We start from the raw sequence: 70,522 nt of genomic DNA on the forward strand, positions 1-70,522 counted from the left end.
CGCTGTAAACGAATTCTCGTGGATATTTTAGTGTCACCTTTACTGAACGAGGCCCGCTCATCCCGATGACTTCATGTTGTATCAGGAAGACTGAAACCTAGTTCTGGTTAGCCTGGTTCTGCCGGAGGTTTCTTCCTGTTAAAAGGGAGTTTTTCCTTCCCACTGTCGCCAAAGTGCTTGCTCATAGGGGGTCATATGATTGTTGGGTTTTTCTCTGTATGTATTATTGTAGGGTCTACCTTACAATATAAAGCGCCTTGAGGTCACTGTTGTTGTGATTTGGTGTTGTATAAATAAAATGTAATTAAATTGAAAACGTAGTGACCACAGGAGCATCAGCGAGGTGCGTACTGAGGTCATGGAGCTACTGCAGCGTTTTCCTGCACATTTCTGTATGAAGCTACCAGAGAAGTCATCACCTCTGTGGAGACGGTGCAGGTTTACTTTGGTCCACCATCCAACAGAGTGATGAAAACCATTAATGCCTTTACCATTTATTATCATCATCATCAACCAGGCTCCTCATAAATCATTTCTAAGCTCTTTCTCCTGAAGAGATTCAAAACGCTGTTAGAGCAAAGAGATCATATGTAGCTCTTTAAGATGCAGTCTTGTTTTAAAAAAAAAAAAAAAAAAAAAAAATCAGACGAGCACTGAAAACAGATTAAAGTTTTTATTCACTTTGACTTTATATTACAGCTGAGATGCAAATGAATAAATTTGGGTAATTAGGCAGATTGTTGTTACAATTTAGTAAGTCAGTGATTCAGACTTTCAGTTTGCACTTAAAGTACCATAAAAGAGATCGATGCACAAATGAGTGGAGCAAAAGCTGAAGGGAGAAAACGACAACAACAACAAAAACAATAATATGATGCGCTTCATCTGATTGGCTGTAAAGTGAAGCAGGAATAAGATGAGAAGTGTCACAAACCTGTGACCAGTGTTAGCAGACCAACACGCTGGTGTCATCAGGTTCATGTTGGGAACAAAGTGGACGTGCTGTTGGTAAAGCTGCCCGCCCGCACCGAGACGCCGGGCCCCAGGGACAGGCCCTGACTCGGTTAACGATTGTTCATAAGCAATGCCCTTCTGTTAGTTAGCCACGACACAGCGGCTCAGAGAGTCACAAGCTGCCACAATGATCATGATCCAGATGTATTACCAGAAAATAAGGCAGCGCTTAAAAAAAATTCCCGTAAACATCCTTTAAGAGATTAACCTAAAAACAATGGAAATTATAAAAAAGAAGCAAAGTTAGAGAAAAGTGTCGACCTTTGCTTTTGGTTCACATTACAGTTCAAATACATTTTATCAGTTTCATTTACAAAACATCGGGATTTTGAGATTTTCCTTATGTCATGTGATTCAGCTGGAGTTATGGTGCAGAGGCGAGACGGTCATGCTGCCCCCACCAGGCAGCTCAGCGTCACAGCCACAGCATTCACACAACGAAACAGCATCAATCACGAGCACCGCTGAACGCTTTTCCAGAACACTGCCTTACATCAGCAGGGGGATTATTGCCATTCCAGGTGAAAGACAGGAGGGGGTACGATTCCAAAATAAAAGACAGGAAGCAGATATTTCAGCACTGAATTTACAAGAGATAAAAAAAATACTCGTCGACAATTTAAATAAACTTTGAGATCATGACAAAAGGTCACATTTTTAAGAAAAGCAGTCTTTAACTGTTACTACTTGTTCTCGCCCACATCCAGCGGGGACTTCCTCTTCCTGGAGCTGCATCACCATTTCTAAAACACCATTTCCAGCTTTCTTTTTTTAATATTACCCTCGTTACCAAGACCAAGGACTGCAAGAAAACCCGGAGCAGCTTTGGGGCCTGAACTTGGTGTGATACAGTCATCTGCAGCAGGCTCCATCCTACCAAAGCACTAACAAACACAAAGCTGCGCTCAGCTGAGAGTCGTGTAAGAACGAGTTGGGACTCTGACGTTTGTGCCCACGGCTGCTGCTCTTCGTCCTACAATCTTAAAATAATCCTTAGGGAGTCATCTCAGCTTAGACCACAAGCACATCCTGTGTTAATCAGTACAGCACGTCCCCTCCACCAGCCTGAAACCCCCACCCCACACACACACACACACAACAATTATAATGGCTGATTTTCCAATTGTTGCCCAGTTAGAAATGAATTCCTCACACGATCAACTTAAAATCACTGAACACAGCTAACAACAGAACAATGGCACTAGAGTCATCACGATAAATCCAAATGTAGAGTCAAGCAGACAGGCGTCTGAAAGGATGATATGGCAGCTCGACGTTTACAACAAAAAAAAAACCAAACAGCCACGGTGAAAGACGACGGGTCAACGCCGGGACACCGAGGTCGGCTCGATGAGCCCGATCGTGTCGAGGACCAAACAGACCGTGGCTGAGACGGAGCACGACAGCGCTAATATTAAGTTGTTTCTTACAGTAAATACCTGAGTTAGACATGTTTAGACAGTGGTATGAACAACAACCGTGGAGCTCAACAGGCCCGCCTCATCCCTGACTCACTTCTGCTTTCCAGCCCTGGTTTAGGAATCTGACGCCACACTGTAAACATAAATGAAGTGAATCCAGTTAAGCCCTGTGAATGATAAGATGATCAGGAAGTGTCAGAATGAGCAGTGGAGCTTTAGGTAGTTTACAGACAGACTGCATAGAATACACCGCAATCCTGACCCTGTGAATCCAGGAAAAACAAAATCCCTCACTGTGGACAGCTGACAGGAAACATCAGGACTGAGGTGGTGAGTGGATTAGATGAGCTCCTGAAAGCGAGACACCGCAGAGTCACTGGCAGCCTTATCAGAGGTACGGTCGACACCTTCCAATCATTTTACACTACGTGCTGTCAGTTTCACTGGCCGTGGCATCAGATACTCAACCCACTGATCGCTGAGGTCAGGTGACCCTGTGTGAGCGTCAGTGAGCTGGACACGCGGTGTGTGAGGTCCTAATGCCTTCATGGATTGGTTAGTGCATGTAGTGCTGAAGAACACAGCTGCCCAGTTGCCTCCACTGCGCACACACACAGTCAGGTGAGATGATGCTTCGTCGTTTCAGCAGGAGGCGGGGTTTCTTTGAGCGAGCTCTACGCTGCATCACACAGGATCTTCTCCAGCACCGTCAGCAGGCGCTTCAGGCCGTAGATGTAGCCGTGATCCTGGCTCTCACTCGGGAAAACATGAGCAAAGTCGATCATCCTGACCTCCACCTCTGCGTCTCCTGCGCCGCTCTCCGTTTCGTCGCCTCCTTGGCCCTTCACCTCCTCCCCACTCCTCCTGCCGTCCTCTCCGTCCACATCCTTTCCTTGCAGTTGGGATTTGTTTCCGTTCCCATTAGGTGGTCGTTGCAGCTCATGCGACTGTTTCCATGCAGAGTTGTCCTCCTCACACGGTGCTGAGACGCCGTCTCCAGACACGGCGCTCACAGCACCGTCGTCTCCCCTGTGACCGTCCTCACCTTTCCTGCGATTGGAATAAACAGCGTCCAGGCTGTAGTCCCAGTGCTCTGCCACCTGGATGTTGTTGTTGTTGTACTCGGCCACTTCCTCTCCCTGCCCCAGCCTTCCCTGCCTGGCTTTCCGCTCCATGCCGCCTTCACCTGATGACAAAGACGTGGGCGTTTTTACCATCAGAGTGGGGCTGATGGATGGACTGCTGAGGAGGGACGACAGGGAGGATGAAGAGAAAGAGGAGGGCAGGCCTTCGTAGACAAACAGAAGGGAGCTGGCATAGAAAGTCAGCTGGTGCTGGGACTCGAACCAGCGAAGGATCCGCTGCACTCTGCGGATGCTCGCCGCCACGGCGTCCTTCCTCAGGCTAACTCCATTATGGAAGAATTTAGACAAGCCTGGTGGACAGGAGAAGACGTTCAATAATAATAATAATAATAATGATAATAATAACAACAACAATAGCTCAAGTGCAGCCTGTGTCTCCATGTGTGCTAATGTAACACGTTACTGTAATCTCGCTGCACTGGACACTGTTATGTACACCATGCTAATACAGGCCCGAGCAGAAGTTTAGGATCAGTTGAAAAATGGTAAAAAAAAAAAATCATACTTTGCATGTTTGGATCTTAACAAGGTTCCAAGTAGAGCTTCAACATGCAACAGGAAGAAATGGGAGAGAGACAAAACAACGCAGCTGGTCGAAGGTTTAGGACCACACACCTTTAAAAGGCCAAATCTATGCAAAAATGTGGATTTATCAAAATTCACTCATTGAAAATATGATTTTTTTTACCGTTTTCCAAGTGGTCTTAAACCTTGGATTGGGACAGTATCAGGCTGGAGCCCCTTTGTTCCTTCAGACCTGCCTTTGACTGGCACAGACTCACACAGCCTCCACATCCCAGCACTGGTGAATGTGGAGGAGCATTCAATGTCATGTTCAACAAACTACAGCATGATATGAGCTTTGGGACATGCTGTGTTACCCTGAGGTGGGGGAGTAAAAGCCCTGTTTAAATTTCATCAAACATATAATCGCACGCACACACACACACGCACACATACCATCTTTAAGAGTGTCTTTAACCAGTCCTCTTCCATAATGCTGATCATAGGAGTCGAAAGTGTCTGTGCACACCTTGTACACCTGAGAACACAAGAAAACCTCACATTAAAACAAACGTCTGCTTTAGTTTTGGTTTGAAACAGTTTCACTGTTCTCAGAGTCATTTATTCAGCAGCTGGCAGCAAACACAGAAGATTCCTGGACTTCCTGCTGGAATAAGACGGCACAACAACATCTGTGAGCTGTGACGAGGCCTGATCGGTCAGGACTTCGTGAAGGATTTCAAACTGATCGAAGACAGTGAGCCAATGAGAGAACGGGATCTGCCTCCACCTAGTGGCCCAGCGACTCAAACACTGTGCAGCTCTTTAAGACTGAGATTTCTGTCCACAAATCCATGCCACGATGCATGCTGGGAGCCTTTAAACATATTTACGTCTGCAATCACATGATCATGAATGATAAGGGCATTCACTACAATCTAAAAATCAAGACAGCCACGACAAATATGCCCACAATTTAAAAAACAAACCTCAAAAGAACCAAACTAACTGAACCAAAGGAAACATGTTTATTTTAGCATAATAATGACATGTTGTCTTCCGTTTCCATCATCAGGAAGAGAGCGATCAGCAAACAGCAGCATCCTCTCTATGTAAACAACAACTTAACTAGACAGGAACGCCCTCAGATCAGTGTGCTAAAGCTGCGCTCTGATGGTAGCAGATCATGATGATGCATACCCACACAGCTCCTGTCAGTAGTATAAAAGCTCCAGAACACTAATGCTGATGAACGTTTACAGCATTTAGAATCAGTCTATAGAGATCCTTCTAACCTCTCTGGAATCGAAAATGTTACACTTACACAGCAACAGGCTGCTGCTGGGGGATTCCCATAATGCACTGGTTGTTTCTCCTTCACTCACTGTGTGTTAATATCAATCAATCTTTATTTATAAAGCACTTTTCATACAGAAAAGTAGCACAAAGTGCTTTACATGGTTAAAAGCAGTCCACCCCCTCCTCCCCCCCTGTACCTCAGGTACAATCGAGCCCTCAGATGTGTTTAAAATCATATCACGAGAAGATAAAATATCACATCTGATTTTTCCCCTGAAGTGGTCTGCAAACTGCTCAGAGTGAGTCTGTGGGGGTTCTTTGGGAGCTGTTAAAATCAGGGTTAAATAAATGATCTATGGTGGAGAAGAGGACCTTGGGATTATTTTTGTTATTACTGATTATTTTGGCGAAGTATGAATTTCTTGAATTCCTGAGTGTATTATTGTACATTTTAAGTTGCTCGCAAAGTATTTGATGGTTGATTGCATTTTTATTTTTCCTCCATCTCCTTTCTGCTGCCCTGCAATTTCTTTTGAGTTTTTTGACTTCTTCTTTTCTCCAGGGTGATACACGTTTTATGTTAATCTTTTTGGTGGTGAGTGGAGCAACAGAGTCAAGGCTTTTCTTCAGTTTGCTGTTAAAATGATTAAAAATAAAATCACAGGGGGGCATTCGTCTAAAACCCTGGTAAAATTTGCAGCCACTTCAGAGGTTAGATAGCGCCTCCTCACAGTTCACACCGAGACCTCTGCATTGAATCATACTTGTTATTAGTCTCTGTCTCGCTTCCACAGCATGTCTTTATCCTGTCTTCCTTCTCTCACCCCAACCAATCACAGCAGATGGCCCCGCCCCTCCCTGAGCCTGGTTCTGCTGGAGGTTTCTTCCTGTTAAAAGGGAGTTTTTCCTTCCCACTGTCGCCAAAGTGCTTGCTCATAGGGGGTATCACTTTATAATGTCACACTCATAAGCATTACTAAGGTATTAGTATAAGCTTAATTTATCATTTATACAGCATTACTCCTCCTTAGTATGCCATTCATAAATACTCATATGACTATGACTGTGAAGATTACTAGCAGTGATGTAGGAGCAGTGATAACTGTACACGGTGTAACTAGTGTGATGTTATTATTACCATTTTTAAACTGTTTTTACTTTTACAGTAGAACTTTACTTTTATTGAATAATCAGTGTTTGATTTAAAGCTGCACTAAGGTGTTTTTCACCAGCAGAGGGCACTACAACAACCTATACACAGACATGACGTTGTGATGAAGCTGAGTCCAATGTTCAGTCCTGTGAACATGTCTGCAGGTACCTGCTGACCCGTCTGTCAGCGTTGTTATTGCTGTAACAGAAGTTTAAAGTTGGTGAGAATGAGCCGTGATGAATTCAGAGTGGCCTTTATTGCCTTTCCTCGTTAGCCGTGTTTCTCTATTTCAACCAGAATATTAGTGGCGGAGCTGATGTAGTTAGAGCAGCATGGGTTCAAGCAACATCTGTATCCCTACTCCAGACCTTCCCCATTCATATTACACCAGAGTCATTAGGAATAAGATTTCTGAAACTCCGATTCTTTATCTCCCCACGGGCATAAATAACGTTATCTGAATTTTACACATTTACAGTTTAAGCCTATAGAGTGATGCTGACAGATTTCTTTCATTTACCTACCAAAATAAACCGAGACATATTCTTTTTCTTATATTAAAAAACATCTCTGGGATTACATGTGTAGATATTCACTGGCAGCGGCCCACCTAAGATCAAACTGGGCTGTATGATGGAAACTGCTCTTGCAGTTTAAACTACTTTGAGTGTTGAGTAATATTAGAAAAGTACTATATAAATGGCAGTGCATGTGATACTCATACACTCACAGGCACACTGCAGATGTGCTGACATGTTTATTTAACTGACCTCAGTAAAACATGCATAGCCTCATACTTTAGACCATATAAGAACACAAACAGGTTTCTTTGGCTCCCTGGTATACGTTTGCTGTGCAGTGTCCTATTGCTCTGTACAGAAGCCTTCTCTGCAGAGACCACATGATAAACACTGAGCACTCAGCTAAAGTCCACACGCAGACATCACATTTTATGAGCCGTTTACAAAGGGTGTGGAGCTATAAAGCTGCTGCTCCGTCAGCCCATCGATCAATGCTAAACACTCTTCACACAGCGACCGTCATCTAGAAACTTATTACTCATTTCTGCAAAACACATTCATGACGACTCAGCACTGAATCACACGTGTCCTTCCCTTCTTTCACACCACACACTCTCTCACCCTGCAAACTGACCGGCTGTCTGTCCCCACTAAAGGTCCCCAGGTTGTACCCCGCCATGCTAACCAAGCCTACGTTGCATATGACCGAGCGAGGCATAACCTAAGCCATAGCGACTCAGACGTCGCCCAGGTTACCAAGATCTGCATCGGGTGATGAGGACCAGACCTTCAGCAGATCCCAGGAGCGACATCTGAGATCTCCCCCATGAAGGACACTCCTAGGAACAGCTAAGATTGCACAGGACCCTAAAGCTCCCAGGCCTCTGGTAGAGGAGCACGCACAGGGATTTGTTTTTTTTAATCTCTGTATATGTGTGCGTCTCATTTTTGCTACATTTTGCATGTTTTGTACATTTGATCTTAAACAGACAGAAGCAAGGGGGTTAAAATGTATCTAATGTGACAGAGCTGGTGTTACAGGGTTACAGGGTCGTACATCTCTGCATCGGCACGCTAAATAGAAAGTTTGGGGAAAGAGACCCCAAAATTCAACCTTTGTGTTACCATTAGTTCAATCTACATGAGCCCTCTGTACTTTATGCTCACTTCATCTCAGATTAGCCGCAGACACAGAACAAGTGGACTCTTCCACTAAAAACTGCTGCTTGTTTGTAGCCTTTGCACTTCACTGATTCTCTTGCCTTTGACCCAGAAACATCTAACCAATAAAAGGAGGAGAAGTGAAAACAAGTTTGCAAAAATCATCAACATATTCACACCACAGCAAACAAGCTGGAGGTGTGAAAACACTGAATGCAGTCCTCGAGTCAGAGCTCAGCATTGTGGCTCATTCACATTAATGATTTTAAACATCTGTTCAAAGACAAATAAATGACAGTGTGAGGAGTGAGCATGAAACCGAACGCTGGCCTGTGTCACTAACACTCTCTGGAAGTAGGTGTTTCCTGTTTGTCCTGTCAGAGGAAAGCCCAAACCAGGACTCTTACTGAGGATGATGACGATGACAAGTTGTAATGGAAACTGATCGACTTGATAAAAGGTTTCGCTATGTGACTCTCTTTCAAACAGATAAGCTCTCTCTGTCGTTCCTCTTATCTGTTTGTTTGGTGTGGACACAAGTGGGTGTGACTGTGTGTGTGTGTGCATGCACATGGAAGTGCCGTGTACTGTTCAGCTGATTTATTACAGGGTTAAAGATTAACCATTTCCAGGTCCACTCCACGGCATTTCTCAGGACAAACATTTTTCTTATCGTAGTGATTTGTGACCTTGTGCAGATATTTCCTCCTGCGGGTTACTGCAGACATCAGCTTTACTAATTCTGTGAAAATAAAGATGTGAGTCTATGTTGGAACCAACACCAGCCTTTCTACATGCACACGTTCTTTGTTTGCAAGCATGCAGCTGTCTTAGCAAATGTAACTAGCAAAGGTGTCTAAACGTGTTGGTAAAAAGATCCAACTTTTACAGCCGAGTCATGTCTTAGCTATAAAAGGCACAGTTCCATTTTACATACTAAGCACCTTCAGCATCACTGACACGAAAGACACTGAAACATCTGTGCAAGTCATAAGATCAGTCAACCTCTGAGTCTCACATTAGACCCACAGCCTGCAGAACAAGCCCATCGTCCTCCCTCTACCAGCGTGCTGACAGCTGCTGTGAGGTGTTGGTGCTGCCTCGTTCAGATGCAGCTTTGCAGCCGTGTTGTTAGACAGAACGAGCTTTCTCTGGCAACCCTTTCAAATGAGCCATGCTCGGTCAGTCGTTTTCCAACTGCACTGTCATGAGTGTTAACATTTACCATGCTGACTGAGGTCTGATGGGAGAGATGTTGCTCTTGAGTTTTTGGAGCAATGCACAGTCTGATGTTGGGTGAATTTGCCGGGGCCTCCGCTCCGACTGGCAGCTGTCCTGAATGTTTCCCACTCGTTAACAATCGTTCTCTCTCGTTGTTCCCAGAGTGATGGACAGCAACAGTTGCTTCTCTAAGATCACAGCTGATGTTTCTCCTTCACAAACTGCCAAAAGCTGCTTTTAAAGAGGTGCTCACACGGTATCAGTGATATTCAACTGCACCTTCTACTCACCTTCTTAATTCCTACAGAAACACTCAGGGGTGGATATTTGGCTCTTCACACAAAGACTCTGCATTTGGACTTTTCACACTGACTGATCTGAAGCCCTGCATTTAAACCAGTGCGTGCTTTTACCGTCACAGCACCATGACTCAAACTCACCCTCAAGCCAAGCACCAGGAACCCGATCTCCTCCATCAGCGGGTATTTTCTGATCTGCTGTTCCCGTTTCTCCTGTGAGGCGTACGGATCATAGCTCCGCTGGCCCAGCTTCACATCCATGATACAGGGTTTGATGAAGTGACGAGTCACATCCTCCAGCTTCAGGTACAGGTCTGTCAGTCACAACAGAAGGTGTTAGCTTGTCTTGTTTGAACGTTCATGGAGCTTGTTGGCATATCAGCGTGAGTTTTAGAAAAGAAAAGAAAAGAAAAAATCTACCTCATGTAAGAATAAAATAATATGAAAACAAACCCGGAGTGCGAGGCATTTATGAAGGCTGAACCTACACCAACAAGGAGGAAATGATCGAGGATCTAACAGTGTTTTTCTCTTTGGTCGAGTTCAGCAGACTCGGTGGACAGCTACAGATCCTCACTGAGAGGCTTCAAGTTGTTTCCTGTTACAGTCAAATGTCAGTGTCTGTACTTATATTTGGAGCTGGAGGTCCCAGAGTACACTGGGTCAGACAGATTACAGTGAATCATATGATCATGTTGTCATTATGATGATGGCAATAGACACTGTTTGCTTTCAGAAACTCTCAGGTTTCTGTTTGCTGATCTGAGACATCTTTGCTTACACACAGGTAAACAGTCTGTGCAGAGAGGACGAGGACACCATCTGACAGTTAAACTCAGCTTTTTGTCTTTTCTCCTTAGAGGCTAACACTATCCATTTTCTGTGTGATGCCACAGTACGACCTTACCGTTGGGCCTGTCAGGAGAGGACCAGGTGCCGTAGTATCTGGGCAGATAAGTCTGGAGCTCGAGAAGACAGGGATCGCAGCAGTCCTCTGCATAAACCTAGGACAAACACAGAATCCCATAATATGGTTCATCTCTATGTGAATAAGTACCTGCCAAAGAATTTACAGTAACTAAAATCATCTCTCGGGACGGCATGAAGAAGAGGAAGATGGTGCGGAAAAGAACTGAACAATCTTCTTTGGTATTAGAGCCTCCCACGATGAAAATATTAATATATGAATATTAATATTCAGGCTCTTTATGATAAATACAAAAAGGTCCCTTTACTGGAACCGAAGGGTGGCTAAATCTGTCAAATACTGGGATTTTTTTAAAGCGTCCTCAAGGTTAAAGGTATAAACTGTTTCAAAAACAAAGAGCAAGCATGTGTTTGATGACACTGCCTTCTGAGCTTGGTAAAGTTTTGGAAACTGGGAGTGATGCTGGTCAGTGTGGGCCTGCTGCTGGGATCATGTCTGAGTGCTTTGGTCAAACGACAGCCACACGTCACCCTCGGACTCAGTCCTGACACAGTGTTAAGCTCTAAAGGAAACCGTGAAGCAGCTCACTGTGGCTACCTGTACTCGTAATTAGGAATTTACATTTCTTCATCCATCCAACACCTGCTCAACTGACCGTGATTTACATTTGATCCGGTGACCCCAGGGGAACTTTAAGCATCTGGTTAAAAAGCTCCAACCAAGATCCAACAGCCTGGGTAGAACATATTTATTGTGAGACAGCATCGTGCAGCTTCTCAACAGTCACAAGGTGAAGTTAAATTGTGAAGCTGTTATATTACACTTATTTTAGGAGGAAAAAAAACTGTCCAGGCTACTTTGGTACTGGTATGTGACTCATGCTGTAAACCTGTGTCCTCTGTGACAGCAGAGGTGGAAAAGAAGGCTGTTAATGCCCTTCATGTACTTACTGAGCAGCATTTATAAGTGTATGTTTTTTCTTTATCACCAGAAACGTGTTTGTTGCTAATCTCCTTGAAATATCGCAGTTTTATTTTAAAAGCATAGCACACAAATTTTAAAAACAAAATTTTGAGATATAAATATTATTTTATTTTTTGAGCCATTTTCACAGAGACCATATGACCTGGTACGGTTCAGTACAGAACACGCTGTGTGTGTGTGTGTGTGTGTGTGTGTGTGTGTGTGTGTGTGTGTGTGTGTGTGTGTGTGTGTACCATGCTGTAAAACTGCATCTCTCGTGGACCTCTGGGTGGAGGCTGAAGCTGTTTGAGGACTGTTCCATCTGGGTGCTGCAAAATACCTGCAAGAAACACAGAGGACGACACTGAAAATGGAAACTTAGAGATAAAAACAAGCTCTGTGAAAGGCCGATGGCTCCAGGCTCTGGACAGTAAGACACCTTAAGAGTTTAACCATAAACAATTCATTCAGCACTGAGCTTTATAATAAAGTTCTTAAATCAAAGGTTTGACAGAAACACACAGAGACGGAGAGGAAATAAAGTACAACACTTAATGATTCCATGTGGAGCTCTGTTCACTCACACCACATGACAAATACGAGCTCTCTGACAGTTTGCTGGTATTTTATTGGTGGGAATATGTTGTGTTTGGACAATGACGGGAAAATAACCACCATCAAATGAAAACTAGAGTTGCCCACTGCAGTCGAATACAAGCAGCGGTTCATATTAGTTCACACAGGCTCCGGGCAGCACAGCTCAAGTCAGAAAACCTTAAAACACTTGAAACAGGTTTTGAAAAGGAAATTGTGATTGTGAGGGAGTGTCACTGTTACGTGGTTACAGCCATGTAAGGCTGCTGAAACAAAGCCAACTAAATCGTCATGCTTCTGAAATGCAACACAGATCATGAGTGGGCACCACAGACGCACCTGTGACACCTGCTGCTGCTCTAACACAAAGTGTTGTAATCAAATATTGTGCCATACACAATGACACAGCTGTGTAGCTTCTGTAGGGTCTGCAGCCGTGACACTGACCCCACCCAAAAGTGAGAAGACAGAGGGGGGAAAATGCCCCCACCTGTAACACCACTCTGTTGAAGGTCATCTCATTGTTGCCCCTCTAGTGCAGTATTTATACCAGTAAATACAAGTATATGCTACTGACTTTAGCCATCAGTCAGCCTGTAGTGGCATAAAGCAGAGCCATAACTAGCAGTAACCGCTGTGCTATTAACCTGCAGACCTTTAGTTTCTCACCACTTTGTAAACTGAGATCAGGTGCTACACTGCAGCCTCACATTTGAGATTGATGTTTTTCTTTTCATCGAGGTCTTCACTAACAAAATGTGCACAGACCTGCTATTTCACACAGGCCAAGAAAACTTATTCTGAATGCAAATATCCAGTCAAACATGTCCTTTTAACCCTCCAGCTCTCTACAATTAAGTCAGATTGTGAGAATAGGGCAGGGCATTCAGGGAATTCAGAGCCAGTGAGTGGGTGTCACGTGTCATGTGGTACAGTCTATGCAAACCTCACTTAAACCAAACATATTTCCGGTCATGACGAAGAATCTTATGGAGACTGTTTCGTGTTGTTCCTGTTCTCAGCTGCTCAGACCTGAAACCTGGACAATGGCAGAGGAATCGTTTGTGAGAACGCCTTTAAAAGCACAGAAGCAGCAGAGCCCTGGGGAAAGAGTGGGAGGAGATTATACAAGCTCAACTTGTTCTACAACTGTCATAAAAGCCACAACAGTTGTTGTATACGCCCGTTAGTTGGAGCTTAAGTGCTCTTTGTTAATATTCATTCTGTACTTGACGTTGGTAACTTGCCCAAAGATACTTGACATCAGACTGGGGGAGCCAGGGATCGAACCACCGACCCTCCGAGCAGCAGATGGCCTGCTCTACCTCTGAACACCCCGGTGTTACTCTGCTGTCGCTGCCTCACTGACTTCAATTCAGTTTTTATTTGCACAAGACCGTTCACAACAATATTCATATTAAAGAGCTTCATATTGCAGACATTCATTCCAACTCACACACACACACACACGCGCACACACGCGCACGCGCAAATCTTAAGGAAAGCTAACCTAGAGAAATGAGATTCAGCAGTTGTTTAAAACAAATAACTGAGTCAGCCGTCAACAGACACCTGAACGTGAGCCGGCCAAACAACAACATCTGGCTCTGAGCTAACATTATGTCAGGCTTGAGTCCTAATAATCACACTCTTCCTCTGATAAACAGCTTGAATACACTCTCGTATCATATCAGAGTGTACTGAGTGCCAGTGATGTTAGAGCCACTGTCAGCTAACAGCTGCAAAAACAGCAGTGCTCAGTATCGCTGTCGTTGGACAGTTTCACTGACTCCACAGAGTTTTACAGCCTCCTTCAGGGCAAACAGACGTGGACACATATTGACAGCTGAGGTAAACAGCAGACTGACAGCATACACTCACTGGCAATCTGCAATGTACTGACATCTAGTGATGAGATTTTGCCCCTTGTACCTAAATAATAACCGAATAATCAGATAAATGTCTGATTTACAGGAAATAAATAAAGTACTCTCAGTACTCATCAGGAGGTTCTCAAACACAATGTTTCAGGCTGCAAGAAGCCAATCTCAAATATTTGGTGATTGTGAAACCACACAGCAGCAGATATGGAGCGATGAATGAGGAACACAGTCTCCAGAGAGAAACTGAACTGATAAGAGACGTGCAGCTGCATTAAAAACGTCTTTCTTAAAGCGAAATCTCAACATGATGGAGCTGTAAAGATGTGACTACGTCAGGTGGACAGAGTGTGGCCATAGGATCTGACATCAAGGCTGTACGGTACCTGTGGCCCACGCGATCAAAGACAGCTGACTGCTGCACAACCATTACTGTGAAACAGGCTGTGTGACACCTTTACACTGATTCTGTTGCACTGGGATATATTTGTTATAATACTATCAACAGTCATATTGATTCTTATGAAGCTGGCTGATAGCTGCATGGTAGCCTCTGTGTGGAACTAATCAAAATCCATTCGTTTTGTTTGACTATAACTGTGCCATAAAATAGAGTCTCCAATATTATAGGTACACATCTTTCATACCATAATAACACTGGTAAAGTAATCCCATGTGTTTACGCTCCGTAAACACTAAGACAAGTCCAGGTATCTCTGAGAGTCGGAGCTCAAGCTGAAGTGTTCAGCAGTAGCTGCACACCTAAAAACTGCTCAGGCTACACTTGTGTCTACAGTCGACTCATGCTGTGTCACTACTGTTGCACTATAACACTGCTGGGAACTTGTTTCATACTTCAAATGAGGAAATATGTCATCGGTGACAGTAGCTCACTGGAAAAGAAGCATACTTACACTTATAGATGCTTCTGCCTGCAACCATCAGCAAAGTGTTCTCCAGTCATTGTTTCCCACGTTGTATCACAAATACAGAAAATATGTTTTCCTGAAATATTGTGCTATAATTCTGAGTCTATAATGCTCACCCCTACACTGCAGCAAGCGTATGATAGACAACTTTCTGAATTTTGGTATTTCACCGAACACTCCAAATTATACACTAGGACGCTACGTTTGCAAAGCGCAGAGAAAACTGCAAAGGGAAACTGTCACATGTATTCCAATCATGAAAAACACTGAAAAAAAAGGTCCAGTGTGTAAGTTTGCTGTTTGCACACATGGACATTAGACATTAGACTTCTTTGGTGACAGCGGATTCTGTGACGAGGACAAACAAAGGAGCGAGTGTCTGCATGTTACAGGTGCTGAAGATCAAGCAGGTGCGTTAACACCTGTCAGGATTAAGTCAGATCCCCGTTTGAATAACCAGCTAACACGATGGCGTGATGAGGACAGAGGTAGTTCTGTGACAAGAACTGTAAGTGCAGGGTGATAAGAGTCGTGTCCGCAGGTGACTTACCCACTTTATCCACTCCATACTTGTGACCCGCCACCTGATGTGACAGCGGGACGCAGCCGTTCAGGTGAGCCTGGCTCTGGTGCCCCGAGGGTGGCTGGCCGGGCTTTTCTTTAGGGGGTGCGCCTCCGGGGAGCCGAGAGGTCAGAGGGACCCCACCCGCGGAGGAGCTGGGGGCCAGCTCCAGCCTGCCGAGCGCGACAGAGGACTCCATCATCATCTGAGGCTGAGTTCTTGACATGTGTTTAAAATCGTGGATGTGCAGTGCTGGGCAAGAAAGTCACACGCCAAACATGTCATTCACATGCTGTCATTACGTAAAGCTCAGGCTACAGCCACGCGCACAAATTCAACAAACTGTTCCCGGGCACGGTGCCGTCCAGGCGGGGACAGCACAGCGGCTCCGGCCGCTGCTTCGACCCCTGACACGAACCACGCTGACGGGCAGCAGCAGTGAGCGTACCCCCGCTGTGAGCGCCGGAGAACACGGGCTCTAAAGGCAGAGCTGATTCACTGACTCTCACATCTCGGACAGCAGCATAAATACATCCTGGCCACATCCCACTTCCTACCAGTGTCAGCGCACGAAGAGCCAAGGGCGACTTCCGCTCGCACACTCCAAAATAAAGCCAACCAACGTGGATAGATCATTCGGGATACACGGCGCTGGCAAAGGACGAAACGTTATTTTACAAATGACAAGTTGGCTGTAGTTTTGTTCCAGTTGTACTCCTCTGTTTAATCCCAGAAGCCATTTATAAGCGTAAACAAAACCACTTAAGGCTTTTATTATGGCGGTCAAGTCACACAACTTCCGCTCTCACGTTCTCCGAGTTCCGCCAGCTCCACTTCCTTGCTTCAGAGAAGTAAATACTGATGTCTGAGTAAACGGAGGTGCACGATACAGAGACCCAGTTCCACGCAGCAGCGAGTCGGACACACGGCGTGATCAGAGACCATAAAACACAGACATGACACGATAAGTGTCCTCAGCCCGGCCTTGTTATCGATCCTGTCCATTAGGCTGCTAACAGTCCGTCCTCGCGGACACACCGCTGCTGTTCAAAGCCTTCAGCACGAGGGCCCTGCAGCGTAAAACAGGTCCGCGCGCTGTGCCGCAGTCCTAAAGCAGTGATATGAAACGAGGTCGGCAGAGCCGTCCTCGGCCACAGATATCCAGGTCAGTGTAGGCGGCAGCCTCTACGTAACGAGCAGCTCAAAGCCTCCCACACGTTTGCGACACTTGCCAGTACTGTCGCAAAACCATCAATTTTCATCCATGAACGGCAGCACACGTGCCTTCATTTGCATTTTCCATGAAATACATTTTACTCTTACGTGACTAAATACAAAAAGCGTGTCAGTGTTTCGGTTACAATCAGATATTACTTCGAGGCTAATAATAAACTGTATTTGTATAACCCAAAAATAGTTAGCACGTGGTTTGAAGAAGACAATACAAAAGATCACAATCAAAAATAAAAAATAGATTCACATAAAGCCTGAACAAACCTGAAGTGAAAATAATGTGACAGAGAAAACGAGCTGTATAAAATAATATGCCTTTAGCTTAAATAAGTCAATAATAACAGGAGATACACTTTATTTGGGCACAGCAAACATATAACAAGTAGTTTGAACATGTGATGATCAGTGAGCAGCTGTGTGGCTTCATGCTGAGAAAGAGCACTACAGATATGATGTTTATTATAGAGGAGGTCAGAAAGAGCTTCAGTGTGTCTTTATGGATCTGCATGAGAAGGTCAGGAGTGGCAGAGATGTATGTGAGGGTGGTGCAGAGAGGACAGAGAGACAGCGGTGAGGTGTTCAAGGTGGGCGTGGGATTACACCTTGGATCTGCTCTGAGCTCCTTTCTCTTTGTACAGACTGACAGATGAGGTCAGGCAGGAGTCTCTGTGGACTATGATGTTTGCAGATGACATTATGATCCGTAGGGAGAGGTGGAGGTATGCTTTGGAGAGAAGAAGAATAAAAGTCACAATGCACGTGGAGTGGACAGTCATCAGAGCTGTGACAGTGCAGTCATGAAACACCACACATATAAAGGCTTGTTTACATCATGTAGCCCTGCTCTGAAACACTGACATAGATGTAACTCTGTCTGTGAAGCTGGATTTAAGAAATAAGTGTTTAAAGTTTAAGTTTATCTCCTGTCAGTACAATATGTTGTCTCACCAGGTTGGTTGACTTACATTAGTTTATGTTCGCTAACTAGTGACAGAATTGATAACCCAGTGGAAAATAAGGACACTAAAACTACACATCTGCCTCTGGTTGCAACAATGAGTTTTATGTTCACTTTCACTCTCTGTCTCTTTAGCAGTAAGTGGATCTTTGCTATTTGGTTAGCTGTACTGAAATGGGAAGATTCACCTGCTAGCTGTAATGTCCAACTTTGTAAAGCAAACTTATAAATGACAACTGTGTGGAGGAGAGAACAGGTGAGTTGCTTAAGGTATAAAAGATTTAATGTATTTGTCCTTGTCACAGTGGAGCTCCATCAGTCTGTCAGAGAAGGTCCTCTGCTGTGGTGCAGAGGGTGGTCAAAAGCTTGCATAGTGACCTCCTCTCCACCACAGCTCCATATGTGTCCAGTGTGCAGCCAGTCACATGAACACATAACGATCACTTCATTCTGTCTGTAGGTATCACCAGCTATGATGCTGTTCAGCAGACCGCAACAGTTTACACTGGGCTTGCTACACCTGTCTGAAAATCTCCAACATTTACTGTCCATGCTGAAGGACCTCAGCTTCACTAGGAAACAGCCTGTTCATCATCTTCTTGCATACAGCCTCTGTGCTGGTCTTCCTTTTAGCCTGTTGTCATTGTGCCACATCAGCATCCTGCCTCAGGATAGACACGATTTGTCCTCTTCTTTCTGAAGTCAGTCACCATTCTTGTATGTGGAGACACATCACCGTGGAGCTCCTGCACTGCACACCACAGGTTGGACAGAGCTCTGCCCACTCTCACATTCTCACATTGTCTGTTAGGTAGTCAGTAATCCATGAGACGTTGGTTGCTGACATTTCCTGTAGCTTATTCTTCAACAGCAGCAGCTGGATCACATTAAATCCATTTGAGAAATGACAGAATGTGATCCTCCATCATGCAGTTACTCGTTTGTTTCTAACATGTATTCCTATCATGTACTTTATTTGTATAGCACATTTAAAACCAGAGGTCCAGTAAAAGCAGTAGCAAAATACAAATGCAAATATGGTAGCAGGTGGAAAGCATTGATTAACGAAGCATACAAGATAAGCAGATATCAAAATAAAACTTCAAAAGTAAAATCAATACAAAACAGAAGAAAATGGGTTGCATGAGAGTACACTTACAAGAAGCGTACTCTAGATAGCTGCGAAGGCTAAACCAAATAGATACGTTTTCAATTGAGATTTAAAAGTCTGGATCGAGTCAGACGTGCGAATAGCTTGTGGGAGATTGTTCCAGAGGTTAGGTGCAACTGAGCCGAAAGCACGGTCACCTCTGGTATTCAGCCGTGACCTAGATTGCACCAAGAGCAACTGGCCTGATGATCTCAGTGCTCTACTAGGAATATACAGGCTGAGAAGATCAGTAAGATAGCTAGGTGTGATATTATCTATGATTTTAAAAGTAAACAATAAGATTTTAAAATATTTAATGGGAGCCAGTGTAGGTCAGAGAGAATTGGGGTAATAGACTCAAACCTACCAGTACCAGTTAAGAGGCGTGCCGCAGCGTTTTGAGTGAGTTGCAGTCTATGAAGAAGGGCAGATTGGAGAGCAGTGTATCTAGATGCGACAAAGGCATGGATATGTTTTTAAGCATCCTCACGTGGTAAGTATGGCTTGGCCTTAGAGATTAGACGTAGTTGGTAAAAACTAGATTTAACTACAGTGGACACATGTTTGTCAAGCTGAAAGCACGACGGCTTCTCCGTGACGGAGACCCTGACCCCATGTTTGGGCATTTGTCCTGCTGTAAAATGAATTTGGGAGAAAGTCTTTTCTAATCACTCAGAGGAGTTCCCGGCATTGGTGTTACTTTGGGTGTGTTCATATTTGTTGTTGTTGGTCTCACTAAGCTCCCTTTTTCCGTCTTCTCTTTTTCCTTATCACCCAGCCAATCACAGCAGCTCGCTGCCCCTCCCTGAGCATGGTTGCAGTCCTGTTTTTTCTACTGCAAAGGGAGTTTTTCCTGCCCAGGTTTTCCATCTGCTGCTCACAATAGATCATCTGATTGATGGGATTTCTCTCTAATATTCCTGGGTGTTTACTGGCAACATAAAGCGCCTTGAGATGGCTGCTGTGAACTGGTGCTGTATCAGTATAGTTGAAATTTGTGTGGGGGTGGCTGAGGCAGTAGATACTCAACTTTTTAGGGGACCAATATTAGTGGTGGTATACAGGCGAAAGCAGGAAGCCAGTGGTCAGGTGGATATGCCATATAGGAAAGTTTCTTTTCCACTGACATTCCTGATCCACGTCCAATTCCACTGAAAATGGTTTTAGTGCCAAAAAGAAACAAGATAAAAGCCAATGTTACATGATGTTTTATGGAAGATCTTTCACCTCCAGACTGCACAAAGCTAGGATAAAGGTGGAATTTACTGATTTAATGTCTGCTACTCTTGATGTAACCTAGAACTGACCGTGAACACTACAGCTTCTCTGCACCAGTCAAACAGGGAGTATTACTGCAAACTTTATCAAAGTACTGCAAGCTGACCAGTGTAGTGTGCACTAACCTGCGGAGAGCCTCTAAGGAAGAGGCCATCCATCCACCCTTCAGACAAAGCTCATTTCTGCCGCTTGTATCCACGATCCTGTTCTTTCGGTCACTACCCAAAGCTTGTTACGATAGGTGAGGGTAGGGACGTAGATCGACCAGTAAATCGGGAGCTTCGCTTTTACACTCAGCTCTCTCTTCACCACGATGGACCGGTACAGAGTCCGCATCACTGCAGCTGCAGCACCAATCCACCTCTCAATCTCCTGCTTCTCTCAGTTGTCAACAAGACTCTGAGATACTCCACTCCACCCTTTTCCAGCTGAGGACCATCGCCTCAGACTTGGAGGTGCTGATTCCCAATACACCCCTTCACACTCGACTGCGAACCGCTCCAGTGTAAGCTGGAGGCCACCACCTGATGATGTCAACAGAGCCACATCTCAGAGACGAGAGTCTGAGACCACCCAATTGGAAGCCTTCTGCCACTTGGCTACTCCTAGAAATCCTGAAGAACACCCACCAGGAACAAGTCTGACTTATTACCAGCTATGTTGACCAAGCTCTTGCAATGGTTGTATAAGGATCCAATGGCTGGTAGGAACAGTCCAGACACCTCATTCTCCTGAAGCACTTCCCACAGAATACTCCAAACGGAACAGTCGATTGTCTTCTCCACCTCGACAAAACACATGTAGACTGGTTGGGCAAACTCCCACGCACCCTCAAGTATCTTCAAGATAAAGAGCTGCTCCAGTGTTCCATGAGCTGGATGAAAACCACATTGTTCCTCCTGTATCTGAGGTTCGACTAACAGACGGACTCTCATTTCCAGCACCCAGACATGGACTTTTCCAGGGAGGCTAAAGATTGTGATTCACATTGTGGCCGGGCAGGGGAGGTGGACGCATCTGAGCCTTGGCTCACAGCTGCAGCTGCTGCGCCACTGCCACTTGCCACACGAGTGGCCCCCGGACCAGCTCCGGGACCGCCGCTGGACACGCGAGCGGCCACCTGAACTGACACCTCCCTGTCGCTGGGCCAGGGGCCAGGGATGCTAACAGTGCTAACGGTGCCAACGGTGCGGTCCATCTGACAATATCCTCAGTTGAAGTCAGGAGCACTCCACCAACACTATACACAGTGCAGGTAGAGCACTGCCTTTCCCTCCTCAGTATACTAAACTAATACTAACCAAACCCAAAAACAGTACTGCTGCCGGCCTGTACTCAATAAACAAAGCAGGGAGGAGGATAGAAGGACTGAGATACCAGTTGCCGACCACCATGCTCAGCCTTCTCTGGGCTTATTTCTTCTCTTTCAGCTTTGTGTGCAATAAGCATCAATAGGATTATCTTTGAGGTTGAAATCAGTTTGAATGCACATAGTGACAGGAAGTAACTCCTCTGAAATGCATTGTTTTGAAAATGTGAGATATTAGTGTTTAAATGTGGAGAGTTAAAGAGCTAAAGTTCAAACATTACTTTTGCTTATCCATTGATGAGACGTATACCTCTTACTGCCTCTTGGAAATGAGTAACATCATCACACTTTAACATCTGTGGCCTTTGGCCTCCAGACTGACGCTCCATCAGCTGAAAGTTCTGTTTCTTTCTGTTAATTTTAAGATTACAGAGCGTAGCAGATAATAATGGTGATGAACTGGTGTGAATAATTACCTAGACAGTTAAAATAAAATAAACATTTGAATGTTGGAGTGCGTCTAAATATTTACTTTCACTATAACACAATAGAATATTTTAGAAGTATAAATTGTTTGAAGGTAAAATGTAGCCATCTATTATTTGTAATATTTCAGTAACTGTCGGTTTGGTTTCTGACCCTCTGCCTTGTCACTGCCTCTCCTCCTCAGACAAAAATCAACTTCAGGCTGATGATGTCATTATTCAATAACCATCAGCATTAACACTGAAATGATGAGTAAAAACACATGATAAGGAAACACTTTTCTGGTGTCATGTAAAGAAAAAAACTTAAAAAAACAAAACAAAACTAAATCACAGCTGGACATAAATTAGAAACAGTTTAAAAACGTCTACTTTTCACAACATCAGCTTTTTAATGTCCAGTTTTCCGATATTCTCATTTTGATGTGATCCCTCAGAGCTTCAAACCAGTTAAATAATCAGCAGATGAATCCATTATAAAAATATATATTTTGGTTAACCTGCATCAAATATAAAAGCCTGCTTTCACAGTTTTGAATGAGTAATGATAAAATAAGGATATAATAGAGACTTAGAGTCACAGGGTTTTTTTCTGCATTAAGTAAAACTGTAATTCATTTACAATACTAATATTATTATTTATAATAATTGTCCTTAAAGTAACATTTTGAATGCAGGACTTGTATTAGAGCATAGTTTCAGCGCTGTCAGGCTAGAGTATTCACACGTCTTCTAGTTTGTGTCTGTGGTTTGTGATGGTTTTATACAACTTAAGTACATTTGTGGCTTTGAAGAATTGAAACAACACCGTCTTTTTGTGACTGTTGTGCTCAGGGTGTGAGAAAGTATGGGGCTTTTTCTTTCTTTGGCACACAACCTGTAAAAAGCCAGTAAGTCATGAAATATCTGAGGCTTTAACATCATCGCTGTGAAAAAGAGATTTTGTGCATCTTCCTGTATAATTTCAGAGGATCCCAATCATGCTGACAATTACCCGTATCAGTTGGAAAGTTCCTGTTATCACTGTAATTGGCCCAAATTTCCTAAACATGAATACTGGGATCAGTAAACAGATAACAGTTTAAGAAATGCTGTCCAGGCCAGGCTCTTGCTAATGGCACCATGACAGTGTTTATGCTGTAGGCTTACATAACGACTCTAATTTAGCATCATTTCGTGTCTGTCAACACAGAGGCCCAAGTGGGATTTATTCATCATGTTCCTGTAACTTCAATATAAAAAATGACCCTTGTGTTCGCACATTAACTGTTACACAGCGTCGAGGTTAAAGATGTTTTAACTAATATAGACTGAAGAGAAAGATGGAAGCAGTGAGTGAATGCTAAATACTTGGAGCAGCCGGACAGAAAGAAGATATTTGACCATTACACACTTTATTTATGAATTAAAAGGCTGAATTTTGCATTTTTTCTGCGTGCGTTTCATTTATGTACAGAACCTGTAAAGACAAGAAAGCACTGGGGAGGAAGAACCCCCTTTCAATAAAAGGAAGACCTTTGGCAGAACCAGGCTCAAGGGCAGCCGTTAATGCATTTCCACATGAAATGACTTCAGAAACCCGTGACTTAATACTGATGAAGGTTTCTCTCTACATGCTGTCAGTGATGACAGAAAGCTTGTCAAATTGTGCGTTTTTATGTCGTTAGAGAATGACACATTGTCACATTCTGCGAGGAGAAGGATCCAAATGCAAACCACAGGAGAGGATTTAAATAAGGGTGAGCCGTTTATTCACGCCCGTGCAAAAATCCACAACAGCATCCAAAATCTGGTATACACGGGGGAACACAGAGGGTGGGGAGGGTCATGTGACCCAGCTGTAGACTGGCCCACTCCATGATGTGCCGGCCAGTCACAGGAGCATGCTCAGTGAGATTACCTAAATGTACCACTGAAGCACACAACTCCTCCAGGGTGCAGTAGTTACACCCTTTTGCACATCCTTTAACAAATAACAAAGTTTTACAGTTTAGAGTAAAATGTCATTCATATATATACATATATTAGAGGTATGGCTTATATTTGTAATTTTGTAAATTATTGTATTACCGTATTTTTCGGATTATAAGGGGCACGGTCGATTTTTGAGAAAATTAAAGGATTTTAAGTGTGCCTTATAGTGCGAAAAATACAGTATTTAATTGAGTTCAGTTGGCTCTTATTGTCCTGGAGCGACTGTGACCACATTATTTCCTCAGGGTTTATAAAGTATTCTGATTCTGATGACAGCAAGACACGAGGAAAATAAATCAAAGGTGAGAGAAGTGCAGGAAACACAGTCACAGACTGAACAAGAATCTGGGGACACGTGTCATAAATACAAACACTAACCACACCTAAAATACAACAAGGTCTAAGGACATGAAAATCACTCAGAGACCGCGACTCCCCCCAAAACCAAGAGCTATACTAAAACAATGTTTTATGATGTTTTTATCACAACGTGCTGATGTCAGCGTGCTATGGGAACATGTTATGTGTTGTACCGCTCTTTCCAAACCCTTTCACATGATGTATCACTGATACGGTTTTTTAATGAAAAAAATGAACATTAAACCCGCGTACTCATATCCCACGAGGTCTAGAACATTAGTGTGAAGTTCCATAAAGAAATCATGGGTAATACAACGTTTTTATTGAGTTTTAGTCTCAGATTTGATGTGAGGCCTGATTTTGATCAAAATTACATCAGCTGGAGCTGTTATTGATATCTACCAGCACACAACATTGGAAAATTATATCTTGAAAACTGCTAGACTGCTAACAAACACACAAACAGACAAATGGAGCTGATTACACGCTCCGTCCCTTCAGGGGAGAACAAAAGGAAGAACAAAGCAACCTAACAGAGAACACCTGGTAATAAACAAGACTCCAATATAAAACCCTGACACTGTTAGGATTTAACTATACAAAGAAAATCACCTTTCCTATAACAGGTTGGACCCCCTTTTGCCTTCAGAGCTGCCTCAAATCTTTGCAGCATAGATTCATCAGGGTGCTGCAGCTATGGCTCAGCTGTAGATGTGTTGGGTGCACATCCATGATGTGAATGTCCTGTTCCTCCACATCTCAGAGGTGTTCTGTTGGATCTAGGGACTGTTGGTGATTTTGATTAAACACATTGTTATGTTCAAGAAACTATATTCAGAGGATTTGAGCTCATGGTTTGTTATCCTGCTCGATGAGCCAAGACTGGTCAATTGTGGTCATGAAAGGATGCACAGGTGATGTTTTTGATCTTCTATTGTTCAAGTTAAGTGAGGCTGTGAGCCTCAGTTTCCTGCTCTTACAGACGTGGTGCTTGGTGTGGTTTTCTGCTGCTCTAGGCCACTTTAAGGTTTGATCAGGTCTTCTGATGACCTGGTTTGTAAATGGTTGTGTGGGGAAAGTTCCAATAGATCAGCAGTTTCTTTAATACTAAGACCAGCCCGTCTAACAGCATCACCATGCTATTCTTTCTCATTCTGATGCTCGCTTTGAATTTCACCAGGTTGTCTCCATCATGTTCACGTGCCTAAATACATTGGATTGCTATTATATGATTTGCTTATTAGATGTTTGTGTTATGGATAGGTGTACCTAATGTAATGACCAGTGAGTGTATGTAAAGAAATGTAACCAAATAACAGTACAGCAGCAAATAAACTTTGTTTTAAATAAATACTACATTTCATCACGTGATGAAGGTGAAAGCAGTATATGGTTGGAACTGTGGGATGTTTCTGATTTCTGAACAAGAAAAACTAGTGTTGTTCTATGAGCAGACGACTTGTTCAGCTTGTGGTGGATTAAAAAGATGAAGCATTCAAAGGCAAGAACTAAAGGTACCTCAGATACTTCCTTAAGTATAGCAGTTAAATAAGTGCACATTAGGGCAATTTCTGAGATACAAGCATAGTGCACATTCAGAACTACATTTCCCGTGATCCACTTCGAGGGGACGACCGTAAACAGAAGAAAGCGGAAACAAAAGAGGTTTTTATAAAAACACAAACACATCCCGGCTGTCGAAGTACTCAGGGAACAAACTACAGCCATTGACTTGGCCAGCAATAATCCTACAAACACGAGTGAGGAGTGAGCACAGGAGCGGACTGCGTCAGTTAGCATGGCACTGAAAAGAATACAGAAGGTAAGTTTAACAAGCTAGCTTTGGTTGCCAGCTAAAGATAGCTGGCACAGCAGAGGCTAACGATTGGATTTGTTTTTCGCTAAAGGTGTATTCATACAGATCTTAACACTCCCCTCGCTTTGAAACAACTTCGCTCAAACTTCGTCACATTCTTGATAATAACGGGGCCGCTGACATCTCTTCTAACGGACGCAGCAGGCTGACAAATTCAAAGTTTCATGCTAGCTCGCTAACAAATGACCAAAGAGCGTAGTTAGCTCATTAACTACCCTCTTTGTGCCCTCCATGTTAGCCTGTCTGTGTGTCAGAAGCTGTGCTGTCCAGCTTGTAGTGAGGGCTGGGACTGCAGCCCTGCTGTGGTGGGTAAGCACTGCAGTGACCAGGGAAGTTTACACGGAGTTCATTTCTTTCGGTTCTCTGTACTGTGGACAAGTTCACTTCCTTTGTGGACTGTTGAAGGCGCACGGAGAGGACTACCAGTTATTATGGAAAAGTGAAATAACACGTTAGAGGACAAAGTGGGTTAGACGAGCTTCTCGAAGACTTGACAGGAGTTATAATAACTACATAAGAGTGATGGTTTATTCGGTGGTCCGCACTGTAGAAACAAAGTCACACACACCCACTGATGCTTGTATTAACGGCCTAGTGGGGGCTGGAGCGATACCTGGGTGGTATTTGCCAATAATGAAGAAAAATATTTCTGGATTTCCAGCTGGTTCACATTAAAACTGCCGCGTCACATGATGTTCAGTCAAACCTCTCACAGACTGTTTTGCGTTATGTTGACCAGGAGCTGCAGGACCTGCAGAGAGACCCTCCAGCACAGTGCTCGGCTGGACCAGTGGGAGATGACAGTGAGTTCACATCCTACATGTCGGCCTTGAGCCTCTTCATAGTTCCTAAATGTGTCATTCTATGTTTTATCTTAACAATCTAAAGCAAAACATAAATAGTTTTCAAGAGGATTTATTTATTTATTTGGTAAGGTCAGTTATTAAAAAAAGAACGGTTGGAAGAACGAGTCAAGTAGATATCAGAAGAAACTGTTTCGTTTGACTAAAGAAGGGTCCAAAATGATTTACCAGGAAGTTCTGCAGAGAGGTCAGACTAGCTTCTAGAAATCCGGACCTCTGCCGAAGGCTGGAACTCCATCCTGATCGCCTGAAAGTGACAGTATGCGTGTGCCCTATGCTGTTTCACAGTGACAACACCCCAGGACTGGACTGTGTGCCAGGGCCAATTTAAAACTGAATGGACAGCCAGGGGTTTTCCAAAGGGTTAACTATGAGCTGTTCCATATGTTATCTTTTAACTGGGAAATGGGAGCGACGGCTGTTAGTCACCCTGTAATCAGCCAGTTAGAGTGAGGCTGATGACAAAGCACAGCTGTCTGTCTTTTGTGGACACAGTACACAGTGTGCACTGTGCTCTGTACACACAGCATGTGCAATGTGATGGATGATGGCCTCTGAACATTGTGCTGGTTGAATGTACAGCTTACGTTCTTATATGTGCCTCTGTTTTCTTTCTTGCTCCTAGTGTTTCACTGGCAGGCAACAATAATGGGCCCGGTGAGTGTCATGCTAAGCCATTTGCTTCTTCTCCTCTCATAATGTTTTCTGCACTAAAATGCATCAGAAATAATGAGAAATACTTTATTTATACCATATTTGGGACATTTCTTTGTTACAGCAGTTGAAATTATTTTCATATAGAAAAATAAACAAACGTAGTTGTACCAACCAGTTTGTTCATCTGGGCTGAAGGTGACAGGAGTGAGCCGACTGATTCCACCTGAATCTTTTCACTGTTGTGTTGACAGAAGTGTTTTTTTGTCAGGGTGACAGTCCGTACCAGGGAGGAGTTTTCTTTCTCACAATTCACTTTCCTACTGACTACCCATTCAAGCCACCAAAGGTAAGAGCCCCAAGCTTTTCTCCTGTCATGCTGCTAGATCTCCTGTCTCACAGAGCTGACAACTTTCATCACTGCAACTGTGCCACATTTCATATATACACAGCAACACATCCACACGTCTGCCCTCTTAACCAGTTATTCATTTTAAGGTCATACGGGGCAGGAAAGGAAGTGAGATGGTGTGAGGGGCAGAGTACACCCTGGACGGGTCACTGGTCTGTCACACAGCTAATTTAGGATCATCAGTTAGTACAGGGTGAATGTGCAAACACACACAGGAAGAACCACAAACACAGTGTGTTTGGTGGGTAGATTGTATAACCTACCTTACATATTGTACATATGGATCAATAAACTGTTTACTGTTGTCCTGAGACATTTGTATCCTACTAGGAGTGGTCTCTCCTGGGCACGTGTACCAGGCTCACTGGCTGATTTGATAAGTAAATAAGGGAGTGTGTTTTGGAAAAATGCTGCTCACTCCTCCAGCAGAGTTGAGGCTGAGAGAATCGGTGGCCCATGGTGGCTGGACACCTGAATAAAGCTCTTTAAGCAGGTTTTCCTCACATGAACTAATCCTGGTGCCAAATTAAAAGAAAAGTGTGAGAAATAAAAAGACTAAACTTCAAAAGGTTTAACAAAAGTTTGACATTAACAGGATCCCAGGCTCGGTCCTGGTCTTTAACTGCTTCTGCTTGTTTGTGTATCTGTGTGCATGTACGTTTGTCGTCAGTAAATCAACAGCTGCTGTGTTGAGTTTGTCACTTAATTGTCCTTACTTACTGTTGAGCCTCTGAAAGTCGAGCCTGTGATTCTCAAACAGATAATGTAACATTTTTGTTCAGCCCACTGAATCAAAGCTGAAAATCTGCACTGCAAATTTAATTTAAATTCCACGATGGTGGTGCCCAGACTCCACACAGGAAGCCATGTTGTGTGTCACCGTCATGATGTCATGGTGGGTAGTGGATGTTACAGGCTTGGGTTACTTTGGAAACGGTATCCTGCTCTTTCATTGGTAGTTGCTTCAGTCGCCTTGACGATGAGGAAGGTGTCACTCAGGACCTGCTCACTTCAGTTATTCCACTCAATGACTCTTATTAACGTCATTCATTTTTTTAAAATCCAGGTAGCATTTACAACAAAGATTTATCACCCAAATATAAACAGCAATGGCAGCATCTGCTTGGACATCCTGCGGTCACAGTGGTCTCCAGCACTAACGGTGTCTAAAGGTAATCATGTGTGTGTCGTCTGTATTTTAAAAAGTGACATAATGGATCGTGTGATTAGTGCTGGGGAACCTCCCTTTGCTCCCACACAGCGTCACGTCTGCCCCATGTTGACTGACGTGTATCGTTTCTACACACTCGACACTGAACTCATTATTAATGAAACTGTCCTCAGTTCACTGATGGGATCCTTTCACCTGTTTGTTGCAGTTTTATTGTCCATATGTTCATTGCTGTGTGATCCAAACCCAGATGACCCCTTGGTGCCTGACATAGCACACATCTACAAGAACGACAAAGACAAGTGAGTACACACGCACACGCGCACACACACACACACACACGCACACACACACACACGATAACGCCTTTAGTAAAGCGAGTGTCTGATGTTGTCATCCACTTGTGTCTTTTTTCTCTTCTCAGATACAACAAACTAGCAAAAGAATGGACCCAGAAGTACGCAATGTAAAGAAGATGAGCACAAAGCAAAAACGACAGGCTGACATTTAGTTTCTGTCTTTTCCCATCTTTTATTTTTTTTTTTTAAGTCAACACGCACTGAAATTATAGTACGAGCTCATCAAATAATCCTACTTAACTTCCACCAAACTGAACTGTTGTCATCGTTATTAATCCGAGGCCGATAACATCTACATTACTTTTGGGGGGTTATCTTTTTTTCCTGAAAAGAAGCAGAAGGTCTAACTCGGAGCAGGCCACAGTCTGCCTGTGCTCACTCAGTGGATACTTTGGCATTTTTAACGTTTGGCATGTTATTGTTGCACCACGGACGGTTCATTAGTGACATTTATGTTTATTACAGATTGTTTTCTTTCATTTTTAAGTACAAGTATAAAATGAGAGGACAGAAATGCCACCAGATGCCAAACGGGAACAAGCCCACGTCAGCAGTGCTATGAACGGAGATCCAGAAGGGCCACAGCGGGACGTCTTAGGTCGACTCCTGTGTTACTTTACCCAACAATACTTTTGTGTTCCTTACATTATTACTGTAACTGTTGCTGCATTGATCCAGTCCAGTTGGACACAGCCAATTAAGGCTAATACTTCATTGGCTGCAGAGAGGAGAGATGATGTGAGACACTGTGTGATGAGGGACAGCGTGGAGCTGCTGGCTGCGAGCACAGCTGGATGTAGCTGCTGAGGCTGTGCCTGATGTGTGGTTATTGTTGGCTGCTTCTTTGTCTGAGCTGATGGTGCTGTGGATCTCTCCAGTTTACTACTGAAAACATTCAGTTAGCTGTTCTGACAGTAAGCAGCAGCATGCTGTTGGACACTGACCTGTTAGCATGTGAGCACCGATAGCAGAGCAGTCACGTCATGTCTCCTTCCTGTATAACTGTCCCTTACAGCCTCTGTATACGAACCCCTCGTACAGATCACACAGAATGTAATGCACATTGTGAGACAATGCAGAAGTATTGCAAAGAAATGCAAATCCCTTTTCTGTAATACAGGAAAAAGTCCTGGAAAACTTTGGAGCACGAGCCTCATGCAGCTCCGTCATCCAACTTTCTGCTTCGCGCTGCATGCATCAGCAGCCAGGAAGAAACACCGAAGGCTGAATGTGAAATATGTATGGCCCTCCAACAGACAACAGTACTGACTGATACTAATAATATTCTCCTTGCATCATCACTTCATCGATGTGCTGGCTTACGGAGGAGTCTTGATGTCGGTGTAGTAGACCAAGTTGAATGAAATGAAACAATGTACCGTGGCAGTGGTCCTGAAAATGGGAGCGATTTCTTATGTGTTGCTGTGTTCTTCTTCTATTGTTGTTATTATTATTATTATTGTTATTATTATTGACAACACCTATATTGTATTCAGTCTGTTTGGAATGATTTTTTTCTATTTGAATTCAGATTGGAGTCATCACAGTGTAAAGCTCTCATTAAAATGATGTGCTCTTGTCCCCTGATCGTAGCTGTGACGTTGGATTTCCACAGGTACAACAATCAGGCCTTCAGCCCAGTGAGAAGCTTTTTTACACTGTCCTCATTAAGCTGCACTCCATCATAACAAAGGCTAAAGACCCTGCTTTTTGTTCCTGTGTAAAGTTTTCTACCTGTGTCTGAGGCCCATGTGGCACATTTTGTACTGGATTAAAGAATAGTACCGTTACTATCATGACATGATTGTGTAACTCGGTGCTTTATGTTGACACGAGCAAGACACTTTGCATGTGGTGCTCTTATTGCACTTTTGACTGCCTTGTGTGCTAGCTACTTTTACATGAAACTAGAGAATATGGAAGCACAGCCAAACATACTGTGCAAAGGTGCAAAGCCAACATCCATCTCTTTATATGTTGCTAGGACAATGGGAAACGTTGGACGAAACTGCACTTTTTTTCCCTCCAACTTTATTTCAACAGAAACTTTTAGCAACAAGCATAACACATGACGTTGCACAATTGTACTGCAAAATTATAATACGGAGGAAGAGTATGTATAATTAAACAAATAGGATGGAAATACAGATTAAAAGGGGAAAAACAGTGGGACTGAATAATTAAAGACATTAAAATATTACAAATATGAATGGTTTGTAAAGCTTTCTTGTGAGAGAAACAGAGTTGTGTTTCTCTCCTAAAGTGGAGAGCTTACATTTATGGATGTGGTGTTTGATTAATCAGGTAAAAAGCATGAGTCTCACTAAAGTCAGTATAACCAAATAACACGTTCTGGTAAAAAAGCACTATTTTTGATAAGATGCTGTTAGAGATAAAACTATATGTTTCCATAAAACCTGAGTAAATGTTTCTATATCGCTCTTATATTTTTGAAGGGAGCGTTTAACACGGTAAAATCTAACAATTAGTTTAAACCAAATCTCGCTAGTTTGAAACTACACTCATCATAAACAACCATCGCACCGAGCCCCTCCGAACATCAGGCGGAAACGGAAGTGACGTACAAGCACTGCGCCTTTTCGTTTAAATTCAAAATGAACATCAGATGACTTCAGATGTCTTAAAGTTGTTTTAACCACTTTGTCTTTGACTCTGTGCTTTAAAGACGATTTGCTGGTTTGTTGGAAGCAAAGGTTCAACACGGGAAGTAAAAACACAGTTGACCTTTTCCCACAATCCACCGGGAGAGGGTGAAGGCGCGTTTTGTTGGTAGACAGTTGGTGGTGCGTGTCCGTGGGCAGGGTGACGGCTCCCTGGGTTCCAGCGCTATCACAGCCTCGCATGCATGATTACAGAGACAACGCGTCTGCTCTTCGCTCCCCTGTTTGCGGATTTTCACGCTGATTACCGGCGACATGGCTCCCTACTTGCTGACAGCAGGTGTTAGCCTGCTGGCTAAGTCCTTCAGTGTGCTCTCCTGCACTGGCTCTCTGGCAAGGTAGCTAACCCAGGCTTATGTGCTGCATTAGCTAGCTGTAGAGACACTGCAACCTGCTGTGTGAAATTTAGTGAACATCGTGTTGTAGAACAATGTGTATTCGTGACGGTAGCATACGTAAGCGTAGCATGAAGCAGCCGTAAATAAAAACATGGCCTTCTGTTATTGGTACTGTTGGTAAACAGAAAAGCAGACGTCTTGTAAGAGTTCCTGTTTGCTGTCGGTGCTTTGAAGCTTCGTGAGCTGCTCTGTGCTCTTCATATCCGGCATGAAACCCAGTGTAGCTGCAGCTCACACACAGCAGTGCTGCAGTGTTTGCAGGCTAATGCTGACTGGCTTCTTTCAACATGGACAGTAAAGTGTCACCAAGATAGCAATGTGCTGTGTGAACAAGACTGACTGTGCGGTACAGAAGTGAGTGTTGGAGTCAGACATGCACTGGCAGTCTTGAGTAAAAATGTTCCTCACAGATCTCAGGCATGAGTCCGAGTATAGCTCTGAACCCTGAAATACTCCATGTAGAATAAAGCGTGATGGAGAAGAGAGAGATGGCTGTTCTCATTTATGTTGCCTCTCTGTAGGTGTACCAGCGTGCTGCCCTCTGCATTCTTCAGCCCAGTGAAGTGTCTGACCTCCGAGGCCCGCTCCCCTCCAAAGAGACCTCTGAATGGATACATGAGATATGTTCAGCAACAGAAGCCGATCGTGGCCAGGCAGAACCCAGGTATGCACCATCACACTGCAGGTTGGTCAGTCTGAATGAGCAGAAATGTAAAAATTCAGACAGGAAAAGGTTTGAACCTCGTGTATATGAAAGCAGTTAAATGACAGTAATGGGCAGAGGCTTTAAGACACTACTCTTTGTATTTTGCTGCAGAAATTGAATTTAGATGTGGCGATTTATTAAAACGTGCAGTCTACATGGACATAAAGTGTATATATAGCTGGTTTTAAGGACACACTGCACACCATGTGTATATATGCCATGCTTTTGGCTAATGGCTCCTTGGCAATCGCCCTGTTAGTTCAGAAGTAATGTTTCATGCCTGTCAAACTTTACTAAGTTGTGTGGTGTATGTAGTTGCAATGCTGGTTAATTTCCTGAGCGAGACCTCTCTCTTTGTGCCTGAATGCTTGCCATAGTCGTGTTGTAGCTATGACGGTGGTGAGGCAGAGGGGTGCACAAGAGCCTGTGCACGAGAGCCTGTGCACACTTCTGTGGGAGCATGGAAGTGCATCAATGCTTTTTAAAATATCAGTGAGAAGAATCAGCGGCTCGGCTCCAGCAGCTGGTCATGGTTTGTTGCTGCAGGGTGTTTGGCAGTGAGGAGCACCACAGCACTGACCTGATCAGTCTAAAGAAGACTGTGGATTGTTCAGTAACACACTGACCATGTTGTGTTGGACAACGATGGAAAACTAAACAGTGAAGTGTGGCTAATTGTCACAGTTTGGGTGTGTAGAGTGAACCAGGCCCACACTGGAAGTTACTTTCAGTGACAATTTCTATTTCTAACGACCATGAAAACGAGATTATGAAGATTGTTGTGCTGCACTTTGTTGCCTTTAAAGGCCAAAGTCCCTTTCAGTGCAGAGCTGTAGATGTAAAGATGAGACAGGTTTCTGTCAGCCGCCGGGCTCGACCCTCTCTCCCAGATTTGTTTGTATGAACAGTTTGTGAATGAGTCTGTGTGGCTACAGCAGCTCTGTGAGCTACTCTCGATCAGTCGCAGGTTTCTCTGTCCTTCCTCTAATGATGCGTTTTTGTTGTCATTAAACATTTGATCATTATTTTCTTCAGAAATCAAAGCAGTGGATCTCATTAAGACGATTGCCCAGCAGTGGAGATCAATGAGCCCAGAACAGAAACAGGTATGTGTGTATAAACTGTAGGGGTGCAACTGTTCACCAGGTCTATGGTTGGGTCGTAGCACCGTTTTGGGGTCATGAGTTTTGGTTGTGGACTACACGTCACACACGACAATGTTTAAAGTTGTTTCCTTAAATTCCTGCTAAGTACATTCATAGTTGTTCTCTGTCACATCTTAACTAAAAGAATAACTTTTCTTGATCATGTCATCCAGAACCTTTGGGGCTGTTTAGAGTATAAAGCCTGAAATGTATACACTTTATTTATCAGTTAACGTTAATGTAGTTCTTCCAAACATTTTCTCGTGAAATAAAACAGGAAGATGTGAAGAACAGTTAAGGCCGTTAACATCAAGAGAAAAATGGACTTGAGTGGGTCGGGCTTTTTTCACGAGCCGTTCTATCCCTAATAAACTGCTTTGGTAGCTCGAGGCGGGGCGTGTGGAATTGTGATAAATGAAAATATGTTTCTGCCAGGTTGTATTTGTCACACACAGGTCACAATAGCACATCGTTACCAGCAGTGAAAGTGGAAAAGTCATCTGTGTTGTGACCCGAGTCTTTTGTTTGGTAGCCGTTTCAGGAAGCTTCTCTCCGGGCCCGGGAACAGTTCAAGGTGGATCTAGAGCGCTATCAAGCCCAGCTGACTCCTGCACAGCTGCAGCAACAAGCCCAGGAGAAGAGGCAGAGGAGGGCCAAGAGGAAGGCCATCCGCAAGAAGAGGGTAAGAAAGACAGAAGGGACCAGAGCAGGCAGGTTTTTGTCTCCTGTGCACTCATCGTGGGTTTGAGGGTGAGCGGCTGTCTGCTGTTTGCTGGGTTGGTAGTTCAATCCTTAGCTTCTCCTGTTCAAACTCTGCAAGGCACTGAAAGTGAACTGTACAGAGTTTTACTGTGTGTTTGTGTTTTCCAGGAGTTGACAAACCTGGGGAAGCCCAAACGTCCTCGCTCTCCTTTCAACATCTTCATGTCGGAGCACTTTGAGGAGGCTAAAGGAATTACGTCTCAGGTCAGGAAGTACACGTGCACTGATCCAGCATCAGTGTGACCCTGATTTAAAAACCTGGAGCAGCTATCAGAGTTTCAGTGTCTGGTGTTCATGACGCACGCTGGAGCAGCAGAGCTAACTAATGAGGAGGTGTAGTGTAGTGCCGTCAGCTGGTGGGACATTACCCCAGGAGCTTCTCTCCGTCTGTCACGTTTGGTGCTTGCTGGGAAGCTTCTCTTGCACTTTACAGTAACACCACGTAACATCGGCTCCTTTAATATGATGTGAGGAGCAGAAGGAGGTCATTTTATATTATGATGATGGTATGGATGGGTTTTCCATATCAGCAAACACACAGAGCCAGGGTCTCTGACATGAAATGCACCTACAGAAACTGGACTAAATGGAAAAGCAAGTTTGAGATGGAGTACAGATGGGGCTTGAGGTGAAACTGAAGCAGCTGTCAGGGTGCTGATGCAGATTTGTAGCTGTCATTTCTCTTGTTCTGTGCTGGTGTCCTGATGTAAGACATTAGACTGCAGACGGTGGGATGTTGTTTTGGCCAATGGTTGTTCCTGTTGTTGTTTCAGGCTAAGATGAAGTCGCTGTTGGAGGACTGGAGGAATCTCTTCAGCCATCAGAAAAAGGTCAGCAACACGTGCCTTTCATCCTTGTAGCCAGAAAAATCAGTGCTGTCGGGTCTTCTGACATTTGTATTTGTGCCACAGGTCTACACGCAGCTCGCTGAGGATGACAAAATTCGCTACAAGAATGAGATGAAGTCGTGGGAGGACCACATGGTGGAGATCGGAAGAGAAGACCTGATTCGAGAGCAGACCCTGTCTATCAAGAAGAAACGTGCTGCGAAAGCCAAGAAGGTAACAAAGAAGGCTAAAACCGTGAAGAAAGCCACGGGAACGTCAAAACCCTCCAAGAAGACCACAAAAAGCAGATCAGCGAAAACTGTCAGCCCGCCGTCCACCAAGAAGACATAAGACGCTTATGTGGCGCGTCCACAGGAGGTGACGGGAGCTGTGATGGCTCGGGGCGGAGCTCGGCCTCGCTTTTCTCTGACTTGAAAGTCACAAAGTCCCAGCTGTCTCAGCTCTTTAGGTTCAACAGGACAAAACTTTGATAACCTTCAGACAGATCCGCATCATTGATGTCTCCAAATAAACCGCGATGGCAGCATTCGTTAAAAAAAAAAAAAAAAAAAAGGTACTGTGAGTTTGTGAGTCCTTCCCTGTGATGCAGACTCACTCCTCCAGGCTTAGATGGAGTAGTAAAATACCACAAGTTTGACTGAGACTTTAAAAGTGTGAGAGCCAAATGAAGCAAACCTGTCGGCGTCGGAGCGCTGACGTGTACCGCTGTGGTGATGACAGGAACAAACAGGTTCCTGTTGCCGTCCTAGAACACCTGCAGGATTAATGTGGGCTGCATTTTTTATTTCAACACATCCACAAAAACATCCTACAATAATGTATTATTCTCAGTGTGCCCTGTAAGGTCTGCAGCCACGAGTCCACCTGAACATGAAATAAATCCATACTTGGCGCTGGTGAGATGCAGAGTGTGCAGCTTTAAAAGCAACGCTCGGAGCGGTCCCACATTTCCTCTTGAGATCAGAGCACCACTGTTCACATAAAAGAAACCTGACTGAATTTTAGTGTCATTACTGTCACGTGTCGCTTCAGTAGCAACTTTAACATGTGACGTCCTGCTGTCTGTGACCCTGAATGAAAGCAGCTGACGAACCTCGAGTGCTTTACTCGGTTTGTACTCGGCTAACGTCAGGCAACAAAAATCCACATTTGTTCTGTTCTGTTATTATGAAGAGCATACTCTAGTACTGATAGCTGCTTTGTGTTGTAGAGTGTACAGTACTCTGTGCTGCCATGTTCATCCTGCTTCCTTAGTATGGTGTTTTTTTTCTTCAATAAACATTCATATACAGTTTTCTTCTAAATGGCCTCTAATGATTCTGCATGTATGCGTGAAGCCCCCAGTGTCAGGCAGCAGGCTACAACACTCTTCCTGTGTGTGTGTGTGTGTGTGTGTGGGGAGGGGGGTGTTTCACAGTGATCAGTGTTACTGACTTCACCTTTCAGGGCTTTGTGGTTCTTTGTGTGACGCATTCCTGCAACATTTTAAGTTTTCAGCTCTGAAGATTTTCAAATATGCCATCGAACAAATGAGGAACGCTGCGATTAACAATGGCGTGCTGTTCTGACAGTCTAAGTTTGTTCTTCAGCGCCTCGTTTCCTGAAACGCTGTTACGTTCTCGGCTGAGGGGTAAATCGAACGTTACAAGAAATGTGACCCCACACACGCAGACCACCTGAGAAAGAGCCAAAACTGAGCACTTTTCAACATGCTATGCAGCCATTTATTGACGTCAGCAGTGAGTAATACCAAAAGAACAAACACAGAAGCTCTAACAGTCCCCAAGCTTCCCTGTAAAAAAAAAAAAAAAAAAAAAAAAAGTCAACCAAAAACAATTTGTTTCTATAAAGTTTTACTTTAACAAACAGGAGAAAACTGGGTTCAACAGAAAGGCTTCTCACTCCTACCAGGCTGCTGCTGCTGCAGTGGACTGTATATACATATGTACAGTGGACGGGTTACAAATGACCTCATTTACAAAGGTTAATGTTCTAGCACCAGACACACAATCCATCTGATACTAATATACCAGTGGGCTCAGTGTTCAGTCAGAGACACACCCATCCTCTGGTGGGAAGAGTCTGTCACACACATGATCCTGGGTCATTGCAGACACTGGAAGCTGCTGCTGTGCCACACTGTTTAGGACGACTACGTTCTGTATTGTTTCAAAGTTTCACATTGTACATTGTAACAGATGATTGTAGGGTCTACCTTACAATATAAAGCACCTTGAGGCGACTGCTGTGATTTGGTGCCAACTCTGTAGAATGTGCATGTTTGGAACCAGCGCTCAGCCTCACATGTGCATCACTTTGATACCAATGAAACACTTCTGACAATTATTTCTTCAAACAGGAAAAAACCCTGTGGTGACATTTTTACCACAGCTCAGTATACAGATACTGTACTGCTGTATCAGTCCTTGTGTCGAGCCGGGGTTAGTGACACACTGTGACGGTCCTTGTGGTCAGCAGGCTGATGGTTCATGGTCCATTTTACTGTGCTGATATCTTCATCCCAGAGAGGAAAACATCTGTTTTAAAAAGATTCATTTCAAAGACTTCACAGGATTTAAATACAGATGCATGTTACCTTGATGGTGGCTCAGCAGTGTAACCTCAGACTGTTCTTTCCAACACATTTACTGCAGTTTCTCCTCCTACAGTGTGCACGGGTCACCTGCAGGGAGACCATCAGGGGCCCTGAGGCTGCTGTGATGCAGCTTGGCCCAGTAAAGCCTGGAAGTCCGGAGATAAAACCAGTTTGTGATGGACGTTTCCCAGCACCATCATATCTCCAGTCCGCCCATCACACAGACGCACAGACACCAGTTGCTGCAGAAAGAGGGAGAGATGGCGTCTGAATAGGCAGTGACATAAGGAATGGTTGGTTTCCTTTCACACGCTCACTGTGGACGCTCGTGTGTTACTGTCAGTGCTGCTCCTCAGCCTCCGAGCAGATATTTTCTCTGAACATGGCAACCTTCCTCAGAGGAAGCTGAAGGAACATCAAAGGGTGTGTACTGGGGAAGCTTCAGATAATAATTAACTGTACTGAAGGACATGAGGTTTTCTGAGATGTATTTTACATATCAGTGAAATGCTTCCTGTTTTCAGCTTTTACAGTTCTTTGACGGCAGGGCCAACATTCACTAAGAACATCATGAGATGCCTGATCCTGATCCTTCCTCATGTGGGAGCTCAACTGATATCATTCAGCCATGGCTCAGGGTTTGGTCTAACATGTATGGCGATGGTGTGAAGGATGCCCCACCGAGGATGACACACAGACAGCTCACATCCTTTCAAAAGGGTTGAACTTTGACAAATCCTGGCAGTGGAACTGATCCCAGCCGCAGAAACAACAACGCTGCAGCTGTAGAAGCAGAGCAGCAATGCAAAGCCCCCAGCATCCAACATGGAGGAGAGGAAGCACTCACATCACTTAGTAATGACAACAACATCATCATCCTTCCAGCAGACAAGAGTAGGTGCACAGTTCTGCTAAACCAGAAAGACTAACATGAGAAAATTGACTTATGAGCCCCTGAAATGAGACCCAGGAAGCATACGGATCAGTATTTAGGTCTGACCCTCATCACTGAATGGAGCACAACCTGGGTGTCAACACAGAGCGAACACCATCCCCACAGAGACAGCAGCAGAGAGGAACATCAAATCAACAAGGCCCTGAGTAAATGTGGACATTGTCAAAGCTGGAGGCAGGGCTGCAACAATTCGTCAACATCGATGATGCGGACTATAAAAACTTGTCGATGTGTCATACGTGTGTTTTTGTAACTGCAATACACTACAGGCAGCTATGGGGGCAGCATCACCGATACTGTCTGCCAAGACTGCATTCAAGACCATCGAAGAAGAACAAAGTGCGCCCGACAAAGCAGGAGGACGTAAGAAAATGGAAACTGAGATTTTAAAAAATGTGAAAGAATTTCACAGAAAGCAAAGTTAAATGCAAACTGTGTAACGCAGAGCCGTCCTTCCAGCCGTGCACAGCAGAGATGCAGTGCACGGGCAACGCCAGCACCCTGGAGCTGTGACATCACTGTTTCACTTTTGTTAGCTAATGTGATAGTAAACCATTAAACATGAGCAGTTACAGTCTCCTAGCCCCTCCCCGTACATCCAGCTGGAACGAGGTCGGAGACACTTCCCAACACTTAGCTGAGTCTCTGTTACAAACAGAAAGTAGAGGCATTTAGATTTATTCACCAGAGATCTCTCATTAACCAGACACTGGCCAAAGAACACTGGATGACCTTCCTGAGCAACCCTCCCCATTTATCCAGGGGACGGCTCACTAGCTCGTGGTCCCCTGTGTCTGCAGCTTTTGGTGTTTATAACTCACAAATTATACTACAAAGGTCACACAACTGATACAACAATAAAAATGTCTAAACCTACTGCAATACTTTGTAAAACTAAAGATAGGGTTATATTATCCTTCTGTTTATTTGAGCTTTTTTTGGTAGGACGTTTGATGTGAGCATCACATGTAATCCATGACTATACAGGTCTGACACATCTGCTTACACTAATTAATGACTGCAATGGAAAAATAATGTTATAACACAAACATTTTACCTGCAGGAAGGAGAATGCAGCTCCCTCTGAGACATCCATGATGATGTCACCCAGCTTCAGCTCCACCTTTCCTGACTTCCTGATCTGCAGCTTACCCAGAAATCCTTCTGGAAACTGTGAGAGCACAGGACAGCCTTCTTTCACTGCACTCTGAGCACACACACACACACACACACACACACACACACACACACACACACACACACACACACACACACACACACACACACACACACACACACACACACACACACACACACACACACACACACACACACACAGTTTAGAAGCAGTTAGAACAGTTTGCTCCACTCAGGTTCAAACTGGTAAAACTCTGCATGTGTCCATTGTGCTTCAGTGAGGCTCGACGATACAGACCACAGAACACATGATGGTGTTTCAGGCTGAGTATTTCCTGTGCAGTGGGTAAAATGTGAAGTCAAAGCCACACGTGAGATGTTACGAGCCATGGTTGTGTGTCTGACCCTGACTGTGGCTGATTTTGGGATTCTGAATTGGACACTGGTGTGGATGTGCGTGTAACAGCCTGTTGTGTTAGTACTGTTATGAGTTGGGGACCTATGCAGGGAGTACCCTGCAGCTTGTTTATGTTTTTATGGGCTGCAGGGCAGCGTCCTGCTGGGGGAGGCTGCTGCTGCCTTGGAGGGCAGCGCTTGGTCTACAACAAAGTTCATGTGGGTAGCACAGATGAAGCGTTGTTTTGGCTGCTTCCAAAATACCTGAGAATGAACAAGGACGTACAAACAAAATCCAAAGGGAGGATTTTAGTCCTGAAATCTGTTCCACAAATCAATGAAATTTGCCAGCAGCTGTTTTACATACTTTTGTAATATTGAATTAACACAGCATAACATAAATATCTGTGATTAGAGAGGTGTTCACCCTCGCTGTGCTGCAGGAAACACTTGTACGGCTGGCAGGCAGAAATGCTGCTGAGCTCTAGGTTTGACCTCACTGGCACTGCTTGGCTGTTTCTGTCAGCGACTGTTAACTAAGGATGTCTGCAGGAAGAGGACTGCATGCTGTACCACTGTATTAGGCTCGAAGCAGAAGATGCAAACAAAAATGGCTGAGAAGCTTATGGATAGATGCAAACAAAGCCTTCAGGGCTGATGTATGTTAGGAATCAGCTCAAACATCTGGATGGGTCAGTCCTTTAACATGTGTTTATCCCGTCTACTCACTTTTGCTTGAAGATGTGGAGTCCTCTTCGCTTCAGGCTTGCCCTCCTTTGTTGCAGGCGACTCTGCTGCAGGCCCAGGAGCCAGGTCGACCTTCGCTCCAGACGCTCTGCCCGGCATGCAGTCTGGCAGCTGCATGAAGAAGAGCTCCTCCCTGCCGGACAGGCTGAGATCCTGCAGCAGTTCTACCAGCGACGGCTGCTCTGATTTAGGCAGCTCGGTCCTGCTGGTCCCTGCACAGGACTGAGGTCTGAACACAGTGGGCCTCTCTGGACCTGCCATCACAACACAGAGTGATGACTACTCACAGACAGACATGCAGGAGCTCAGTGAGGACACTGTCCACTGTCTATCGTCCACCACGTCACTCACTCAGTGCAAATACAAATACAAAGCTCTGCTACACTGCTGCCTGCCTTCATGAAGCCCTCCACCTTTAGCAGCTTTGCAAAGGGTAGCCCATCTTTCCCCCTGCTGCCCACGCAGGTCCCTTCAGCTCCTCCTTTTTTAACTTCCCTTTGCTTTACCTCATCGGGTCAGTGTGACTATTTGGTGATAACAGATCATAAAATAGCTCTTCATATTTACATCTACATCTACTCGTGACTGATCACGCCATCTTTGATTAAGAATCATTACTTCTCATTTACTGACTGACACATTTCCTGCATGTCTTATCAAAACATGGCACATTAACAGTCACTTTATTGTTTAAGTGGAAACAGCAGAGCCTAAACTCTGACGTCAGTGCTGTGACTGAGTGAACTGCTTGTGACACTGTGTGCAGCGTGGGAGGTTTTCTCACGTGTCGTGGAAGTCAGAGTGTGACTGCTGGACTGACACAGAGGCAGCTGGATGGGCTTCAGCTTTGCATCATTCCTCAGACCCGGATCATCGATGAACTGTAGGTACAGATGCATAACATTAGTTTCCTAATGGTCAGCTGATTATCAGCTGATTGTCATGAAACACTGCACTCGCTCACAGGCTGGTGATCAGTGGTCCAAACTCTTACAGCATTAAACTGTCTGAACAATGCTCATCACACACATAAACCTGCTCTGCTCGAACAGCTGCTGGTGTTACAGACACCTGCTGCCAACAGGGAGGTTGGAGAGCGCCCTCTGGTGGACAAACGATGCAACATTAACGCTCATAATGTGCTTCCTTTTGTTAAGTTTGTAGTTTCCATTTACCAGTCGTTCTACATGCAGATACCAACACATCTGCAAATATGACCTGCCAATATATCAGGTGAAGCACCGAGGCAAAGGTCCTGCTGACCTGCAGCTGAGGGTCGGATACCATAAAGATGAAAAGTGAAGCTCTTTGCATCTGTTGAGTTCTTTTAATCTTTTGGTGTCTGTGATGCACACGGCTGCATCGGTGCCGTTTCACTGCACATGCATGAACAGGAGGAGCAGGGGGAGATGCTACTGCCTTACCCTCAGACCTTTTTACTTGTTTTAATACATCAAAACAATAATTTCAAAGTCTGAAACATGTAAATATGTTCCAGAATAAACAAGAGAAATGAGAACAGCTAACTTTTATGGGCTCCTGAATACTGTTTTAATTCATCTTTAAAGCGTGACAGGAATGAAACAGGAAGCACTCACATCATCTCGCTGAAGTTTACTGAGTATCTCATCTTCATCTTCCTCCTTTGACTCTTTCCTCTCTTTCTTTAGCAGTTTGCAGACAGGAGAGGTGGCAGACTCCTGCAGGTGTGTAGCACCATGCCAGCCTGTAGGCACAAGCACTGATTGAGCAGGATGAAGAGGAAATGCAGTCTGGAAAGACCAGAAAGACATCCAACAGAATGAGAGGGGGGCTGTGGCCGTGCACCTGTTTTGCGCACGCTGTCAGCAGGACCCTGTTCAAAGATGGAGTGGGACTGGATGGTCTGAGGCCGCTCCTTCCTCCTCCCTCTGCTCTCTCTCCTCCGCTCATTCCTATCTCTTCTCTCCTTTTTCAGAGCCACGTGGATCTCCTCCTTTAGCCTACAGGTGTTCAGGATCATTAAATGACACAGTGCATAAACAGATGAAATTCTCATACTGTCGTCACTCACTCGTCTTTACTCCTCCTCACAGCGTGGACGTTAGGCTCAAAGGTTTTCTGTTGGTAAAAACCAGGAGACAGAAGAAGCTAGTGTTAGACCACGTATGTCCTCATTAGCATTCAAAGCAAACAAGTACAACGAGGTGTGAATGCTTTTCCACTCACCTACATGAATATTATTATGAATTATAAACCTTACTTTGAAAACCTGACCAGGGGTTAACAGGCATCAAAACAAGAGTGTGAGCTGTAGCTGACCCTGACCTCTTTCCCTGTTTCAGTCAAATCCTGGATTATTAAAAATTTAACTCCCAAACTGACAAAGCTGAAGTCACTGTCCTGACTGCTACTCTGTCTGCACGTTCAAAGTGCTAAGTTATCATTTAAATAACACCTTTAACATACACGTCTCTGTATTTATATATGTGTATATGTGGTATATTTCTATTTCCGCTTACATTCTTTTGCAGTTTCTGTCGGTGCTGTGCTACTGGAAACAGATTTCCCGGAGGAACCCACCCGAGGGATTAATAAAGTTTTATCTAATCAAATCTAACGTGTTTCTTCTCTGGCCTTCATCTGCTTCACATCCATGACCCATTCAGAGCCACTGACTAACCCAACTTATATGTTTTTGTATTTACATTGTTGTATACTTGTTGGTTTATCTGGAACTGTGAGTGTGTTGTTTCTAAGTGTCACTCCGAGTATCATGTTTGTACATAAACAAGGAATTTGTTGCAGTGTCACGGTGCAAAAAGCTCGGTGGTACCGAAATAGAAAAAAATGCTACTTCCAGCATATATAATACATACATCTCTATAAGAATGTTAAAAGTAAGTAAACACGAACGAATTTGATACAGTAACTATGTACAGATACAGAAACACAAATCAGAATGAACAAATGTGTGCAGGGTTGTTATAGCCTGTTATAGTGTGTTACTGTAACATGTGATCAGTGATCAGGGGGCGGGGCTTGGCTGAGTGGAGTGACTGTAGAACTGTGGACACCTTTACAGACACAACATGCCACATAAACCACCACATCATAACATGATAACGCCATTAGCTGTCTGCAGAGAGAAGCCCGTGAATGTGTCAGCAGACTTGTGACACAGGGATTACACTTCTCTTTGTTAGCCGTGGCTCACGGGACTGTGCTTTATTACTTCCACTTAACCCAAACGAACGTAAGCACGTGACATTATTAACACCGGGGGCTGTGCTCGGTTACCTTAGTCTTTTTGAAGCCTCCCCCCAGCGTCAGGTCCCGGGTTCTGAGGGACGTCAGTCTTCCAGGTGGAGGTGGAGAGGTCAGAGTCCTGACCCGGCCCGCGAGTGCTCTCCCCAGCCCAGCCGCGCTGCTCGGGGAGGAGAAGCCGGGAACACTTGCTGTATCCCCGGAGTCGCTCATGTCGTGATACCTGCTGTACGTCCTCTCAGTATTTGACCTTTTTAAAGCCTGTCGTTCAGCTGTTTCCCACGCAGGTCTGTTTATAAGCGACGGCTTTTATTTTGAAATTACGGCTGTTTAAATCCGGTATCTGTTAGCCGAGCGCCCATAGCTCATCCCTCTCTGCTCCCTCGGTGTGCTTCAGAACTCAGTTTCACTGAGGTAACAGTGATCCTTATTGGGGCTCCTCTAAGCTAAACAGCAGCTCCTTACCCTCCATGCTGTTCCCACGCGCCATATCGCAGCAGACTGCGACAGGAAGTTAATCCCAAGTGGTTTCAGACACAACACCGTTAGCCGCGGTGATGATAAACTGTACTGCGTGCAGATGTCCTCTCAGCCGTAACCGACGGAGTGTCCTGTCGGTGGATGCAAAATAAATCAATTGCAAACAACGGTGCCAAAAACGCGCGACGTACTTATAGCACGAAGGCGCTGAAATGACTGTAACACCGCTTTGCTTTTGCCGCCTGCTGCATTTGTCCCGGTTAAACGGCTCTAATTTCCTTCCGCAGTTCGCTGCTATTGTTCTCAAGCAGCACTACACCGGAGCGACCACAAGATGGCGGTGTCTGCGTAGCCACGAAGTGTGACGCATGTCGCTTTCTTTACGGAAGCGGTGGGTCATGGTGCCATGAAAGTTGTGAATACATTTTTCATGAGTTATTTTTATAAATATGTTTATATTTATAATATGCTATACGAAAATGACCAGAGATGGTCTTTCCCTCCTTGACTCTCCACTCAAACATTCCTCCCTGTCCAGCATGTGTACATCCTCATCATTGAAAGAGTGTCCACTGGCCTGTTGGTGGACATAGACTGCAGAGTCCTGGCCTGACGAGGTAGCTCTTCTGTGTTGTGCCATCCGCTTATCCAGAGGTTGTTTGGTTTGCCTGATCTATGAATCCGATACTCCTGAGTCCTGACACATACGGGATCACTACAGGTTTTCACTTAGTCAGCGGTTGTCCTTCTCTCCTGGATCGGCTGGAGCTTTCTTTAGGAGACTTCCCAGCTTTGACAAAAGTCCAGCTGGGATAACCACATTTACTCAGGGCCTTCTTGATGTGCTGTTCTTCTGCCTCCCTGGCCGCTGTGTCAGTGGGGATGGTGTTCGCTCTGTGTTGTAGCGTCCTGATGACACCCAGTTTCTGCTCCAGTGGATGATGAGAGTCAAACCTTAAATACTGATCGATATGCGTAGTTTTACGGTACACATCAGCTTTCAGATGTCCCCCATTACTGATGGAAATCTCACAGTCTAAGAAGGCTAACCTGCCACTTTTCATATCCTCCCTGGTGAATTTGATGTGTCGATCCACCGAGTTAATGTGATCCGTGAATTATGGTACGTCCTGAGATTTGATTTTCACCCAGGTGTCATCCACATACCCTGTTCCAGGGTAGGATAGCAAAGCCCTCTTTTCCACTTCTTCCATGTACAAATTGGCCATGATGGGTGAAACTGGGGAGCCCATGGCACACCCATGTTTCTGCCTGTAGTACTGACCCTTGTAAGTGAAGTAGGTGGAATGAAGACACAGTTCAAACACACTTGGTCGATGCTGAGAGTGGTCCTGTTGCTGAGGTTGGGGTCATCCTGTAATCTCTTACGAACTATCTCCAACGCTTCCGTGACTGGATGAAGTCGAAATGTGGCGATTACTGTTGTTGTTTCAGGACAAACTACCTTGTTTGCTGCACTCTGTGTTTATGAGCTTAAAGCGAAATCATTTCCTTGAAACTAAAACTGATTCTGAAGTACGATTTTACTAACTCAGAGCGTACAGCAAATGTGGCAGTTTGTCTTGAAACAACTGTTATCTCCATATTTCGACTTTTTTCTCCAAATAGAATTACGATTTTGATCTGTAAATTTTAACATTATTGTCAAAATGATCAATATTATATTTTTTCTTAATGTGGACTGATGCTCCTTTGAATGAGTGCCGGTGTCCACACTACAATAGTGGAGCAAACATAAATGGCGAATTTATTATCTCATTATATGAGATTGGAAAGAGTACAGAACAGCGTGAACCCACCAAAATGATGAGATTTCCTATTTTTGTATTTATAGAATACAATTGATTATCACTTTAAACTGACATAAAAGCATTAAATATATGTTGGTAGTACCTATCACAGCTTTGTTTGACTGCAGACTTACAGACTGTATTTATGCATCAGTTGACCATAAAAACTACGCTGCTTCAATCATTCATTAGTGATTTACAAAATCAGTATGAAACATAATTATTTTGTTATTTTAGGAACAGCTAGATTTACAGAAACAGGAATGACAAATCCTCTTTTACCTACATCAAAAATACTCTTGTAATAAAAGCAAAAGCTTAAATGCAAATGTTTGGCTCACCTGACTGTTAGAGAGAAATGTCAAACTTCTACAAAATTCAAAATATTTTATTCCTTTAAACATGGTGTAAGAAATGGCAATAATGAACACTAATAGAAAACCCCCAGTTAGTGCTGACAGAGCAGTGAGCACCTCTGAATGCATATTCATCACAGCAGCTACAAAGAAAAGAAAGAGACAAAACAACGTTACACAAGGGCACAGCAATGACCCCCACCCCCCCACCCCCCACCTCAAAAGAAAAAAACAATTGCTTCATGGTATCTTAGGAAAGGTAACCTTTTACACAGATAAGACATGACTTTACAACACTTGGATAAAACTGGATAATGTACTAGATAATGTCTGATGTCAGGGTTCAAGTCAGCTGATGGCTATCGCTGGGCGAGATAGAGATCTTATCTCACCATTATACTGCAGGGACAGCTGAAATCACCTTCAACTTAGCCACCCAATCATCTTTATTGCAAAAGATTATTTTTAGTCCAACTGACAAAAGGCTGAAAGTGTTCACATGTAATAAACGTTAGGCTGTGTTCAGCTTCTGTTCAGACTTCATTAAAATGCAGCTGTTTTCATTGTGTCTGTACACCACGGGCACCAGAGAACTGTCCTTGTTTCCTTTCAGTCTTAATCACTTTACATTTATCAGTAACATAGTAACATGTTAATGTACTAAAGTACTAAAAAGTACTTAATATTTCACATATAAGTTAATGAGACCCATCTACTGCTGTATGGACCCTGCTGAACAGAACAAAACGGAGTCATATGAGTATTTACCTGAAAGACTCCGAGCTTGGTCTCACCCTCTAATGTTGTGCATTCACATCAAAGTAACACAAGCGTTTACTTCAGCAGTGGCAGTAAATAACCTCCAGGCAGCGTGTTGGTTCTGAGGTCACGTTAAAAGCTGCCATGCTCTGAACACGATAGAGACATACAGCACCAGCGGAGGTTCCTCGCGTCTCTCAAACTGAACTTGGTAAGTTGTTATTGCACGTTGGTGAAATAGTTTACAATCATAAATTGTCTTTAAACAGTGTGTTTGGTGTAATTCTTGAAACATGTGGAAACACTCTTATCATATCAAACTCTGTTGTCGGAGGTAAAATAAACTCTACCAAACAAAAACAGTGTTTCTCCAGTGTCCATACTTCTTTATTTACAGTCAGAGAGCAGAGTTCAAGAGTCCATCATGCAACGCCGGGTTCATCCCCAGTAAATGGCACATCAGTGGGTACAGATCAACAAGCTCAAAAGGATCTACTATCAGGTTTTTCTGGAAGTCAAGCCCTTGATATCCATGGACTGACTGTCAAAGCCATGCTGTCCTCTGTTGTTGTTCAGAGGTAACAGCTACACGAACACAGAAACCAAATGTTCTATGACAAACACAGTAATGTACACGAGTTAGGAAACAACACAGATGGGAAATGTAGGTCAGAGTGATGAGCTTAATTAGATTCAAGTCCTTTATAAATATATCTGAAGGCACTTTATATTGTAAGATGAAGAGCACTGACAGAGAATCCCAGTGATCGCACTTAGTGACACTGGGGAGGAAGAACTCCTCTTTAACAGGAAGAGAGCCCTGGCACAACCAGTTCCACGGACGGGACGCCATTGGCTATGACAGGTTTCAGATTATAGACGATAGAACTGAAAAGCATGCCTGGATTCCACCTGTGACATTTCACGTGAGTCTCATGTATTTTGTACGAGTAGACACTGTAGAGTAGACCAACCTAGCTTTAATGTGAGCAGTGGATGTTTAGTTTTGGTAACACGAGCTCATGCACACAAAATTATTTTACTTTTTTAATTGTGGCCTCTTCATCAGAAAGATGGGAGACTGACAGTGCCGCTGTAAAGCCTGAAATAAAGTGTTGAACCCAGATGTCGCCTCCGCTGCCTGATTTACAAATGCAACAAAGACCACGTCGAACTTTTTGGTAGACTTGTTACTTCTGGTTTAAAATTAACACAGCATTTCAGAAAAAAGGAAATTACAGCACCAGTCAAACATGGTGGTGGTAGCGTGCTGACTTGATGATGAATTTTATACGCGGCCCATAAATTCTTCTGTAATAAATTTGCTTATTTAATTATTGTGTTAGAATTATAGTGTTCAGCTGTGTTGAAATCTAATGAGTGTGGAGACATTTGAATATGAGTAACATCATTTATATTTACTCTAAAACTGTACAGTGAGATGACTGTATGGTTAAGCATTCAGATTTTACTGGGGCCACTTATCTTGGTTTTATCTGTTAACTTTGAAAAAGGGACTGGTGATGATGGTGAAGGATGGAGTAACATAAAGGGCTTTGACCCATCCAGGGCCTTTTTATCCACATTAGGTCATAGTCCCAGCCTTTGACGGAGGTGAGCAGTAGCTTGTTCCTGTTAGATCCTCTGAAAAGTGAGTGTTCAGAGTTCTTCAGTGAGGCAGCAGAGCAGGGAGAGCTGACAATAAGGCAGAGAGCAGAGAGCCAGGGGAGCAGCAAGGATTTAGATAGTCCTGTAGTTTTACCAACGATCCACTGTGCTCCAGTTTAGTTTAATGTTTCCTGCTTTTGTAGTGATTTCCAGTAATATACAAGCACGACCAACAATACTCCAGGACAAAAGAGAAACTGTGTTGCACAGTGTCAGTGGATACACCCCTAATTAATGCCTTTATAAGGGATATCAGTCAGTACTTATCTGCTCATAATCACGTTTTCAACCTTTGGCATTGGATTGGGGAGTTATGAAAGGAAAGTTATGTGTGTGCATGCTTGTGTATGAAGAGCCTGGACTGCTGAAAGTTAAACTGCAGCAGGTCAAATGGACTGAACTGCCAAACTGGATTTTTCCTTTAAAGCTTCTTGTAATGTTTGCATATTTAATTAATTGTTCTTTAACATTCCCGCCCTTTGGCAGCTGGGACACATTGACGTAGGGCAATTCCTTGGAGTGAGCTTGCCTGATGAATCCAGCCTATCAGCTCCACTGCACTTGTGGTTCCTGGGATATTTAAAAGTAGAATGAAAGAGGGCCCTTTGGTTAAAGCTGGAGAAATCTCTGTGTGCAAGGCTGACACTCAGCACTGGCTGTCTGTGATCTTCAGGTGTGAGTCTGTCATGGAAATGGGTTTCAGCTCGAACACAGCTCACTCTGCCATCCACAAATCAGACATGTGGACGATGCAGACACTCTGCTGTCCTCTCTGGACGAACGCTCATTTAAAACGGACTGAGTAGGAAACTGTTCTGAGGTCAGCCAAAATGACATTTGACATTCTTACTGCCACGTTTGGACTAAAGGCGGGAGGAAGAATCTGCTTTGTTATCAGCACTCGGTTTAAATACTCTAGGAACAGCAAGTAGGCCTGCAGAGCGAGAGCGAAGTGCTCTAATAGGGTGATATGGTACTACAAGGTCATTAAGATAAGATGGGGCCTGATTATTTAAGACCTTGTATGTGAGGAGCAGGATTTTGAATTCTGGATTTAACAGGACGCCAATGAAGGGAAGCCAAAACAGGAGAAATCTGCTCTTTTGTGGCCATTTTGGTTTAATTATTATGAATCATTAATTGTATCCATTATTGTTTTTTCTTTAAAAGAGTTAGAATAGACTTAAGCTAGTTGTGCTACGTAAATTTGTAATTAAGTTTACTTTTGGAACAGTTGTGATTAATTTGGTAACTTTTAGTTGTGATTAACTGCAAAGCTGGCAAAACATTTCCTGAGTTTTGGAATTTCCACTGCGTCATCCACAGCGAGCAACCCGTGTCTAAATCATTGAATTTAGACAGCCTCATGAAGCCTGTGATGGAAATCGCCAACTACATCTGCACACATGCGCTTAACCACAGGCCATTCAAGAATCTCCTCGCTGAGCTGGACCCAGGGCTTCCAGGTGACCTGCAGCTACACTGCCCTGTGAGGTGGCTTTCAAAAGGCCAGGTACTCTCTCGCTTCTTTGAGCTTTTGGATGCTGTGAAACTGTTAATGGAAGGGAAGGACTATCCCGAGCTCTCAGACCTCAAGTGGATGATGGATCTGGCCTTTTTGGCCGACATGCTGTGTCACTTGGACAGACTGAACCTGACCCTGCAGGGTGAGTTAAAAATGTTGCCTGACCTGGTGCAAAGTGTGTTTGGTTTGTCAACAAACTGAAGCTGTTCAAGGCGCAGATTCAAAAGGGAGATTTAACGTATTTTCCCACTAAGCAACATGCATAGTAAAAGAAAAACACTATTGTGAATTATTATATTTTTGTTTGTGAACTGAGAGTTTGTGTGTGTGAGACAGTTCACACAGTGTTCGTTGTTGAAAACGACTGGCCTGTGGTTTTAGTACTATAGGAGTCAATTTCTGTCATTATCATGTTGGTGTGTGACATTTACAATAAATCTGGCTGAGCAGAGGTGAGTGTGTGTGAGAGAGGAAGGGATGGGTGGTGTTCATGTGTGTCCAGGTGTATGATGTGGCTCTTTGCGGTACCACAGTAAAACATGTGGCTCTTGGTCTCTGACTGGTTGGCTACCCCAGCCCTTGCCCTTCATGTATTTCAGTAATGTCTTTTTCTCCCGTCTCCTCCTCTCGTTCACGTTTTCCCCTTGTGACCCATTCCTTCAGTCACGTGTTTCCCCCCCAGCCATCATGTTCTGTTTGTGCTAAGTTATGTCCATGTCTCATCTCCAGTCCTCTTTTCCCTCTGTATGTATTTACAGTGTGCGTGTTCCTCGTCGGTTCGTCATGTTAAGTCTGCGTGTCTTAGTCCGTCATGTATCACTCCAAATCTCACTACCTGTAACTGATAATAACTGTTTGCTGAGTGTTATGTCTAAAAGGTATTGCACAATCACCTCTAGTAGAGGATCAGGTTTGTTTTCCACTGATAATGGATTTTAACATGACTGACCAATGATTGCACGTCCATGTTGGATCTTATAAATACAACGAGCAAACTTCAATGTTTTAAAATGTTCAAAACTTAAGATATTATATTTCTGAAGTATGACGGAAGGAAAAAGTTACATTATTTCATATTTAAAAAAAATCCAATTTCATATGATCAAATTTATGTCAAAAAGTTCATATTTATTCCCTCCTATGTCATGTGTGAGTACTGTACTGTAAATGTCATGGATATCAGATGACACTGATAACCTAATGCTAATTGCAATAACTATGCAGAGGTCTCTAGGCCTCGACTTTTATGGAGCATGTGAAGTTTGGGGCAGAGTGGACAAAGAAAAGTTTCTCAGCAGGTTCAACAGGTTGCTACAACACAGGCCGATGAAGTATTGCACTCACTCATCCAAAGTGGCAAACATGTAACGTACACCCTAAGACTGATGCTGCTTTTTACTCCTTAGTTATGATTTAATCTGATATTCTGTAGCCTTGGAGACAGTTTGCATAGATTAGAATGTTAGATTCCTGTGATGTCATCGATGCCCATGTTTTGTTTTAATGTCTTGTGATAGTTCTAACTGCATACAAAGTCAGAGTTCAAGTGAGTTTAGTACAAAGAGTACAATTTTGAACCAGTTCCTGACATGTCGTCAAAATCTTGGCTGACCTTTACCACACCACGTGCTGTGGGTGTGCGTAAATATCTAGGTGAGTAAAGTCTCCTTTACCTGTTAAATTCATCTTAATTTGGGGCTTTTCCTTCAGGTGTTTTGATTCAGTAGTAACCAAGTGATCTTTGTACAAACTGCAGACCGCCACACTGAGCCCTGGTTCCTCAGGATAGAGGACAGGACGTCAGATGGGCGAATCAAGAGCTCCAAACGAAAAGATTGTGCCACAGAAAGACTGGAAAAAGCTTCCAAAAGAAGCAAGGACAGCAAAAGTCCAACCCCAGGCCTCAGCCATCTTGTCTTGGAGAAGTGTAAGTGAGACATTCAGAGAGATTATGTTTTGTTTTCTAGTTATTGATCATCTGTAGGCCTGTGTGGAGTTCAGAGGTCTAATTGGTTTTTGGTTTTCCAGCTGCTTTCAGAAAGAAGAGCAGCAAACGAAAGTCAAGCAGCGATGGAACAAAACAACCACGCAGTAAAAAGAGCAAGACATCAAGCTCACAGGAGGAGGCCAGCTGCTCCGTCTTTGAGGCAGATACACCTTTGCCCAGCACATACAAAAGTCACAGTATAGGTAAGAAGTACACACCACACCTGCAGTGATAGAGCCTCTTTCCCAAGCTCTCAGAGTTTAGCTGGTATCCATCTGCTAATCACCAGGAAGCTTCTAACAAAGCCTGTGTGAATGTGTAAATTGAGGCAATGACAGCTTTCCTACATAAAACTAATCACAACCCCTGTGTTTGTTTTGTCTCTGTAGAGGACTTTGAAGAAAAATACAAAGAGCAGGATAAGCTGGGTGAAGGAGGCTTTGGGACTGTCTTCTTTGGAAAACGCAGAGAAGACAATTTCCCAGTATGGCTTCTTATGTGTGCACTTTACAATTCTTCGAGTTCCTCCTGTTCTCTTTTTTCTAAAACACATTTTCTTTGTAATGCAGGTGGTGATTAAGCATGTTGCTCATGTTTTAGTCAGCTACCAACCAGTGGTAAGAAATGTTTGTCTTTTTCTGTTGGTTTCCCCCAACATGTACCTCAAACAGCCTAATGTTTGAACACTGACCTTGATGTTCTGTTTCTCAAGCTTCTTAATGGTAAAATGACCAAGATTCCCAAGGAGGTGGCATTGCTAATAAAAGTGGGGGCAGGACCAGAGGCTACAAGCAGCAATGTGACCCCCATTTTAATCGACTGGTATGACTTGGAAGACGAACTCATTATGGTCTTTGAAAGGCCAAAAGAAAACATAGACTTGGAAGCCTACCTGGCAAACAGAAGAACCTTTGTGCACGAGAGGGAGGTTAAGGTCAGCGAGTGGCAAGATAACATATATGGCAGTCCTTAATGGATAATGTAAATCTGATTATTTGAACGTATTTTTCATTTGTCTGTCAGGTCATAATGAGACAGCTGGTACATGCAGCCGCTGAAATGCAATCCAAGGGTGTCTTCCATCGAGACATTAAGCCAGACAATATTGTGTGTGACACATCGCCTGATCATCCAGCATTTCAATGTGTCAGAGTCATCGATTTTGGCATTGGAGTCACTTTTACACCAGAAGCAATCACACGAAGAAATGGTAGGTCGTCAGCCTCACCATTTAAATGTCCTTGCCTGCCCACATGCTTAGTGCCCACGCGCTTAGTGCCCACGCGCTTAGTGCCCACGCGCTTAATGCCCATGCGCTTAATGCCCACACGCTTAGTGCCCACGCGCTTAGTGCCCACATGAATTCCTTACCATGAATAATTTCTCTCTGGATTTTAGGGACCAAATCACCTGCTCCAAACTGGCAGGACTTTAATGCCACCACAGCAGACTGCGTCACAGTTTTGCAGCTGGGTACGGTGATGGATTGGCTGGTACGTCACATCATCCCTGATGACAACAACACATCTGAGATGCGCACTGACATTTCAGAGGGTAAGCTGAATGTTAATTCTTTAACCTGTCGCATTACAAGGCTTGAAAATTCTGTTTTCTGTGTTATCTGTCTTTATCTGTATCGCTAATGCACACGCAGACTTATATAAACACCAACGTGATAAACTTGAACCCCACTTTTGTGTTTCTGAACAGATTGCAAGTGTTTTCTGTTGGGTTGTTACTGTCAGAGCCATGAAGACCGTCTCACCCTAGAGGAAGTTCAGAATCATCCCTGGCTCAAATGACGTACTGATGCCAGCAAAACTGTCACGGCTGCCGAGGCGAGCCGTGTGGTGTTGGAGGGAGAAAGGACCCAAAATGCAAGCAGTGGATGATAATGCTAGTGACGTTTATTTACAAAGTGGAGTAGTGGCAAAACAGGCAATGCGGGAGGACAATAACTACAGAAACCTAAACTGGGAAAACTAAATAACAAACCTGAGAAGATACCAAAAGGGATGAGAGGCAGAGAGACGCAGACGAGGAACATGACACCGTGGAACACAGACGAACCGGCAACAGGCAGGAGAACACACGGGGCTTAAATACACACACCAGTAATCAGGGGATGAGAGACAGGAGGGCAACACAGCTGGGAGAACTCAGAGCTGACGGGACAGGGGAAACGTAAATAGAACACACTCACATCAGACGGAGACCTTCACAATAAAACAGGAAACTCAGACACAGAACCAGACAAGACACTGAACTAAACAGACAGATACACAAGCAGACAGTGTGACACCATAGACAGACGGAGGGAACACAGAGAAGTGGGGGCAGGCAGGCAAAGAACAGAAACCTAACAAATGGCAAATCACAACAGAATACATACTCGGAATGAACAAAAGCATAAGGAAACACAAAACACTGAGTCGGCAGGCTCAGGACCGTGACAAAAACAGGGTTACAGAGCAGGAGCTCTAACAGAGAAGTATTCGGTCACATTCAAAAGCTATGGCACATAGCTGTCCATGTTTTTATCATTTCTATCATTTTTACAGGGCCCGCCCCTCTGGAAGCACCCCACAAGAGCAAGTGGACCATGCGATCGCAGTGGAACTTCCACCCGGTCTTTAGTCTTGTTGCCATTGTATTTTCCATACATTTCCCACCCACCCCCAGCAATCCGTGGAAAGGGGATCTCTCTCTGAATTGCCTTTCCCGAGGTTTCTTCTCAAGTCTCTCTTCCACAGCATGTCTTTCTCCTGTTTTCCTTCTTTCACCCCAACCGGTCGCAGCAGATGGCCGCCCCTCCCTGAGCCTGGTTCTGCCGGAGGTTTCTTCCTGTTAAAAGGGAGTTTTTCCTTCCCACTGTCGCCAAAGTGCTTGCTCATAGGGGTCATATGATTGTTGGGTTTTCTCTGTATTTATTATTGTGCGATCTATTGTACAATATAAAGCGCCTTGAGGCGACATTTGTTGTGATTTGGCGCTATATAAATAAAATTGAATTGAGTTGAATTGAATTGAATTGAATTGAATTGAAGTTTTTGAGGAGTTTTTCCTCGTCTTCTTAGAGAGCTTGTGCTGGGTTAAAAACTGTTGCTACTATCAGCCTGAGTTATGAGTACAGTTGTGGCCTAATGTTTTGTCAGTGGTACAAAGTTTGCTTTTGCGCACTTTGCCACTTCAGTCTGTATTTAGAGCCACAACTGTATACACAACAGACCGAACATGCTCAGCTTTGCCAAAGCTAGCAGGAATTGGAGTTTAATTTGATCAATTAATTATTTATGAATCAATTTAACAAACAAATGGGCAAATGTAAAGAAATGTATCAATCAGGGAATTAGTAGCAACATTAATTGGACAATCTAAATTTATTGGTTGATTGATTGATTGATTGATATACCTTTATTACTCCCACAAGGGGGAAATTTCATAAGGCTGCCGACCTATTAATTGATTATTGATTATGATTATTAAATGAATCTGGATAACTCATCCTGCATCTCCTGTGTGTTTATGTCACTGATATTGATTTATTAATGATTATTTTTTTGTACTAATGCGTCACAATTTCCTTGAAAGTGAAAGGGTCTGGATTTCTTCTCTTAAGTGCCTCAGTGTCATCATCCTGTCCTGTCATACTAAGAAATGCAGTTGTGAGTTTTTCATTGCTTCACCTGCACAAAATACCTGGGCACAAAAAATGGTCCAGCTCTCTCCTGCTGTCCTGTTGTATAAGGCGCACACAATTCACCGTGATGAGAGGATAACCTTTCTCACTGCTCCTGTCCTTGATCCTCTGAGTCACTTAAACACCAAACTACTTGTGTGATATGTTGGTCCAGATTCACTGTTAGATGCTGAGCTTGTGGTGATACTCTAAGCCACTACTGTACTCTGGCTGTTTCAGAGTTTTCACAGTCACTGCTTTCAGGTGTCTCCATCCAGTCACGTCTCCCAACATGATGACTTCTTTTCTTTTGGTTCTCCACGTGGAAGTGGTCCCCAGTGGTCAACAGGTAGGTCATTCACGAGGTGTAGGAGATTTCTATGAAGTAAACACATTACGCCTCTGAACACATTTTGTAAATGGGACTGTCACTCACTTGTTGTTTGACTCCCAGCAAGGTCTCAGTTTTCCAGGTCCTCCCCTCTCACTCATGTTACAGACCAGGACACTGTCTCACCAGGTTGGAGAGTGACTGTGTTCTGTGTCTGATGATCATAGTTCTTCTTACGCCTTGCACTAGAGTGCTGGCTGTTCTCAGCTGCACACGGTAAGCCTCCATCCATCCACAAAGCCCACTTTTTAGCATTGCTCTGAGGTGTTTCAGTCCGATCTCTGGCTAACAGGCCAAAAATTAAGTCTACTAGGAGATGGGGGTGTCGATCCAACATGAGGCAGTGGGGTGAAAAGCATGTTGCCTCGTGCCTGGTGCAGTTGTATGCATGTACTATCTGAGGCAGATGCTCTTTCCAGCTGCTCTTTGCCTTCTCCTCCAGTGTCCTTAGCATTTGAAGAAATGTCCAATGAAATCACTCAGCTGGGTTGCCATTTGGATGGTATGGTGTTGTCCTTGAGTGAGCAGCTGCAGCCAGGTGTCGTAGGGTTGTAAATAAGTCATTTTCAAATTCCCGCCCTTGGTCGTGGTGTAGCCATCTTGGAAATCCAAACTGGGGGATGAAGTCATTAAAAATCTTTTCTGCAGCTGTTCTGCCAGACTTGTTTTTTGTGGGGTACGCCTGAGCAAACCTGGTGAAGTGGTCAATGACTACCAAAATGTAGTCGTAGCCCCCCCCATATAGTCTATGGACACAAGTTCGAGTGGTGCAGATGTGGAGAGGCATCATCCCATTGGGGCTCTGATGTGTTTGACTGATTTCTTTTGCTTAATGCAGGGGCGTTTTCTGGTCACATATGCCTCAATGTCCCTGTTCATAAGAGGCCAGTAGAAACGGTCCCGTGCCAAGTGAATGACCCTCTCCGCCCTGCGTGACCCATCATGGAGATGTTTAAGCACTAGGAGATGATATTGTGCTGGCAGCACAAGCTGCTTTCTCTGAGCTGCTGTACGATGTTGCAGCTGATTTTCCATATGAAGCTTTCCCCACTCGTGCAGAAGCTTTCTCACAGAGCCACTGGCTCTCCTTCTGCCATCATTAGTTATTACTGATTTTGTTTCTTTCAGTTTGATAAGTTAACTGATAGTTGCATCCTTCCTTTGGGATTTTACCAGGTCACTGTGACAGGCTGCAATGGTGACATGTTCACAGGTGTCTCTGGCTGGGCATGTTAGGCACAGGGCAGCGACATATGCAGCATCTTGTCTCTTTGCAGACTCACAACCCTCCCATGTAGCCTGAATGGCCTCTCTCGTCAGCTCTTCAGTACACTTTGTGAGGGAGGTGTCAATGTCAAGTGGAAACCAAGAGAATGAGTCTGCATCAGTGTTCACCTTCCCCGGCCTTTATTTGACATCAAACCTGAAATCTGCCAGCTCACCTACCCAGCGGTGGCCTACTGCATTCAGCGTTGCAGTACTCATCACATATGTGAGGGGATTACTGTCTGTATAGACCAGGAGTCGCATGTGGCTCTTTCATCCTTATACTGCGGCTCCACATGGCTTGGGACAATAAATGATAAGTATTTATTTGAAGTGTATTTTATTTGCGGTAGTTCTTCTTTTAAATTGTAGAACTAAATTGGAAGATTATTGTGATCTTGAAATATTAAAATAAAATAATATTATATTATTTTCGTTGTTCAAAATAAGCATCGCATAACATGGAAGCCGGTGTACCCGCCAAAACGCCGTGCATGTATCGAGACTTTCAACCCCGGGTAGGCCAAGTATGGAGAAATGTAAGAAAAGAAAAATATCTGAAGAAAATAGAAGATTTAATGATGCCTGGGCAGATTCATTTGCATTTACTTCTGACGAGAGTGGCCTACCAGTATGCCTAATGTTATGGAGAGAGGCTGGCTAACAATAAAAGATCAAATGTTCAAATAAACACACAGCCTTTGCTGAAAAATATCCAGAGGGAGAAGAGTGAAAAAAGCCGTTTTGGAACTGATGTGGAAGGCTGATCTGTGGAAAAATCAATTCAAGAAGTGGATGAAGTCTGCAAATTCAACTACATATGCAAGTTTTGTGGCCGCTCAGGAAATAGTCAGGCGTGGGAAGCCGTTCACGGACAGAGAATATATGAAGGAATCATTCATTAAGATTTCAGAACACCTATTCGCTGACTTTAAAAACCAGAGTGCACAATCTCTGTGCAGAAAATCAGAACGATGCCTCTCTCTGCGAAGACTATCAAAGACAGAACCATCAAAATGGCAGAAAATATCACAAGACAGCAAATTAAAGACATCAGTTCAGCTGCAGCGTACTCAATCACCTGTGATGAGTCCAAAGACAAAAGTGACAGTGAACAAATAGCGCTGTTTTAGCAATACGTGAACTCTGCTGACCACAGGAAGAAATGAGTGAGCTGATAGCACTAAAATGCCAGACACGGGGGGAGGACATCTGTGAGGCTGTGCTTGATTGTTTAAGAGTCAAAGAAATAAAAACAAGCCACCTAGTGTCAGTGGCTACTGATGGGGCACCAAGTATGACTGGAGGGCACAGGGGCTTTGTGGCCTGGCTGCAGAAGTCACTGGATAGAAAGCTGCTGACGTTTCACTGCATCCTGCACCAAGAGGCATTGTGTGCGCAAACCTTTCCTCCAGAATGCACAGAGGTCATAAATATCATCAATAAAATAATGGCAAAAGGTTTAAATCCCGTTCAGTTCTGTTCATTACTGGATGAGGTGGAGAGCATTTACCCTGATCTCCTGCTGTATAACAGAGTCCTGCTGTCCAGAGGAGAGGTGCTGAAACGCTTTGCTGCACGTCTGGGAGAGGTGAAAACTTTCATGAGCAGCAAAGGGCTCAACTTTTCTGAGCTGGAACAGCCAGAGTGGATGGAAAAGCTGCACTTCATGGTGGACATGACAGCGAACCTGAACAAGCTGAATACAACTCTTCAGGGGAGAGGAGGCACGGCGCTACACATGCTGGAGGAGGTGTTAGCATTTCAGTGCAAACTGACAGTTTTAGCCAGAGATTCACAGAGAGGCACACTGTTTCACTTCCCCTCTTTAGGGAAGTTCAAACAAGCTCTCAAGGTAATAAATTCAGAGTATTTGCAGTCAGCAATCACCACAATTATTTGGGAAATAATTCCACCAGTTCAGAGAGGAAAAACCCACATTATCCTTCCCCGTCACTCCCCTGACCGTCGATCCATCCCTGTTAAATGTGACAGCATTTTCAGGTGTAAGTCAGCCTGATCTGGAGCTGGAGCTGGCTGACATAGCTGACAAAGATATGTGGGTGTCCAAATTCAAACGCTTGAAAGAGGATCTTGAAGATGTTGCCCATCAGAAGGCCACTCTTGTTCAGAATCACAAATGGAGTGATACTGAGAACCTTCCAAGACAGGACAAACTCGTGTTGGAAATATGGAATGCCATCCCCGACACATAAACATGAAGAAATATGCATTTGGAGTCCTGTCGATCAAATCCACACACGTATGTGAGCAGCTGTTCTCCACCATGAACTATGTTACAAACAAACACAGCTCACGTCTCACAGACGACAGCTGACAGTCCTCCGTAGATGAAAGTGACTTCGTGATGCCCTGATTTGCAGATGCTGTGCGCAGAGGTTCAGGAGCAGAAGTCCCATATTAAACTTACCACGGCAGACCCGACGATGTTTGCATGAACATGCTGTTCAGCACATCTTTACTGACCACTTTTCACACATGGTTGCTGTACACACACAGCTGGCTGTAGCTTTCCAGCTCACAGGCCGACACACCAACAACAACAACACCACAACATCAGAGAGAGCACAGACTTTAAGCTGGTGGGGCGCGATTTCAGGTGCCACTAAGCTGCGTCCGCCTCCCCTGCAGCGGCACCGCAGACCACACCCCGCCACACACATTAACCAGGTGAAATAAATATTGATGCAGATATTTTGCAAATATTTATTTTTCATTGTTTAGTGACATATTTGCTTTTTTACAATTTATTTTTAAAATTCAGGTCAAGGCTCCACTACACGCTCCAAAAGCCCAAAGGTGATATAAGGATGACGGCTCACCACATTTTTTGTTTACTACATGGATAATTAAGTTCGGCTTTTTCATTCATTTGAAAGAGACCTTGAACTCAGCGTGTTTCTTTTTTATATAATTTCTTTAAGAGTTCAAAAAGTTCAAAATGTGTTCATTACATCAATAAAACATAATTTTCTCTGTAGCACTTCATGGATTTCATAAACAACACACTATAGTTGTTTATACAAAGGGTAAAGGTAAAAAACTATATATGCAGTGTTATCTTCATTTTACATGTCAAAAAGTATTTGTGGCTCCCTGTGTTTTTCTTTTCCGTTCAAACTGGGTCCAAATGGCTCTTTGGGTGTTAAAGGTTGCCGACCCCTGCTCTATGCTGTTGCATGCTGGTGCAGCAGGTTGAAGGTCACAGATACCAACAGACTCAATAAACTGATGTGCAAGGACAGTAATGTTGAGGGGACGGAGCTGGACTCCTTTAAGGTGGTGTTGGTAAGGCAGATGATGTCCAGGATAAATGAGGTGCTGGCCAGTCACAGGAGCACGTTCAGTGAGAGACTGTGACGACCCATAATGCACCACTGAGCGACACAGGAAATCATTCCTGCCCTTGGCCATCTCCCTGTACAACTCCTCCATCTAATACACAGCACACAGTGCAGTAGTTACACCCTTTTGTGCATCGTCTCATCTCTGTAATACTCTGGATTTTTATAATTGAGCTATTTGTACATATTAGAGCTATTTCTTATATTTTATAAACTTTGTAATATTTTGTATTATTTAATTTAGTTCATTTGCTTTTGCTGTCTTGGAGTGATCGTAATTGCATAACTTCCTTAGGGATTCATGAAGTATTCTGATTCTAACAGCAGCTCTCCTCTATAGTCCATGCTCTTGGTAACTGACTGGGTTAAGACTTAGTGACCTCGACAACAGGTCACAGAGATATAGTAATTAAAGAAGACCAGAGAAACCTGTGTTTATATTTATATAGGTGTAAACTTATACACAGCTTTATGCCCTGTTGCTGTTTTAGAAAGAGTTAAAAAATGAATGTCCACAATTTAAACCTTTTGAATGCAGGATATTTTATTAAAGCAGTTTAGCAGGAGCAAAGCAAAAGCCAGATTACATACTATGATCACATAATCAAATCACTTAATTATCACTGGAGAATCACCAGCCTGCTGCTCCAACATCAACGCTTTGCTCCTCCAACTTTTCCCAGCCCTCTGGCGCCCCCTGCTGCATATGAACGGTAGCAGTCAAACCCTGGCTGCAGTAGCAGCAGGTGAGCCTGCATTTGCATGTTTACAGGCTGAGTGTTATAGGCATGTTCTCCACACATTTCAAAGCTCCCAAGACTTTTAAATGACAGCATGCTGCCAGCATTCCTCCTGCTTTGGAAGCCATGAGAAGTTTAATGACTCGCAATTACGACCAGCTCGTTAGACGATGATACTGAGGAGGAGAATGTGGATCAGAATTTAAAAGAAGGGACTATGTACTGCTGATGTTTCTGCATATACTCTTATAGCATTGATAAATGTGTTTATGTGTGTTATTAATCTATCATTTACATATTTGTATGAGCTGCTTCGGTACTAGTCTGCACTGTGTCACAGTTTCATGTCTGCGTGTGCTTACAAGTATGTTCTTTGGTTTGCATGGCACAGCTGCATGTGTGTGTGTGTTTGCATGCTGCTAAAAATGCAATTTAGCTTGTTGAGAAAAAGGAAAGGTGTGTGTCCCTGTGTGTGTGTGTGTTGGCAGTACTGTCACCCTAGCCTCCGCTGTGTTGACAGTGATATATGGGTAATTTAAAAAGTCATTCTTTTCCACAGAGCAGTATGCAGTCAGGCCAGCCAACCACAGCCCACTCCCCTGCAGCTCTAAAAAGACTTATCTACATCCACTGCAGCACACACACACACACACACACACACACACACACACACACACACACACACACACACACACACACACACACACACACACACACACACACACACACACACACACACACACACACACACACACACTCTGATTTCTCAAACAAACCAGACTTAGTGTCTTTAAGTGTGTCTTTATGTCACTCAGACATGTACAACAGTGCACTTCAGCCTTTGCTGTTTCAGTCTAATACTCTGTGTTTTATGTGTGTGTCTGTGCGTTTGTGTAGACAGCATCAGTTCATTCTGAGCGACAGGCTGCAAGTCTAACTTTGCTATAATGACTGGAATTCATGATATTCTTTAGTAACATGATAAATGTTCACATGTAGCAAGATGCATTTAAATGAATATACGAGGTTAAAACTCAGTGAAAATACAAACTACACTGCATGATTGTTACAAAAGCCATGTGTTGGCAATAAGTGGGATATTTAAAAAGGATACAGTTTATTTCACATTTTGTATTAATTATTTTAAATTCAGCCTATCTAACAACCCCGAGTCCCTTTGTGAAGTCATTTGTGCCTGTTTACCTTTTTCTGTGTCAGGTTTGTCTTTATCTTGCAGGTAGATTTCCTGTTTTATTGTGAAAGTCTTTTGTGTGTTCTGTTCAGTTTAAGGTCCTCTGTCTTGTTATCCCTCATTTGTTTCTGCTGTGTTTCCTGTGTGTTTGCTCTCCCTTCATTAGCTGCTGTGTGTTTGAGTTTTTGTCCTTAGTGGCTGTTTTCCTCCCAGAAGACTCTCTCGGTTTTAATTTCCCCTGTTGTGTACCCTCCTCTCTGTAAGAGTAGAGAAAGAAAGCTGCCCGTTTGAGTTGACCTTTCTGTCTCTGGAGTCCTGTGTTTGGGTCTTGCACAGCTAAACGATATGAAGAGAAACTCCACTCAGCCTAGCTCTTTACCGACCCCCCCCCCACAGGGCCGTGAGTTGGCTTTGTCCCATCAGTTGGTCAACAACCAACCTACCACCGCAAAACAGGAGAAATCCACAGAACCAGGAAGTCCTTAGGCTGGGAGTTATAACTTCACATGAACTGGTCTTGTTACTGGGCTTGCCTCTGCTTGAGCCACCACCCAGCCTGTTTGAGGATCAGCCATCCGGCTCTGTCGTTTCTCCCTTGGGACTTCTGAGCTCATGCTGCTCTCTTTGGTTCTGAAGGGCAATTCTGATGTGAAACTGGGCATCTGTAGCTGAAATCTGTGTTTTCTTTATTGTTCAAGAGTTTTAATTGGAAATTTTACCAATGCATGATGGGAAATGGTTTCAAGATCAGTTTAGTTGCCTTGCAAACAGTGACCCTGCAGACATCCAGTTATGGTCAGTCAGATTCAGAAAGGTCACTGAAGCATCCTCCGCTCCTCGATGGGGTCGAGCACAAGCTCCTTTTGACTTCAGAGGTTTCTCAAATACTTTCATCACAACTGATGTGAGAGCAAACAGTCTAAAGTCATTTAAACCTTTGGGATAACTACTCTTTGGAACAGGCACTAAAACAGCATCCTCCCATACGATAGGTACGTACTGTGCCTGTAAAGACTTATTAAAAATATAATGAAACACTCAGTTGTGTTTCAGTTGTTGTGCACAAGATTCGAGCAAACGACCACAAAAATTATCCGCTCTATATCACTGTTATGCAGCAGTAAACCTTTTCCACTGCAGTTCCTGGATCTCTTTACTAAAATCTAAAGTGTTAAAATGATTATAAAAAATAAACAAGAGCATCAGCTGACTCACAGTCAGAGTTACAGGCTGCTATTCTTCGGGCCCCAAAGACCTGCTATTTTTTAATACTGGGCCAGGCTGAACCAAGCGTATTTGCAGTCACCCTCCAAGTCTTGCCTTATATTTCTGTTTGGCTTTCCAAACTTCAGGAGCTCAGAACGTGTGTCATGTTTAAAAAGATTATTCTTTTTCTGTGTGTTAGACTTCACCGATTAATCACCTAATAATTTATTGTTGAAATAAGTTTTAACTCGCCTGGAAGGAATAATCATGTCTCTACAAAACACAGTATAAGAACATATGACATCAGTAAGCGTGTCCAAATCATCCCCACAAATCTCTTTAAACGTGTCCCAGTCTGTGCAGTCATAACACTGCTGCAAGCAGAGCACAGAGTCGTCTGTCCAGGTCTTCATGTGCTGTGTCTGCGCTCTCTGTCTGCAGCAGGTGCACACAGCTGTGATCTGCAGCACGGAGCTAGCAGGACTAACTTGTACGCATCCTTTTACTGATCCATAACATAGATCCAGCCTATAGTAGAACAGGAGACATGCTGATAAAAGTGAAATAGCGAGACATGATTAAAATCACCTAGAATGTAGTCAGGTGCCTGCATTTACGTCACAAATATTACTGGAAGCAGAGGTAGTGACTGCCTTTAGGTGAATGTACACTGCTGTTTGAAAAAGCTGTGGGAACTCCTGGGGCAGGTAAAAAGGACAAACTGATACTGGTAACAGTTCAACATCTGCCCTGGACATTCGTTCCATGACATTCAGAGGTACAGCATTGTTCCTTAAAATGAAGACATACCCTGCCTCCTTCAGTTCTCCAGGTCACAAAAAAATAAATGAAATAAAATCTGAATCCCTTTAGAAAAAAGTCAGAATCCTGATGGGATCCAGTTAAGCCACGTCTCTGTGAAGGCTAAAATGCAGCAGTTCCCGTGGAGCTCATCCAGTTTGTTCATCAGAGACTGAACATCGGCCATGATACCTGAGGGCAGGGGAAGCCGGGTCAGTCACCAATTTCTCAGGTGCAAATTTACCCCACTTCCTCTTCCAGTCCCTCAATCCACCAGGGAATTCTGAAGAACGTCTCTGAGTAAAACATGCAGCCTGTAGTGTGACATCCTTCACACGACTGTAGGATAACTTGTAGCAGTACAATCAATTCAATTCAATGTTATTTACACAGCACCAAATCACAACATTCGCCTCAAGGCGCTTTATATTGTAAGGTAGACCCTACAATAATACATACAGAGAAAAACCCAACAATCATATGACCCCCTATGAGCAAGCACTTTGGCGACAGTGGGAAGGAAAAACTCCCTTTTAACAGGAAGAAACCTCCGGCAGAACCAGGCTCAGGGAGGGGCGGGGCTATCTGCTGCGACCAGTTGGGGTGAGAGAAGGAAGACAGGATAAAGACATGCTGTGGAAGAGAGACAGAGATTAATAACACCTCGAGTGCATCTCTTATTAACCTACTCTAAGTTAATGTGGACTGTTCTCATCCTTGCAAGCTAGAAGGTTAGCGAGAATGAGCATGCCTTGCTAAGGATTCACCTCTCTCTTTTGTGTATACATAATTCATTGGAAAACAAAACAAAACAAAACAATCAATTTTAATGAATCTAACATGGCAACACAGAGCAGAGAAAAAGCCAAAAATAAAAAATAATAATTTAAAGTCCAGTTTGGGGCAGTGGTTGCCCCTCTGATATTATTTGCTATCATTTTTATCTGTGGACACTCTGGGCCGAATCTTCAGATGATTTCTGCTCATTGCGAGGCTTAGAGGAAGTAACCTCGGACGTTTTTTTCTCTCATTTGCCCGTTTGCCTCTCGCCCTCTCTGGACATCCAGTTACTGTTGTCCAGCCACACTCATCCTCTCTCTTACTTTTCTTTGGTTTTTCTTGTAAATCATGTATGTTTAAAAAAAGTTTAAACCTCAAAATCACTCCATTAAATTTTTCTTATTTTCTATGTTATACTTGACAGAATTTGTGAATAATTCCATCACATATGGATATAATTCATATTTCATTTAGCTCATGCAATTTATCTTCAGTTCGATTTATCCTTTTAATCCAGTTACATAGGAATACTTTAATCACACCACACAGTATAATCCATGTTATTCAATTATACATTTTTAAAGTCAGACATTCTTTTAGATTAGTGGCTCCTTACTGTCCTTACTCCCTCCCATCTTCGAGGCACAGTCTCTTGCCCTGCTGTTAGACTCTTTATCATATTTTCTTATATGAATTTCTTATATTTCTTATATTCTGATCAATATTAAGCATAATTAACTTTCAGTAAAAACACATATGAAGCATATTTCTGTGGTCAACAATTACAACACTTACGATTTCTCAGAATCAGGGATGATGGGTCTTTCCCTTTCCCACCTCTCTGGACAGATGTGAGTGGGTGCCACTCACTTCGGGGTTTGATAGTGAACAACAGGACAAACCAAACGCACCAGTGAGGTCCATGACGGTGCAGGATCACAGCAACCTTTAAAAAGCTGTAAATGTTCAGTGTTCCTGACCTTTCACATCTAAACCCTGTTAAACAGAAACTTTAATGAATCAGTATCACATCACTCACGGTTGTGTCCGGGCAGCATGATAAAATAGTGTATAGTAGCAGTGCTCTATGCTACTGTGGGTTTTCCACAGACATCAGCTCACACTGACTTACACCGTTGCTGGTACACAAACTAAATACTGCTCAGTCTGCAGAGCTGCCCAGTGGGCTGAGTGCACACTAAACTGCCCACAGTGACACATTCAGAGGATTCACTCTGTGTGTCCTCCCATCGGTGCTGCACCTGCCATACAGAGGGAGAGGTTAATATGCACAGCGGGTGTGTTGCTCAGCTGGCACTGCTCCCTTAATCACTATCCCCACCTGCAGCTGAGCAAGACGACACACCCACTGGTACAAATATATGTACAATATCTATCCACAGTATCCAGAACTAATGACGTCCAGTGACTAAGAACGCCTTCAGGTACCACAGAGGCTTCTAACACCCACAGAGCTGCAGAACTAAGGACTGTGCATAAAACGAGTGTGTGAAAGCAGGCCTGAGGTATGAACATGTTTGATGCTGATGGTCTTCATTCATAGTGTGTGTGTCAGCTGTACAGGTGGCTGTCGCTGAGAGCTGAGCAGCTCGGCCAGATTGATGAGGGGTCAAACACATGGTTAGGTCTCATTTCATTTACAAGCACAGGCTAACCCACACGCTGCAGCAGAGGGAGGGTGGTGGAATGGGTCAAGCACCTCCCCACAGGTCTGCTGCTCTAATAGAACTGTAAAATCCTGAGAAGGTGCTTCAATAAATACACGCTGGCTGACACAAACTGATTGCAGAGCACTGACAGGCCTGATCGGTAGAGCTTAAACGCCTCCCACAGAACAGTTTCCCTGAGTCTGTGGGAAAACCCTTGACTGGGAAAAGTCAGAAGGACTTTTACTTGACAATAAGCTCACATACAGAATCAGCACATAGAGAGGAGGTTCACTCAGACACTAATAACTGTTCACGGGACACTCTGGGTCAGAAATGCCTAAAGTTGTTTCAAAACTTCTGCTCTCATCAAAATGATTGAAATATTTTTTGAAACTATATATTTTATACATTTTTACAGAAATATATTTATAGTTGGATGGTAGGATTGTTATATATAGTTGATAATAAAACATTCTGCAGTACTCCAAAGTACACACAACATGTTGAATGAATGGATGGTTTGTGTTAGAGAAAGGCTATAGGTGAACTGTGGCCTCCTGCATAAAGGTCAAGTAGAGCCTCCATGACACTAAACAACACAATACTCTACTTCCTGATCTCAGATATGAAGTGTAAGGTTCAGGGAGAGCCGAAGAAGTCTGCATTTTACAGACATGCTTGGATAAAGTACTGCTCTCTGGAAACACTACCACAAACTGATGTTTGAAATAGCACAGTTGCTGATGTAAGGTGTCAGTCACTGGTGTTATATGCCACTGCTGTCCCTGTGTGCTAATAAAACAGAGCCTGTGGTATCTTACACACACCTGCATCTTTTTACTGCAGGGCTATTATTGGCCCGATTTAACATTAGCTTAGAGATCCACTGTCCTGTATTCTGTATAGGTGAGCATGTAGCAGGTCCCATTTCTACTTCCTGGGCGCATCACCACATCTGCACATAAATCTGGTCTAACTTATAATATATATATCTTTAAATAGTTGTTCACAGGTTATTCTTTAGAAAAATCCAGGGATCCAGGGAATAAATAAAATCTCTGCCAAATAAACATGTGAATCTGTCATTTGGAGTTTATTTTTGGATTCATGATTCTTTCCTTTGCATTAAGAAGCTGATTTAAGTGATTTTTTTTTAAGTGAGTTTTTTATATGGTCTCTGAGTTTATTTGTTTCTCTGCTTTATGTTTTCTTGTGTGTTAAGTCCTTTTGTCCCTTTGTGGGTCTCCTGTGAGAGTCTGTTGTGTCGTCTGTGTTTCCCCAGTCTGTGTCTCTCTGTGGGTGTCTCTCTCTCTCTCTCTCTCTTGCTATGCATTCTTGCTCCCCCACTGTGGGTCTTAGTCATGTCTTTGTGTTTTGTGTCCCTCACCTGTTCCCATGTTCCTCTCTTTGTGTTTCGTCCCCGTTTCCCCAGCCTGTCACTTCCATGTTTGTTTGTCCCGTCTTGGTGTTGAGCTGTGTTTGTGCTTTTTCCTGTCTTATTTTGATAGTCCTTGTCTCGTGTGTTGTGTTCAGTTTTGCATCCCCTGTCTCGT

General features: G+C 43.7%; 5 protein-coding genes across 7 annotated transcripts; 3 read left to right on the forward strand and 2 right to left on the reverse strand.

The window, feature by feature from the left end:
• Nucleotides 1-658: 658 nt before the first annotated feature.
• ipmkb (inositol polyphosphate multikinase b) lies at nt 659-16,810 on the reverse strand. Its single transcript, XM_031739508.2, has 6 exons — nt 15,583-16,810; nt 11,884-11,969; nt 10,646-10,742; nt 9,880-10,052; nt 4,541-4,622; nt 659-3,870 (listed from the first exon to the last, which is right to left on the reverse strand). Exons 1-6 carry the CDS (start codon nt 15,818-15,820, stop codon nt 3,110-3,112), a joined length of 1,437 nt encoding a protein of 478 aa, XP_031595368.1. The 5' UTR covers nt 15,821-16,810; the 3' UTR covers nt 659-3,109.
• A 9,131-nt stretch (nt 16,811-25,941) lies between these two features.
• Nucleotides 25,942-31,475, forward strand: ube2d1b (ubiquitin-conjugating enzyme E2D 1b). Its single transcript, XM_031739496.2, has 7 exons — nt 25,942-26,163; nt 26,957-27,020; nt 27,706-27,737; nt 28,006-28,083; nt 29,213-29,318; nt 29,526-29,619; nt 29,742-31,475. The coding sequence occupies exons 1-7, from the start codon at nt 26,140-26,142 to the stop codon at nt 29,785-29,787; spliced, it is 444 nt and encodes a 147-aa protein (XP_031595356.1). The 5' UTR covers nt 25,942-26,139; the 3' UTR covers nt 29,788-31,475.
• A 782-nt stretch (nt 31,476-32,257) lies between these two features.
• Nucleotides 32,258-37,510, forward strand: tfam (transcription factor A, mitochondrial). The gene is made up of 7 exons (XM_031739484.2): nt 32,258-32,695; nt 33,277-33,419; nt 34,497-34,567; nt 35,139-35,288; nt 35,477-35,572; nt 36,142-36,198; nt 36,280-37,510. The coding sequence occupies exons 1-7, from the start codon at nt 32,613-32,615 to the stop codon at nt 36,544-36,546; spliced, it is 867 nt and encodes a 288-aa protein (XP_031595344.1). The 5' UTR covers nt 32,258-32,612; the 3' UTR covers nt 36,547-37,510.
• Nucleotides 36,688-46,090, reverse strand: zgc:171971 (uncharacterized protein LOC569690 homolog). Of its 3 annotated transcripts, XR_004199419.2 has the most exons (9): nt 45,327-46,090; nt 44,101-44,147; nt 43,875-44,029; nt 43,646-43,773; nt 42,832-42,928; nt 42,030-42,301; nt 40,825-40,974; nt 38,813-39,054; nt 36,688-38,730 (listed from the first exon to the last, which is right to left on the reverse strand). XR_004199419.2 is itself a non-coding variant. In XM_039616010.1 (8 exons), the coding sequence occupies exons 1-8, from the start codon at nt 45,504-45,506 to the stop codon at nt 38,914-38,916; spliced, it is 1,134 nt and encodes a 377-aa protein (XP_039471944.1). In that variant the 5' UTR covers nt 45,507-46,090; the 3' UTR covers nt 36,688-38,913. The 3 variants fall into 3 exon arrangements, 2 of the variants coding, with proteins under 2 accessions (XP_039471944.1, XP_031595334.1); XM_039616010.1 differs by having other exon boundaries at nt 36,688-39,054; nt 40,825-40,938; XM_031739474.2 differs by having other exon boundaries at nt 36,688-39,054.
• A 7,027-nt stretch (nt 46,091-53,117) lies between these two features.
• Nucleotides 53,118-56,014, forward strand: LOC120441473 (serine/threonine-protein kinase pim-2-like). Its single transcript, XM_039616681.1, has 9 exons — nt 53,118-53,545; nt 53,649-53,819; nt 53,921-54,082; nt 54,269-54,363; nt 54,449-54,496; nt 54,592-54,813; nt 54,903-55,089; nt 55,278-55,433; nt 55,590-56,014. The coding sequence occupies exons 1-9, from the start codon at nt 53,482-53,484 to the stop codon at nt 55,679-55,681; spliced, it is 1,197 nt and encodes a 398-aa protein (XP_039472615.1). The 5' UTR covers nt 53,118-53,481; the 3' UTR covers nt 55,682-56,014.
• Nucleotides 56,015-70,522: the final 14,508 nt, after the last annotated feature.

Source organism: Oreochromis aureus, linkage group 8, assembly GCF_013358895.1.
Source record: "Oreochromis aureus strain Israel breed Guangdong linkage group 8, ZZ_aureus, whole genome shotgun sequence".
Lineage (NCBI taxonomy): Eukaryota > Metazoa > Chordata > Actinopteri > Cichliformes > Cichlidae > Oreochromis > Oreochromis aureus.

Excerpts from the sequence above, each read along its gene's own strand:
- ipmkb (XM_031739508.2), bottom strand. The coding sequence starts at position 15,820 with ATGTCAAGAACTCAGCCTCAGATGATGATGGAGTCCTCTGTCGCGCTC. Across the intron at positions 11,970-15,582 it reads GTATGGAGTGGATAAAGTGG|GTATTTTGCAGCACCCAGAT; the intron begins GTAAGTCACCTG and ends TGTTTCTTGCAG. Across the intron at positions 10,053-10,645 it reads CTCTCCTGACAGGCCCAACG|ACCTGTACCTGAAGCTGGAG; the intron begins GTAAGGTCGTAC and ends TGTGACTGACAG.
- ube2d1b (XM_031739496.2), top strand. The coding sequence starts at position 26,140 with ATGGCACTGAAAAGAATACAGAAG. Across the intron at positions 27,021-27,705 it reads TGGACCAGTGGGAGATGACA|TGTTTCACTGGCAGGCAACA; the intron begins GTGAGTTCACAT and ends TCTTGCTCCTAG. Across the intron at positions 29,319-29,525 it reads AGCACTAACGGTGTCTAAAG|TTTTATTGTCCATATGTTCA; the intron begins GTAATCATGTGT and ends TGTTTGTTGCAG.
- tfam (XM_031739484.2), top strand. The coding sequence starts at position 32,613 with ATGGCTCCCTACTTGCTGACAGCAGGTGTTAGCCTGCTGGCTAAGTCC. Across the intron at positions 35,289-35,476 it reads AGGCCATCCGCAAGAAGAGG|GAGTTGACAAACCTGGGGAA; the intron begins GTAAGAAAGACA and ends TGTGTTTTCCAG. Across the intron at positions 36,199-36,279 it reads TCTTCAGCCATCAGAAAAAG|GTCTACACGCAGCTCGCTGA; the intron begins GTCAGCAACACG and ends TTTGTGCCACAG.
- zgc:171971 (XM_031739474.2), bottom strand. The coding sequence starts at position 45,506 with ATGAGCGACTCCGGGGATACAGCAAGTGTTCCCGGCTTCTCCTCCCCG. Across the intron at positions 42,302-42,831 it reads CACTCTGACTTCCACGACAC|GTCCAGAGAGGCCCACTGTG; the intron begins GTGAGAAAACCT and ends TTGTGATGGCAG. Across the intron at positions 39,055-40,824 it reads CTGCATTCTCCTTCCTGCAG|CAACTGGTGTCTGTGCGTCT; the intron begins GTAAAATGTTTG and ends CTCTTTCTGCAG.
- LOC120441473 (XM_039616681.1), top strand. The coding sequence starts at position 53,482 with ATGTCGTCAAAATCTTGGCTGACCTTTACCACACCACGTGCTGTGGGT. Across the intron at positions 53,820-53,920 it reads CCATCTTGTCTTGGAGAAGT|CTGCTTTCAGAAAGAAGAGC; the intron begins GTAAGTGAGACA and ends TTGGTTTTCCAG. Across the intron at positions 54,083-54,268 it reads ATACAAAAGTCACAGTATAG|AGGACTTTGAAGAAAAATAC; the intron begins GTAAGAAGTACA and ends TTGTCTCTGTAG.